This window comes from Oryx dammah, unplaced genomic scaffold (genome assembly GCF_014754425.2).
Source record: "Oryx dammah isolate SB20612 unplaced genomic scaffold, SCBI_Odam_1.1 HiC_scaffold_3, whole genome shotgun sequence".
Taxonomy (NCBI): Eukaryota; Metazoa; Chordata; class Mammalia; order Artiodactyla; family Bovidae; genus Oryx; species Oryx dammah.
Window position 1 is genome coordinate 47,211,035 of NW_024070187.1, and position 72,089 is coordinate 47,283,123.

The following is a 72,089-nucleotide window of genomic DNA, read 5'->3' on the forward strand; positions in this document are numbered from 1 at the left end:
ACTAAATTTATTCTATATTGTGATATAGCATTCTTAAAAATTGTATACTCTGAAAAATTGTGCATAAAAATGGGGCTTGTGGAAAAAATTGGACCGATGTGGATCACTCTAAAAGCTATTATAAACAGAATGCTCATAAAACATAACTATAATCCTAATAAAAATAGCAGCTTCCAGGTGGTGCTAGTGGTAAAGAATTCACTTGCCAATGCAGGAGACATAAGAGACCTGGGTTCAACCCCTAAGTTGGGAAGATCCACTGGAGAAGGAAATGGCAACCCATTCTAGTGTTCTTAAAGCATTTGGCTGTAATGCAGGAGACCTGGGTTCAATCCCTGGGTCAGGAAGATCCCCTAGAGAAGGAAATGGCAACCCACTCCAGTATTCTTGCTTGGAAAATTTCATGTATGGAGGAGCCTGGTAGACTACAGTCCATGGGGTCACAAAGAATCGGACACGACTGAGCGACTTCACTTTCATTTTCTAGTATTCTTGCCTGGAAAATCCCATGGAAATCCCATAGCCTGATGGTCTACAGTCCATGGGGTAGCAAAGAGTTGGACACAACTGAGCATCTGGGCATGCAAAGATGTATTAAATCCTTCAGAAACAAAAACTGCTCTGGAAATGATAGGACTTTGCCTTAAAAAGGTAAGAGACAAGTAGTTAAAGGGAACTTGTTTAAAAAAAAAATGCTGGGAAGATTGTGTCACAAGGACAAGGTTAAAATGCATACAAGTCAGGAAAATGTCCAAAACAGAATAGGTGGTCAATATTAGCCCTGGGAGGACAGTGGACGTGGCTGACGAACAGGACCAGTTCCTCAACTGCTTGCTGTGCTCAGCTGATAATTACCACAAAATTAGCTGACTAGGAAGTATCCCTTTTCAACGAATGGGATACATTATGCTAACATCAGCCCCTTATTTGTCAACTGCATATGAGCTGATTCACCTTATAAAAACTCCCATTGTTGCAGAAGAGATGAGATATTTATTAAAATATGATGATGGATTCTGAGGAGGTCTGCCCTCGGGCACATTATCTTGCTTGCCATACGTCCTCACACTTCATGGGAGATGAATAAATATGTATTCCGTGAATGGCTCTAAATCTAGTACTCCTTAGTGGCATTGTGCAGGAAAAGCTAGTCTCACTGCGTCCAGCTTTTCCAAGCTCCTGGTGCTTGGTATTTCAATTGCTTGTCGTCACTCACTTACTTCTTATTCCTTTATTAGGAAAAATGTATAATTTCTTTAATTTTAAGGGAAGTTGGAGATCAACTGTTACTTATTGATTGAGCACTGTATTATGCTTGCTGCTAAGTCACTTCAGTTGTGTCTGACTCTGTGAAACCCCATAGACATCAACCCACCAGACTCCCCCACCCCTGGGATTCTCCAGGCAAGAACACTGGAGTGGGTTGCCATTTCCTTTTCCAATGCATGAAAGTGAAAATTGAAAGTGTAGTCTCTCTCTTAGAGACCCCATGGACTGCAGCTTACCAGGCTCCTACATCCAAGGGATTTTCCAGGCAAGTGTACTGGAGTGGGGTGCCAAAAGGCTAAACCATTTGCTAAGTTTTATAAGTTCAACCAAAAAATAAAATAAATAAATAAATAAACAATTGAAGTTCATGAGGATTGGGTACTTTGTCCAAAGACATGCTCAGGTAGAAGTTGTTGGAACTACTGTATAAATCTAGGTGTATCTTCCTCTCAACATTTACACTCTCTTTCCCATCTCTTGGTAGTGCTAAATGATAGTAGTAGAAGGCTTGGAAGTGAAAGTGACTCAGTTGTGTCTGATTTTTGTGACCCCATGAAATATACATTTCAGCTCAGTTCAGTCGCTCAGTCTTGTCTGACTCTTTGCAACACCATGGACTGCAGCACGCCAGGCCTCCCTGTCCATCATCAATTCCTGGAGTTTACTCAAACTCATGTCCACTGAGTCGGTGATATCATCCAACCATCTCATCCTCTGTTGTCCTCTTCTCCTCCTGCCTTCAATCTTTCCCAGCATCAGGGTCTTTTCTAGTGAGTCAGTTCTTTGTATCAGGTGGCCAAATTATTGGAGTTTCAGCTTCAACATCAGTCCTTCCAATGAACATTCAGGATTGATCTCCTTTAGGATGGACTGATTGGATCTCCTTGGAGTCCAAGGGACTCTTGAGAGTCTTCTCCAACACCACAGTTCAAAAGCATCAACTCTTTGGCACTCAGCTTTCTTTATAGTCCAACTCTCACATCCAAACATGACTACTGGAAAAACCAAAGCTTTGACTAGATGTACGTTTGTTGGCAAAGTAATATCTCTGCTTTTTAATATGCTATCTATGTTGGTCATAACTTTCCTTCCAAGGAGTAAGCGTCTTTTAATTTCATGGCTGGAATCACCATCTGCCATGATTTTGGAGCCCAAGAAAATAAAGTCTGTCACTATTTCCACTGTATCCCCATCTATTTGCCATGAAGTGATGGGACTGGATGCCATCATCTTAGTTTTCTAAATGTTGAGCTTTAAGCCAATTTTTTCACTCTTCTCTTTCACTTTCATCAAGAGGCTATTTAGTTCTTCACTTTCTGCCATAAGGGTGGTGTCATCTGCATATCTGAGGTTATTGATATTTCTCCCAACAATCTTGATTCTAGCTTGTGCTTCATCCAGCGCAGTATTCCTCATGATGGACTCTGCATATAAGTTAAATAAGCAGGGTGACAATATACAGTCTTGATGTACTCCTTTTCTTATTTGGAACCAGTCTGTTGTTCCATGTCCAGTTCTAACTGTTGCTTCCTGACCTGCATACAGATTTCTCAAGAGGCAGGTCAGGTGGTCTGGTATTCTCATCGCTTTCAGAATTCTCCACAGTTTATTGTGATCCACACAGTCAAAGGCTTTGGCATAGTTAATAAAGCAGAAATAGATGTTTTTCTGGAGTTCTCTTGCTTTTATGATGATCCAGTGGATGTTGGCAATTTGATCTCTAGTTCCTCTGCCTTTTATAATCCCAGCTTGAACATCTGGAAGTTCACAATTCATGTATTGTTTTAGCCTGGCTTGGAGAATTTTGAGCATTACTTTGCTAGCACATTAGATGAGTGCAATTGTGTGGTAGTTAGTCCATTGAATTCTCCATGCCAGAATATTGGAGTGGGTAGCCTTTCTCTTCTCTAGGGGATCTTCCCAAGCCAGGGATAGAACCCAGGTCTCTTACATTGCAGACAGATTCTTTACCAGCTGAGCCACAAGGGAAGCTTAAGAATACTGCAGTGGGTAACCTACCCCTTCTCCAGCAGATCTTCCAGAGCCAGGAGTTGAACTGGAGTCTCCTGCATTGCAGGTGGATTCTTTACTGAGCTATCAGGGAAGGCTTATTCACGTCTGTGTAATGTGTTTTCTTACAGAAATCAAAATCTTTACCTTAAGTGGTAAAGATTTGCATTAAAATGTTATTAATCTTCTCTGATTAGATAAAAAGGGAATGTTGTTCTTTCTTAAATTTCACATATATAGTTCCACTTAAAACAATCTGAGAGATAGATGTCTAGAGCCTTCAGTTTAAGTGGACTCTATTGCCATTCATTCTTGATTCAGCTCCTAAATAGAGCTGGTAAAACTTCTTATATTAATAGAAATAGAAATGGTTGATCTCAACTTTTAAGAACTTTAAGAAACATTGAAGGGTTTTTGGATTTCTGTCTAGTCATATATATTTTTATAAACACCCTAGAATTTTGATAGAACTTTTCTTTTTCAGACACTGAAACATAATTGAAAGGATCAATTCATTGTTTAGTACAGTATATGTCTTAACTCATAAAAGAGTCCAAATAAAATAACCTCAGTTTTCTTGCCCAAAGAAAGAAATTTCTTTTCTTTAAAAGAAATTTGCTTCACAGTTGGGTTCTGACTCCAAGTTCTGTCAATCTTGTTGACAAAACAATTTTCTTATCTATTGTGTGTAAAGTTCTGATCTTATTTTCCTAATAATTCCCTTATTTTCTTGTAGTCATAATTGATTTTGCTTTCAGTTCAGTAATTCATTCAACTGTTCTGTGTACTGGAAATATGTTGGTAGAAAAACAAACATAACATAACAAAAGCAGGTTTATGTTATCTTGTATTATATATTCTGGTGGGGGAAAAGTTTTAGGGAGAATTTATAAGCAATAAAAAGTTAATTTCAGATTTGTTTATAAAACTGATAATTAGTTTTATTCAGAGGGATAGTTCAAATCCATCACTAAATAATCAAAAAATACATTTTTCTTTTCTACATATTAGTGATTTAATGTATTTTTAAAATTATACATGTTCAGTGACTGTGTTTATCTGATTAGCCATTACTAGGACTCTTGTCTTATAGAGAACAGGGGCCTCAAGAAATGAGACACACTTTCTAAAAGGTATAAAAAGTACAAGGGCTTCCCAGGTGGCACTAGTGGTAAAGAACCTGCCTGCCAATGCAGGAGACATAAGAGATGTGGGTTCAGTCTCTGGGTTGAGAAGATCCTTGGAGGAGGGCATGGCAACTCATTCCAGTATTCTTGGCTGGAGGCTACAGTTCTTAGGGTCATGAAAAGTCAGACACATCTGAAAGGACTTAACACATACTCATATACAGTAGCTAGAAAGTATCAGGTGAAATGCTAGAGTCCCTGGCATGGTGCTAGGAGCAAACAACTTCCTTTAGCCATGTGGGTGGGCACTATGGCAGGGTGATTGTCTTGGAGCATCTCTGGTTAATTGCACTTTACAAAAATGACTATAGCAATATATTGCCGCTACTGCTGCTAAGTCGCTTCAGTCGTGTCTGACTCTGTGCGACCCCATAGACGGCAGCCCACCAGGTTCCCCCGTCCCTGCGATTCTCCAGGCAAGAACACTGGAGTGGGTTGCCATTTCCTTCTCCAATGCATGAAAGTGGAAAGTGAAAGTGAAAGTGAAAGTGAAGTCGTGTCTGACTCCTAGCAACCCCATGGACTGCAACCCACCAGGCCCCTCTGTCCACTGGATTTTCCAGGCAAGAGTGCTGGAGTGGGTTGCCATTGCCTTCTCCATAGCAATATACTGGGTGTTACAAAATTTTTCAGACTTTTCTGAGCAAAAGGTGAATTCTGAATGTTGTTCCTTTAAAAAAGGAATCATATGTGGCGACATGCTTTGTGTGGTAAAAGTGACACTTCAGGGATTTCATGGCTAACAAAAGTGATAACAGCTATTAGCTGCTTCTCCTTCTCTTTGGGGATCTGAAACTTGACATACATGAGCTGACGTATAGGTGTCCATCTGGTGTGAATTTTCCATATTTAAGAAGCCACATGGCAATAGATAAAGATGTCCAAGTAAACCTCAAATTTCAGTACCTAATCATTTGAGTCTTAGTGTCAATCTCTAGAAACACAAATGAACAAACCAACCTCAGCCTTCTGGCTGCCCTAGCTCATGCCATGTAGAACAGAGATGAGCTATCTCCACCGAGTCTTGCCTAAATTACAGATAAGTGAGCAAACAAAATGCCAATGTTTCAGACTACTCAGATTTGTGGTTATTATGCAGTGCTGCAACTGAATCACATACATATGTATAAATCAAGAGATAGTACCATGGACATGTTACAGAAACTTAATGTGTCTTACATAACTCAGAGGGACAGTTGAGAGACTTGCCCTGACTATTGAATGTGTTGACTCTTAAATACACAAAAAATATACCTCAAACTGAGATTTCTAGAACCCTTTTTTGTTCCACTGAATAGTTGTATTTAATAATAGAAAAGTCAGAAGTAGGAAATACATATTTGCTTTTTTTTTTTTTTTTAGCGACTGAAGAGAACAGAACAGAATAGAAAGTGTCTTTATTTTTTGCCTTCATTTCCACCAAATACAGAATTATATAATGATAGGTAGGTTTTGTTGTTTTTCAGTTGTTTTTAAAGCAATTTACAAAGACATTTGGTTATCTTATGGCTTTCATCATTTTTGTTAAGAAGTGAGCCATTATTCCAGTCATTGTTCTCAAGTACATAATGTGTCTTTTTTACTTGTTTAAATCCTTCATTTTATCTTTGGTTTTCAGCATTTTTATTATGTGCTTATGTGTAATTTCCTTTGTATTTATCTTGTTTGAGGTTCAGTTGAGCTTCTTGGATTTCTGGGATTATGTCTTTCATTAATTTTTGGATGTTCTTAAACATTATTTCTTCAAACACTTCTTCTGCACCAGTCTCTTTTTCCTCTTCTAGGATTCCAGAAACATATATATGAGACTGTTTAATATGGGCAGATGTCCTGATTTTTTTTCTTTGTATTTCAGTTAGGATACATGTTATTAACCTGTCATCAAAGTCACTGCTCTTTTACTCTTGCTATTCTCAGTTAACTCTTAAATCCATCTAGTAATTTCTTTATTCCTGGTATCATATCTTCAATTTCTAGCATTTCCATTCTGTTTTGTTTTTTTTCTTTTTGATTTATTTTTGGCTGCACTGGGTCTTAGTTAAATCATTGTCTTTGTGGCATTTTCTAGGTAAAGTTCAAGCAAAACACTAACTGGTATTTTTTAAAGAGTTTTGCTCTATATATTATAAAGTGATTAAAAGTAAAAAAGGGAAATGAATATGGAAAATTGAAGTATTTGGCTCTAATTTTTGCCCTGCTTTAACCCATATTCTCTGTCATATAACTTTACAGTGCCAGTCCATTATGGACAAGCTCCACTTCATCTCTTGAATTTGAACTTGACCTTATGACTCATGATCAGTGGATGTTAGTTAGTAGACTTGAAGCCATGAAAAGGCTTATGCTGCTACTGCTAAGTTGCTTCAGTCATGTCCGACTCTGTGTGACCCCATAGACGGCAGCCCACCAGGCTTCCCCGTCCCTGGGATTCTCCAGGCAAGAACACTGGAGTGGGTTGCCATTTCCTTCTCCAATAAAAGGCTTATAAAGGCTTAAACACCTTTATAAATGAAAAGGCTTATAAACACCTTTATATAATCTGCTTGTGCATTTGTGTCTCCATTATTTCCATTGAAACATGCCTGAGGTTACATATAGGAGGTTGGAGTCACGTGCAGTAGAGCAGAAAATACCAGTAGCCTAGTCTCCCAAGAAAGGACCATCTAAATCAACTGACAGCCAGCCAACCCAGATGTAGAACTGAGGCAGGCAGAGATTGAAAACAACACCCAACCAAAGTCAGTATAAATCTCTTTCTCTCGGACTCATGAGATTATTAAAAGCATATTGTTGAAGCTTGCCGAGTTTCTGCATGGTTATTATGCAGCACTGACAGTGAATATAGCTTGTATTTAATTTCAACAAATGACTTTAACATTACAATGGGGAAGAAAGTTACACATGTGTAAGAATGGAATTTTTACTTGACTAATAATTTGACAATGCCTTTTTGGTGTCTATATTTGTAGTTCAGATACCTTAAAATGTCTTGTAGTGTCATAAGAAGTACAGGTTGTCTGAGAAAGAATAATTAACTCAGGATTCCAGTGTGCAAAAGATTACAGGAAAAGATGAAATGCAACAGAATATGAAGTAATGGGAGCAACCACTAAAAAAACTAAAAAGAGAGGTATAACTGATATGCTAAGAAAAGAAAGAAAATGGAAACATATAAAATGATCAGTTAAGACCAAAAAAAGTGATTGTGCTGAGGATTGTGGCTGCGTGGGCACCAGAGGTCAGGTGTAGGGTCCAGGTGGTCACTGCTTTTCTCTGTCCACCTTCCAGTGCCCATCCTGGTTAGGGTTAGGTAGTGAGAGGCTCCTGGAGGACTTGGGCCTGGTCTTCTCCTTTTGTCCTTGGGTGTCAGGCGAGATGCAGAGTTGACCACCTACACTGACCTTCACTGTCCCAGAAACCGTGATTATCTCCAAGGTGAAGATCAAAAAAGTCCATTCACATCAACCTCAAAGAATAGGCCCTGAAATGTGTGTTTTGTGCCAATGATATCAGAAATATTATTTATAATTAGGCTTTGGTAGTCCTGAGAAAGGATGCTTTCCACTATCTGTACCTGGCTTGGAGTTCCTGTATATTTTTCATTAGAAAGTTCTGTTGGGGTGAATCAAATGAATCACCATTTCACTTCATTGTCTTGGAATGTCTGAGAGAACTTACTGTCTAAAAACAGTTGAGTGCAAACAGGTGGTTTGATGATAAGTATTCATTAAAACCAGATAATGTTATTTTGGGCTTCCCAGTTGGCAAAACGGTAAATAATCTGTCTACCAATGCAGGAGACATGAGTTCGATTCCTGGATCAGGAAGATCCCCTGAAGTAGGAAAGGGCAACCCACTCCAGTATTCTTGCCTGGGAAATCCCATGGACAGAGGAGCCTGCCCTCCATGGGGTCATAAAGAGTTGGACATGACTGAATGACTGAACAGACACATTGTTTCTTAAACCTTTAAGCTATTTAAACAGCAGTGAATACCTGCTGGACATGTCATGGTCTGTTATAGGAATATTTGTGATTCTCTGAATCTCAACCATGCTGTCAAAAGGCTTACAAAATTTCCTAAAAATGACAAACTCTCATTTAATATATACAAGAGTATTCCAAGGATTAATAAGTCAAAGGAAGTTTTTAGGAACTATACCAATACTTTGATTACCTAGACAAGTTGTCATTACAGCCATATCTTAGTGACTCCTCTTTGAATTTGATCTCAGCTGGTATGGGATCGTCTGTCCAGGGAGAGAGTGGAACCCTTTCAGTGGTCGGTGAAGAGTATCAATATCCCTTGCAGTGTTGTGCTTATATGCCAAGAGGCTGCAGTGAAGATCAATTCAATGAAAAAAGCTTTGTGCCCAAATCAGACGTCAAGTCCAAGTCTTCTCCCACCATTATGGCCACTGGGGCTGCAGAGTTAGCCTTGAAAGATTCTAATTGGCATCTTCAGTCAGAAGCTGATCGTGTGTTGCAATTGGCACAGCAATGGTTCCTCTTGGAGTTATTTCTGAAACTGCTGTGATGTTTCAAACAAAAGGTTACCATAAAGTCAGCCCATTATTTGTCCCTCAGTTTCTGATCAATATGGCAGCAGGCGAGGTCATCATTCAATATAAAGTCAAGGGCCCCAATCAAGCATTACCCACAGCCTATACCACAGAAATTTATGCAGTGGGAGACTCTTAGATTTACAACACATGACTCTACTGACGTGATGGTGACTGGAGGTACAGATTCTCGCATCAGCCGTTTATCACTTGCTGGGTTTTCCAGAGCCTGGGCTCTGATCCTAAGTCAGCATGTCGACCATTTCATCCAGAGGTGGTTTTGTAATGGGAGGAGGTACACTGTGCTAGTGGTAGAAGAAAGGAGCAGGCTGTACAAAGAGGGGACTGGATTTACGCAGACATCCTGAGCTGTGGACTCACATGACTGCCCCAGTCCTGGAGGAGAGGTGCTCTAAGGTGTATGGCCGGTGCTGGAGACGACGCAGGTGTGTAACCTGAAGAGATATCCTGTATCAGCGTGTATGATACTTCCACACTGTTGGCAGACGCTGCCAAATGCAAAGCCATCAAACATCTTTTCAAAGGCCATGCATACTCCCTTGCCATTTCCTTCACCAATGAGCCATGGGACACCTGTTGGGGGCTGCCGGGGACACTGAGGAAGATTACTACCCTGGCTTGCTATTATAGAAAACTGCCATCTACTTTAAACCTGGACTGTACAGAATCACAATTTGGTCTCAATTATGTTCCATTCAAGGCATGCACAATCCCCATTATCTACATCCTGCACCAGAGTGGTACATTTGGTACAACTGATGAACCTACAATGACACATCATTATCATACAAAATCCATAGTTTACATTAGGTTTCACTCTATGTTGTGTACTCTATGAGTTTGGACAAATGTATAATGAAATGTATTCATTGTGATAAAATCATACAAAGTACTTTTACCATCCTAAAAATTCTCTGTGCTCTGCCTGTTCTACCCTCCCTTCCCTTTAACTCCAGGCAACCAGTGCTCTTTTTTTTTTACAGTTTCTATACTTTTGTCTTTTACAGATATCATCTAGTTGGAATCATATAGTATGTAGACTTTCAGATTGCATTCTTGCACTTAGTAATATGCATTTACGATTCCTCCATGTCTTTTTATGGATAGATATTTTTTATTTTTTTTAGATGCTCACTAACATTTCATTTTATTTGATGCACCACAGTGTATTCATGTTTCTACTGAAGAATGTTTAAAGTAGATCCAAGATTTTGTAATTATGAATAAGGCTGCTATAAAACATCCATATGCAGTTTTTTGATGGAGGTAATGTATAGTTCACAAAATACCAATGACTGCTATTGAATTATATGATAAGAGTATGCTTAGTTTTGAAAGAAACTACTAAATTGTGTTCCAAAGTGGCTGTATTATTTTGCATTTTGGCAAGAACAATAAATGAGAAATTATTCTCATTTATTTACCAGCAATAAATGAGAATTTCTATTGCTCTATATCCTCGCCAGCATTTGGTGTTCTCAGTATTTTGTATTTTGGCCACTCTAATAGATACCTAAGAGTTTCTCTCTCTCTCTCTTTTTTTTTTTTGTTTGTTTTGTTAATTTGCAATTCTCTAAGCTGAGCGCCAAAGAATTGATGCTTTTGAACTGTAGTGTTGGAGAAGACTCTTGAGAGTCCCTTGGACAGCAAGGAGATCCAACCAGTCCATTCTGAAGGAGATCAGCCCTGGGATTTCTTTGGAAGGAATGATGCAAAAGCTGAAACTCCAGAACTTTGGCCACCTCATGTGAAGAGTTGACTCATTGGAAAAGACTCTGACACTGGGAGGGATTGGGGGCAGGAGGAGAAGGGGATGACAGAGGATGAGATGGCTAGATGGCATCACCACTGACTCGATGGACGTGAGTCTGAGAGAACTCTGAGAGTTGGTGATGGACAGGGAGTCCTGGCATGCTGCGATTCATGGGGTCGAAAGAGTCGGACATGACTGAGCGACTGAACTGAACTGAATGACATATGATGTTGAGCATCTTTTCATGTCTATTTACCAAAGGTATACTTTCTTTGGGAGGTGTCTGATCAGGTATTTGTCTATTTTTAAATCAGGATGTTAGTTTTTTGGGGGTGGGGGAGTTTTATACATTCTTTGTGTATTTTGGATAACAGTTCTTTATCTTTTCACACAAAAATATTTTCCCTATCTGTGGCTAGTCTTCTCATTTTCTTGACATTATCTTTCTCAGAGCAGAAGTTTTTAACTTTAGTGAAATCCAGCTTATCAATTGTTTCTTTCATAAATTGTGCCTTTGGTGTTGCGACTTCATTTTTTAGCAAGTGTTTCTCAGCCCAGAACTAAGTGGAAAGTTGAATCAATATGGTTTAAATTCTTGTTATAAAATAGCTTTTTGTGTGGGAAAATGAGAACTAAAGAGGTTTCAAAGGAAATAAGAATTATAATAAACATTTATTTAGTATGTGTAAAGTTTCTGGAAAACACCTAAGACCTTAGCATTTAATATTTGATTTAATCCACACCACATTTATATATACATGGTCCTATAATGTAACAATCATTTTACAAATTAGAAACGTGAAACTAAGAGAGATCCATTGCATTCCCAAGGACAGGTAGCTGGCTACTGTTACAGCCAAGATTTAAACACAGAAAGATCCAGGACAGGATTCTGTAACACTATCATATTTATTTACTTCACTAATTCAAGAATGCTTCTGGAGAGCAGTGTGCAAGTGTTCAAGCTCACAAGTGGATTTGGTTATAAATGCAAGAAAGGGTTTCAGTGGTTTGAGAAAATGAAGCAAAAGTCTTTTTCAGTATTTTTAGAGCCAAGTTCCTTGGCACCTCTCTCCTTTCATACCTTTTTATCATTTCATTATTAAGAGCCTTGGATAATCATTAATTATGCACCATCAATTATGCTTATAATATCATTTCAAATAGATACAATATCTGATTCATTTGACTAAAATAACCCTCTTGTTTGGTTGTCAATTTGCATAAATTCACATGCAATGAGGTGTTGCACAGTGATTCATTAGGAGTTGAAAACAGCAGCAACACCCTGAACAACAGGAGGTGCAGGCTCAAAAATAACTGTCATTTTCATCTGGAAAGGAATTCCATAAAAACTGATTTTCCTTTGTCTAAAATTGTGATGAAGAATTTGAGAATTTATGCTACTATAGACTTCATAGGGTACTACTACCAGGGAACACAAAATCAGGACCACTGGCAAAACATCTGTCCTCCAAGTAATTAAAACTCACTCCTATGTTGGGCCAAGGCTTTGATGGCAGGGTGATGGGTTCCCATGCTGGTACTCTCATTACAGGGCTGACTGAATTTACCCATAAGGCCAGGGAGTTCAATGAGCCACTTTCCCTTACTGACTGGAAGTGAGATGTCTGTTGAAAATGAATGAGGTGAATGGACAAATTTACTCTGTTTCTCTTTGTTTCTTCGATGACAACAATTTCATATACTAGGCATGCATTAGGAATCATACACAATTTATGCACATTGAATATTCACAATAATCTTAAGTTTATGATAATAACATATTTCCATAGGTACAAATTTTACAAGTGCCAAAGCACTAGAATCTCGGACAAGATCCTAAGTCTAATGGACTTAGATCTCTCCTATATTATCTTCCAGAATCTATGCGAAACTATTTAACTAGGACCTAGAAGAACCTAGAGATATTGTTATTTATGTATGGGACAGATATGTTTTAAAAGTATATTAAGATAATTTCTTCCATTTCTAGTGGGGCTGCATTACTTAAGCCACTACTGGTCCAGAGACAATTTCGAACAAAGCATGGTTACACAATATATTTTTTGGAACTTTTTTCTTGTTATACTTGAATACCATTTGATATTTTTATTCTACATTTCTGAAGAACATCAAAGCTATGGTGAATAACATAGTCTCTATGGCAGTTTTGGAATATAAGTAATATTTTCATTCCCATTTTACAGATGTGAAAATTCAGAAATTTACTTGCCCATAATTACAAAGGACTTGACCTCTAACCTTATTCCTCTGTATCTCTGATTTCAGGTGATCATTGTACTCACAATGGCCGCTTACTTTCCAGAATATTTATACAAGAACACTTACAGAATGCAGTGAGTGTCACAAATAAAGATACTTTTCTATAACGTCCCTTACCCTATTACACATGGGCCCTGAGTTCCACACTATTACGATCTGGAAAAATAATTATTGTTTATTTTTCTGTCTTCTCTACTCTAGAGATCAAGTGCTGAATGCTGGGAAATCTCTGGTTTCTGGTCTCATTCATCAACTATTATCTGGGCAAGCATCTTTTGCTGGACATTTCACTTTATGTCAGACTAATTTCCCAATATACATCAACAATCACAATAACTTAAAAGTTAATAAAAGTCCACTAAATTTAGGTCCTTAGTATGTTTGAAGGAATAACAGTATGCATTAAAAAAGAACAAGAAGTAGTAACAAAACAAAATAAATGGATATGTATCAAGTACTGATGGGTATAAAAAGTAACCAAGAGGAAATTTTGGAAAGAAAATATATGCAATCATTAAAATAATAGTATCTTCAACCACTGGAATAACAACTAGCTTAGGCATAATTACAGAGAATATTAGTGTATTTGTAAACTGGAAAAAATACTAAGGCAGTTATTAATAAAGAAAAACCTATATAAGTGGAAAAAAATTTTTAAATGAAGAAATTAATGAAATATGAAGAGGAACCAAACATAACAGAAGTTCAATGGTGTATCTTTAAACTTTCTTTGGTGCTATTAGTTGGGGAACAGGTGTGTTCAATCATCTATGTTGATGAGAGAAAAAGAAAATAATAGACTGTGAATCTTTTTTTTGGCCACATAGGAGCCAGGCATGCAAGATGTCATTTCCCTTATCAGGGATTAAACTTGTTTCCCCTTCAGTAGAAGCACAGAGTCTTAACCATTAGACCGTCAGGAAAGTTCCTAGACAGAGAATCTTAATAAAAAGCAAAAGTTTGGAGTTAGAGTCTCTTTTTTTAGTACTCTTTTTAATATCTTTTGGATATATAGACAAGTCAATATGCTATTTCAATGTTTTGTAGCCTTTATTTGATTATTAAAATCTCTTTATGCAGAACTGCTAATTTCAAACACAAGGCTGAGGATTAAACCACAGAATTTTCCCCATTCTTGATGATGCCATAGTGGTTCCAGAAATAGACATCCTCTTCTTTGCTGGTTTTTTGAGGTGTGACTATCATAGCAATATGAAAATGAGGCTCTGGTTGATGTGATTTTTCTAATACAAAGAGAGTGGAAAACACGTGAGTTAAGTAACAAAACCTCACTAGCTGAAGTGTTTGCTTTGGGAAATGAAATACTTTTCTTTGTCCAGGATAAGTGTTCATATACAGTGTGAGACAACCTTAAGTTCAGTTCAGTTTAGTTCAGTTGCTCAGTTGTGTCTGACTCTTTCTGACCCCATGGACTGCAGCACATGAGGCCTCCCTATCCATCACCAACTCCCAAAATTTACTCAAATTCATGTCCATTGAGTTGGTAGTGCCATCCAGCCAGCTCATCCTCTGTAATCCCCTTCTCCACCTGCCGTCAATCTTTCCTAGCATCAGGGTCTTTTCAAATGAGTCAGTTCTTCACATCAGGTAACCAAAGTATTGGAGTTTCAGCTTTAACATCAGTCCTTCCAATGAATATTCAGGACTGCTTTCCTTTAGGATGGATTGGTTGCATCCCCTTGCAGTCCAAGGGATTCTCAAGAGTCTTCTCCAACACTACAATTTGAAAGCATCAATTATTTGGTTTTCAGTTTTCTTTATAGTCCAACTCTCATATCCATACATGACTACTGGCAACTGGGAGACAACTGTACCCTTGCTAATATAGAGATTCATCAACTGTGAAGTAATGTTTCTTGGCAAGTGGCAGCCATGCGGCTCTGGAGAGGTGAGCAGCTGAGAGGAGATACCCCACATCCAAGGTCAGGAAAAATGGCCATGAGGAGATACCCTATGTCCAAGGTAAGAGAAACCCCAGTAAGACACTAGACGCTGAGAGAGGGCATCAGAGGGCATACAGACTGAAACCACAATCACAGAAATCTAGCCAATCTGATCACATGGATCACAGCGTTGTCTAACTCAATGAAACTAAGCCATGTCGTGTAAGGTCATTCAAAATAGATGGGTCATGGTGGAGCGTTCTAAAAAAGTGTGGTCCACTGGAGAAGGGAATGGCAAACCACTTCAGTATTCTTGCCTTGAGAACCTCATGAACAGTACGAAAAGGCAAAAAGATAAGACACTGATGGATGAACTCCTCAAGTCGGTAGGTGCCCAATATGCTACTGGATATCAGTGGAGAAATAACTCCAGAAAGAATGAAGAGACGGAGCCAAGGCAAAAACAACCAACAGGTGTGGATGTGACTGGTGATAGAAGCAAGGTTTGATGCTATAAAGAGCAGTATTGCACAGGAACCTGGACTGTTAGGTCCATGAATCAAGGCAAATTGGAAGTGGTCAAACAGGAGATGGCAAGAATGAATGTCGACCTTCTAGGAATCAGCAAACTAAAATGGACTGGAATGAGTGAATTTAACTCAAGTGATCATTATATCTACTACTGTGGGCAGGAATCCCTTAGAAGAAATGGAGTAGCTATCATAGTCAAAAGAGTCCAAAATGCGGTACTTAGATGCAATCTCAAAAATGACAGAATGATCCTGTTTGTTTCCAAGGCAAATAATTCAGTATCACAGTAATCCAAATCTATGCCCTGAACAGTAATGCTGAAGAAGCTGATGTTGAAGGGTTCTATGAAGACCTACAAGACCTTTTAGAACTAACACCCAAAAAAGATGTCCTTTTCATTATAGGGGACTGGAAAGCAAAAGTAGGAAGTCAAGAAACACCTGGAGTAACAGGCAAATTTGGCCTTGGAGTACAGAATGAAGCAGGGTAAATGCTGATAGAGTTTTGCCAAGAGAATGCACTGGTCATAGGAAATATCTTCTTCCAACAACACAAGAAAAGACTCTACACATGGGCATCACCAGATGGCCAACACTGAAATCAGATTGATTATATTCTTGCAGCCAAAGATGGAGAAGCTCTATACAGTCAACAAAAATAAGACTGGGAGCTGACTGTGGCTCAGATCATGACCTCCTTATTGCCAAATTCAGACTTAAATTGAACAAAGTGGGGAAAACCATTAGACCATTCAGGTATGACCTAAATCAAATCCCTTATGATTATACAGTGGAAGTGAGGAATAGATCTAAGGGACTAGAACTGATAGACAGAGTGCCTTATGAACTATGGAGGGATGTTTGTGACATAGTACAAGAGACAGGGATCAAGACCATCCCCAAGAAAAAGAAATGCAAAAATGCAAAATGGCTGTCTGAGGAGGCCTTACAAATAGCTGTGAAAAGAAGAGAAGTGAAAAGTAAAGGAGAAAAGGAAGATATATCCATTTGAATGCAGAGTTCCAAAGAATATCAAGGAGAGATAAGAAAGCCTTCCTCAGTGATCAGGGCAAAGAAATAGAGGCAAATAATAGAATAGGAAAGCCTAGAGATCTCTTCAAGAAAATTAGAGAAACCAAGGGAACACTTCAGGCAAGATGGGCTCAATAAGGGACAGAAATCATATGGACCTAAGCCCTGGGTGTTCTTTGGAAGGAATGATGCTAAAGCTGAAACTCCAGTACTTTGGCCACCTCATGTAAAGAGTTGACTCATTGGAAAAGACTTTGATGCTGGGAGGGATTGAGGGCAGGAGGAGAAGGGGACGACAGAGGATGAGATGCCTGGATGGCATCACTCACTCGATGGACTTGAGTTTGAGTGAATTCCAGGAGATAGTGATGGACAGGGAGGCCTGGTGTGCTGTGATTCATGGGGTCACAAAGAGTCGGACACGACTGAGTGACTGAACTGAACTGAATTGAACTGAACAGAAGCAGAAGATATTAAGAAGAGGTGTAAAGAATACACAGAAGAACTGTACAAAAAATATCTTCATGTCCCAGATAATCACGGTGGTGTGATCACTCACCTAGAGCCAGATATCCTGGAATGTGAAGTCACGTGGGCCTTAGATAGCATCACTACAAACAGAGCGAGTAGAGATGATGGAATTCCAGTTGAGCTATTTCAAATCCTAAAATATTATGCTGTGAAAATGCTGCACTCAATATGCCAGAAAATTTGGAAAACGCAACAGTGGTCATGGGACTCAAAAAGGACAGTTTTCATTCCAATCCCAAAGAAAGGCAATGCCAAAGAATGCTCAAACTACCACACAATCGCACTCATCTCACACACTAGTAAAGTAATGATCAAAATTCTCCAGGCTTCAGCAATACGTGAACCGTGAATTTACAGATGTTCAAGTTGGTTTTAGAAAAGACAGAGGAACCAGAAATCAAATTGCCAACATCCTCTAGATCATGGAAAAAGCAAGAGAGCTCCAGAAAAACATCTATTTCTGCTGTATTGTTTATGCCAAAGCCTTTGACTATGTGGATCACAATAAACTGTGGAAAATTCTGAAAGAGATGGGAATACCAGACCATGTGACCTGCCTCTTGAGAAATCTGTATGCAGGTCAGGAAGCAACAGTTAGAACTGGACATGGAACAACAGACTGGTTCCAAATAGGAAAAGGAGTACATCAAGGCTGTATATTGTCATCCTGCTCATTTAACTTATATGCAGAGTACATCATGAGAAATGTTGGGCTGAATGAAGCAGACCCTGGTGCACTGCAATTCATGAGGTCACAAAGAGACTGACATGACTGAGCCACTGAACTGAACTGAAATATAGTGGAATGAGAGATATATGAGAGTTTAGTTATATAATACCTTCCAATATATTTGAGGAGTAATGTGTTTTAAATATTTAATAGATATGAATTACCACTACACCTTCTAAAATATTGTTATTGCATATAAAATCCTTGTTCTTCTAAAATGCATTCAGTAAAAGTTATTTAAATTAAAAAAAGTAGGTGTTCCCAGGATGAAAATCATATAAATGTGATTCTTATGCTTCCACTTATTATGCAGTCTTAATAAGTAGTGAGTTTTTATAAGAATAAAATATTATTGTTATCTATTTCAGTTTTCAAAAGTACATTTCTGAGTTTCTATCAGTTCTGAAATAGGTCATACTTTTGTTAAAATACTTTTTGTTTTTCTTACTGTAAGAAGTAATTGCATTCTGAAAAAAATGTTGTAGTTTGCTCAGCAATGTTACAATGATGTAATGAAATAAACACTCATTAATGTAGAGTACATTAAATATCATGTATTGTCTCTGAATGGCACCCCACTCCAGTACTCTTGCCTGGAAAACCCCATGGATAGAGGAGCCTGGTAGGCTGCAGTCCATGGGGTCGTGAAGAGTTAGACACGACTGAGTGATTTCACTTTCACTTTTCACTTTCATGCATTGGAGAAGGAAATGGCAACCCACTCCAGTGTTCTTGCCTGGAGAATCCCAGGGATGGGGGAGCCTCGTGAGCTGCTGTCTCTGGGGTCGCACAGAGTCAGACACGACTGATGCGACTTAGCAGCAGCAGCAGCAGCATTGTCTCTGAAGCAGTAAATGCCACCTCATTTCTGTTTCACTGTTTTTAACACATGGTAACTGGAGACATAGTTTCAATAGGTCAAATATCTTTGATTCTTGCTGTAGAAATTGCTAATACTTTAAAAATTAGTTGAAGTTAAAGACTTATCTGTCCCCCAGTTTAGAAAATACTAGTCAGGGCAATGTCATTTTGTATGATAGTGAGATTCATTGTGAAGTTATACTCATCATTTGAGGCCTGACTGAATCATATCTCTGCTTGAGGCATTTATCTTATTAATTCATGGCATACAAAGATTGGAATAAACCTTAGAACTCATCATGTCATACCCTTAGACCAGAATTTCTCAAATTTTGTATAAACCTTGCATCAGCAGCACATCTCAAAACCACCTATAAAATCATATTCTTTATAGGGTGAAGCCCAGAAATCCGAATTTAAATTGGCACTCTAAGTGATATGATACATTATAAAATTGTCAAACTGCTACTCCAGCTGGGCTTGAAATCTTTCTTTGACAACTTTCGTAATAGTTAAATATCTTTGGAGAAAAAGATGCAACTACACTACATTCTAACACAGCTCAAAATCTAGGTAGTTCTATTGTAAATATAATTATGCCCTTTAGTTTGTCAATTTCTTGCTTCCAAACATCTACTGTAGCTTTATGAAACAATAAAGAAATTTCTAATCCTTCAAACACATTTTGACAATTTATGTAGCGTTAGTTATATCCTCACATTATTTATTATTTTTAAAATATATTTATTGGCGTATAGTTGATTTACAGCATTGTGTTAGTTTCAGGTGTACAGCAAAGTAAATCAGTTATACATATACATGTATCCACTCTTTTTTTAGGTTCTTTTCCCATTACAGAGTACTGAGTAGAGTTCTCTCTATTATTAAGTTTTACCACTTTCTCATGACATGGTTTCAGGCTTCCTAACTCTACCTAGTTATTAGTATCCTGATAAACTTTTATTTGAATATATTCCTCTTAATGTAGTACATACAGAATCAAATGCAATATTTTCTATGATAGCATGGGTCCCACAAATTAAAAAAAAATGAATGAATGAATAAAAGAATAAATTTTAAGTGAAAATGAACATCTTTGGAAAACTGCTGTGTCACTGGCACCTCTCGAACTCTTAATATTCTTTGTTTTATGTATCCCTGCCCTAAACATATGAGGCAGGGGTTTTATTATAAAGTGACTTTTAGTGTTTTCTTTTATATCACATCTTTAACCATGGTTGCACTAGCAGTCAGAACATGACCTGTTAGCCATCAGAGTTTATATTTGCTTTCTACACACTGTGCTTATAAAGGGATTTATTATCTTTAGTATAGCAATGAAATTTCTATTGACCCCCCCATTGACCTCAATGTTGTTCATAATTGCTCATCAAAGTGTGAATAGTATTACTTGCAAACATATGAAAGAATGAAATCTCATGACATCTTGTTAAAATAAGAAACATTAGGATCATCAGTTTTATTATCATAGCAAGTATTAACTTACTGATTAAAATTAGCCAATGATTAAACAAATTTCTACTTATTATTTTATTTAATCCTTAAAATACCTTCATACGGTATTGATAGATAGGAGACGCCAAAAGTAAGGACAAGATCCAAAAATTTTTCAGGGAAAATCAACAGATCATGTACAAAAAAATGAGATGAATGTCACCAGGATTCCCAGCAGTAGCACTGAAAATGAAGTAGCTTCATGTTTTTTCTAAAAATACAACAAAAAGAATAAAGGTTCCTGGAATATTAAGTAGGAAAATTTAGGAACTGAGAAGAGAACCAAATGTTTCATGACTACATTGAGAGGCATTTGTTGGATTTCTTTCTTTTCTTGCCATTTTCTCTTTCTTTCCTTCCTTTCTTTATTATTTTATTTTTTATATTTAGCTTAGGAAATAAGCTACTAAAAAAGTAATTATTAACTTGACAACAAAAACAAAGTAACTTTTCATAAAATGAAACTTATGTTACTCAGATAAAAAACAGTTTATTCATTATATAGTCATTGTTTAATATTGATATAGACATTAAAATTGTAATATAAATATACTTGGCAAGATAGGAGATGTGTGTATGTGTCTCTGTGTGTGTGTGAGAGAGAGAGAGCAAGGTCAATGGAAAAGAAATAAAACTCTTCCAAAAGAAAAATTCACAGATAATTTTCTAAAAATGTAGGAAATTGCCATTTATAAAGAATTTTTTGTTCAATTTCAGCTCTAACATATAAAGAACTGAGAAGTCATTACTCCTCTTACATTAAAAAAAAAAAAAGCTTAGAAAATATCAATCAATAATGATTACAGAATCCATGGAAGAACTGAGTTCTCAGGGCAAACTGCCACCCTAAAATCTGGAGAGACAGGCAAATACAAAGCTCACAGCTGACTATCTGGACCACAAACTTCAGAACCATAAACTGATCAGAACACATAAGTAGTCACTTTTACAAGTTGCTGGAGGTTGAGTATAGACTAGTTTGAGAGTAAGAAACTCCTGGTGGCTGCAGTCTTGTGTGTTGACGTGTGTGTGTGTGTGTGCGTGCAGAGGGAGTGGGGGAGGACCACCTTCAAGAGTTTTACTAACCACACCAGGTCCTCAAGGGAAAGAGTCAGGAAAGATTGCCTCAAGACTCTACAAGTTGAAATAGGGGATTAACCATGATGAAATACACATGGCACATTCTACATGCAAACTATCTCCCAGAAAACAGTAACAAGGGACATTTTCTAAATTGTTTATCACACTTTCACCATAAAGGGTCTAAGGAACAAAAATTATATGATTGCACCAATTAATGCAGAAATACATTTAACAAAGTTCTGTACTCACTCATGACAAAAACATTCAGCAGACTAGGAAAGGATGAGAGATTTCTCAACTTCATAGAGCATCTCTACAAAAAAAAAAAAAAAAACCCAATAGCAAACAACATACTTAGTGGTAAGAAACGATTCTTTTATCTTAAAATTTGGAAGATGATAACAATGTACTTTCCCATCAATCCTAGCATTATACTGGAATTCTTAACTAGCACAACAAGCAAGAAAAAGAGATAAAGAATAAACAATAAAGATCTACATATTGGAAAGGAATAAATAAAAACATCTTTGTTCACAGATGACATGAATGTGTACGTTAAAAAGTCCCCCAAACCTATAAACTAATTAATGCTAATTAGATAGATAGATTGGAAAAGGAAATGGCAACCCACTCCAGCGTTCTTGTCTGGAAAAATCCCATGGATAGAGGAGCCTGGTGGCTGCAGTCCATGGGGTCGTGAAGAGTTGGACACGACTGAGCAACTTTGCTTTCACGTTTCACTTTAATGCATTGGAGAAGGAAATGGCAACCCACTCCAGTGTTCTTGCCTGGGAAATCCCAGGGACGATGGAGCCTGGTGGGTTGACGTCTATGGGGTTGCACAGAGTCGGACATGACTGAAGTGACTTAGAAGCAGCAGCTGATAGATAAACTTCCTAGAACTAACTATTATAGGAAAGACACAGCATGCATGGCTAATGAAGTAAAGTCAATTACTTTCCCAAATAGCAGCAATAAACAACTGGAAACTGTAATTCAAAATATTACCATTTATGGTAGCCTCCCTAAAAATACAAAATTAAATATCTATAAATCTAACAAAATAACCTATGCAGATTTATATGCAGATTCCTTCAAATTCAGTATCATTAAGATGTCAACTAAAAAGTAATGCACAGCCTGAAAGTTTAGAATTGTGCTTTATTTGATGGACAAAACTGAGGACTTAGGCCAAGCCAGGAATGCACCCTTTCAGAGAACTCTGAGGGACTTCTGTGCAGGGATAAGGAAGCAGCCAGGATATCTAAGAGTTTTTGCAGCAAGGGTTAGGTAGGCAGAACTTCAAAGGACTACCATTAATTAAATAAAAGTAGATATTTCTATGTATGGGAAGATGCAAACCTCTGGGCTCTTTGAAATCATTCCTTTGATTCACATCTTAATTATTTAGGACCAGTATCCTGCATTTGTCCATCCTGAATCCCCTCAGAGTGCAAAATGGGGGTGCACAATGTGGGGGTGACTGAAGTGGCTGATTGCTTGGCAGCAGGACAGTCCATCTGTCTCTATCCTGAATTCCCTCGAGAGTCATCTGCTGAGGTAGCTGCTGTGACTTGATGGATGAAATATCCTTATTTTACAGATATGGCAGTGAATGTTCTTCATTTCATAACATCAGTACTTTACACCTCTATGAAGTACTTTAATGGAACTTCAATTAAATCTCAGGAATCTATTTATGGGTTCAGTTCAGTTCAGTTGATTTGCTGAGGCATGTCTGACTCTTTGCAAACCCATAGACTGCAACACCCAAGGCCACCCTGTCCATCACCAACTCCCCCAGAGTTTACTCAAACCCATGTCCGTTGAGTCAGTGACACCATCCAAGCATCTCATCCTCTGTCATCCCTTTCTCCTCCCACCTTCAATCTTTCCCAGCACCAGGGTCTTTTCAAATGAGTCAATTCTTTGAATCAGCTAGCCGAAGTATTGGAATTCCAGCTTCAGCATCAGTCCTTCCAATGAACATTCAGGACTGATTTCCATTAGGATGGACTGGTTGGATATCCTTGCAGTCCAAGAGACTTTCAAGAGTCTTCTCCAGTACCACAGTTCAAAAGCATCAGTTCTTCAGTGCTCAGCTTTCTTTATATTCCAACTCACACATCCATACACGACTGCTGGAAAAACAAAAGCTTTGACTAGACAGACCTTTGTTAGCAAAGTAATGTCTCTGTTTTTTAATATGCTGTCTAGGTGGAAAGTCCCATGGATGGAGGAGCCTGGTGGGCTGCAGTCCATGGGGTCGCTAAGAGTCGGACACCACTGAGCGCCTTCACTTTCACTTTTCACTTTCATGCATTGCAGAAGGAAATGGCAACCCACCCCAGTGTTCTTGCCTGGAGAATACCAGGGACGGGGGAGCCCGATGGGCTGCCGTCTCTGGGGTCGCACAGAGTCGGACACGACTGAAGCAACTTAGCAGCAGCAGCAGCTGGTTGGTCATAACTGTTCTTCCAAGGAGCAAGCATCTTTTAATTTCATGGCTACAGTCACCATCTGCAGTGATTTTGGAGCCCCCCCCAAAAATAAAGTCTGACACTATTTCCCCATCTATTTCCCATGAAGTGATGGGACCAGATGCCATGATCTTAGTTTTCTGAATGTTAAGCTTTAAGCCAACTTTTTCACTCTCCTCTTTCACTTTCAGCAAGCTGCTGTTTAGTTCTCCTTAGCTCTCTGACATAAGGGTGGTGTCATCTGCATATCTAAGGTTTCTGACATTTCTCCTGGCAATCTTGATTCCAGCTTGTGCTTCATCCAGCCCAGCGTTTCTCATGATGTACTCGCATGTAAGTTAAATAAGCAGGGTGACAATGTACAGCCTTGGCGTACACCTTTTCCAATTTGGAGCCAGTCTGTTGTTCCATGTCCAGTTCTAACTGTTGCTTCCTGACCTGCATACAGATTTCTCAAGAGGCAGGTTAGGTGGTCTGGTATTCCCATATCTTTCAGAATTTTCCACAGTTTATTATGATCCACACAATCAAAGGCTTTGGAATAGTCAATAAAGCAGAAGTAGATGTTTTTCTGGAGTTCTCTTGCTTTTTTGATTATCCAATGGATGTTGGCAGTTTGATCTATCTGGTTCCTCTGCCTTTTCTAAATCCAGCTTGAACATCTGGAATTTCACAGTTCACATACTGTTGAAGCCTGGCGTGGAGGATTTTGAGGATCCCTTGTGGCTCAGCTGGTAAAGAATCTGCCCACAATGTGGGAGACCTGGATTCAGTCCCTGGGTTGGGAAGATCCCCTGGAGAAAGGAAAGGCTACCCACTCCAGTATTCTGGCCTAGAGAAGTCCAGGACTATATAGTCCATGGGGTCGCAAAGAGTTGGACATGACTGAGCACTTTCACTTTCACTTGCTAGCATGTGAGATGAGTGCACTTGTGCTGTAATTTGAGCATTCTTTGGCATTGCCTTTCTTTTGGATTGTAATGGAAACTGACCTTCTCCAGCCCTGTGGCTAGAAATTCTATTGGTATCTGTAGACAATAACAACCTAGTAGCAGAGATCACATTTAGTGTACAGATCTAGATTTCTAACACAATTTTCCAATAAAAAGACCCAGAGGTACTGGAAAATATTTGTTGTTGTTCAGTTATTTAGTCGCTCAGTCATGTCTGACTCTTCAGGACCCCATGCGCTGTAGCACTTCAGGCTTCCCTGTCCATCACCAACTCCCAGAGTGTGCTCAAACTAATGTCCATTGAGTTGGTGATGCCGTCCAACCATCCCACCCTCTGTCGTCCCTTCTCCTTCTGCCTTCAATCTTTCCCAGCATCAGAGTCTTTTCTAATGAGTTAGCTCTTTTCATCAGGTGGTCATAGTATTGGAGCTTCAGCTTCAGCATCAGTCCTTCCAATGAATATTCAAGATTGATTTCCTTTAGGATGGACTGGTTGGATCTTCGTGCAGTCCAAGGGACTCTCAAGAGTCTTCTCTAACACTGCAGTACAAAAGCGTCAATTCTTTGGCTCTCAGCCTTCTTTATGGTCCAACTCTCACATTCATATGTGACTACTGGAAAATCCATAGCTTTGACTATATGGACTTTTGCTGGCAAAGTAATGTCTCTGCTTTTCAATATGCTATCTTGATTGGTCCTAACTTTCCTTCCAAGGAGCAAGCATCTTTTAATTTCATGGCTGCACCATGCTTTCACCATCTGCAGTGATTTTGGAGCCAAAGAAAATAAAATCTGTTTCTGTTTCCATTGTTTTCCCATCTATTTGCCATGAAGTGATGAGACCAGATGACATGATCTTAGTTTTTTACATGTTGAGCTTTAAGCCAGCTTTTTCACTCTCCTCTTTCACCTTCATCAAGAGACTCTTTAGTTCCTCTTCACTTTCTGTCTTAAGGGTGGTGTCATCCTTGAAAAAAATGCCCTATTCTAAGACTGGGGCAGGGAATCTGTATGGAGATCCTGGAGCTAGTAGAGTGCCAGAAAGTACAGAAGCATTTAAAAGTTTAACAAAGCAAAACAACAACAACAAAATGCCCACAGTGTTGAAAGTGAAAGTCACTCAGTTGTGTCCAACTCTTTGCAACCCCATGAACTATGCAGTCCATGGAATTCTCCAGGCCAGAATACTGGATGGGGTAGCCTTTCCCTTCTCCAGGGGATCTTCCAAACCCAGGGATCGAACCCAGGTCTCCTGAATTGCAGGCAGATTCTTTACAAGCTGAGCCACCAGGGAAGCCCACCCACATTGTTGAGAGTATGTCAAAAAGGCATGTGAATCAATTGAAAGAAGACCCAATGTCTATAGTTGGAAATTTGAATCCCACAATAAATGGAGTACTATTGAATTACACCACAAAACTTAAAATAAATGTCCATGGGTCACTCTGATATACCTAAATACTTTACCAAGTAAATACATGAGAACAAAGTGAAATACTTGTAAACAAAAATTCCAATAGTTTATGTAGCTCTGTCTCCCTCAAGAGATGGAGCATAACTGCCTATGTCTGAAGTGTGAGCTCTACTTAGTAACTTCCTTCCAAAAAGGACAGTAGAGAATGGGGGAGGGGGAGAAACTTTCAGTGAAGAAACCTGACAAAAATGCAGCCAAATGGTTTTGGTTAACATCAGGTTGATAGTATATATCCTTGATATGATGTAGTGGAAATGGCACTTTATTTTCATAGTGGTCCTCTGCCAAACCATAACCCAATAAATCATAAGAAAAAACATCATATATATATATGTATATATATATACAATCGAAGTAGTATTCTACAGTATATCTAACCAGTACTATATCTCAAATTTATTAAGTGTTACAAAAATATTGTATTATAAATATTATTTTTAAGAAAAATCCAAGTAAGTAGAGAAGAAAGATCTTCAAATGTTTGCCTCTTAGGAGCAGGATTCAAGTATTGGAAATGGCAAGATGGAATATGATAGTTTTCCTTTTTAAATTAGTATTTTTCAATAAAATTAACAGTGCATATAACTTATCTAAGGGGAAAAAAGAGAGAGAGAAGGGGAAAAGAGGAAGGAATGAAGGAAAAAATGGAGAAAGGAAGAAAGAAAAATAAAAGTCTTAGGTTATCCAGCTCCAAATTAGCCAGGTAATAGTAGGTTAACTGGAACTTAAACTCAATTCTTTCAGATGCTAAAGCCTACAGGATTAGTCACATTTTTTTGGCTTTTCACAAAAAGAGGACAAAATGGCTAGAAGAGCAAAGTAATTTCTTAATTACTTAACTGTAGTTAAAGGGTAAAAAAATTCATTTCTCATCCTTCAGCAAATTCACTGAAAATGTATTCAGTGCCAGATGTTATGGAGCTGAATAACTTGTTGTACTCTAAGAGAAAACTTGGTCATCTTGCCTCAACAGTTGCAAGCAGTTAATTCAGTTCTACCTGCTTTGCCTTAAAACCATTTTAAGAGCTGATCTTCATAACCTCTATTGTCATATCTTCTGTTTTATTACCGGATTTTTATTTGCTAGGTCAGATTCTGGGGTGTGCTCTTAGTTTAGGTTGATGGGAGAACAGATTCAACATTTTTATACAAAGTGAAAACTTGTTTGCAGAGCTTAGGAAGAAAATAACCTCTTTTGGATTGAAGTGAGAAAGTTTTACTGCAACGTGTAAAAGCTGCTTTGCACATCATTGTATTCACTTCTTAATCAGAGGAGAATAATTTATGATTTTTTAGGTCAAGGTGTGTAGTGTTTCTCTTCTTTGATGCTTTATATTACCCATGTAGCCAACAGAAGAATAAGTGGGGTCATTTCCCCCACTCTCCCCCCCTTTTTTAATAATAGTAGCCCAGAGGAATGAAGCTAGTTTTATGTGTAATTATTTTAAGATTGAGTTAGATAATTCTCTTTTTCTTGATTCTTTTCTCCTATTGTGTTTTCAGTTGAGAAGCAACACAATCTTTTTAATGAATTGTGACTATCTGGACTGGAAACAGCTCTAAAGATTTAGACCTAACTCCTGGGGTTAGTTTGGCTGTGTTTTTTTAGAGCCCAGGCTGGGTTTTCGTGAGGCCATGTGAGTTTCTTCTGCATCTGATGGGGAAGGGAAAAATGTTTTTATGTAAAGATTCAAAAAAATGACTGGGAGAACAAAACAACAATTCAGTTCAGTTCAGTTCAGTTGCTCAGTCATGTCCGACTCTTTGTGACCCCATGAATCGCAGCATGCCAGGCCTCCCTGTCCATCACCAACTCCCGGAGTTCACTCAGACTCACGTCCATCCAGTCAGTGATGCCATCCAGCCATCTCATCCTCGATCGTCCCCTTCTCTTCCTGCCCCCAATCCCTCCCAGCATCAGAGTCTTTTCCAATGAGTCAACTCTTCACATGAGGTGGCCAAAGTACTGGAGTTTCAGCTTTAGCATCATTTCTTCCAAAGAACACCCAGGGCTGATCTCCTTTAGAATGGACTGGTTGAGTCTCCTTGCAGTCCACAATTACTTATGCACAATAATTATTGTCGACTATATTATCTAGTTATTATAGACAATAATTAGAAAAATAGTTACTCAAATTTATACCTCTAACAACTAATGTAAGAAAGCTACACAAAAGCTTTCTCCTTTTAAAATAGCTAATATTTGCCTTTCTTTATTGTTTCAATTGATGTAAAATGACATAAAGCCCACTCTTCCCTTTTAAATCACATTTCAAATATTAAAACAATATCCAGATTATAAGCAAAGCAAAGCTTACAATTAAACTACACATGGATTGTCTTTTTAATTTTAATTGAAAATTTAAATCTATATCATTATTTATTCCTTTTAAACTAAATTAATACTCTGTGAACATGAGGGATACTTTATATTGGGCCATAGCAACCAATATTGTATTTACTGGACTGTATCATATTATTTCATTTGGTTCCTTAAAGTTATAGAGAAAGCATCAGAATGAAAGTCAAATAATTGCTGATTTCCCTAACATTAGTCATCTGACATTGGATAAGCTGCATGATAAAATCTTTCAGAGTTTCAATGTTCTTGAATTTAATACAGGAATAATAGATGCTCATTGCATTTTCTAGGATCACAATCAGTGAAAACGTGAATTTTTTTTTACAAATTTGAGAATATCAATAATAGTTTAATCAAAAATTAAAATAAAATATTTATGATAAGGCCATCATTTCATTGTAAAAGATTAAAACTTTGCAAGCATATTTAAATGTATTCATTTAAAGATACATAAAGTTTTATAGGCCAATGCATTCATATTCTATATATTAAGGGAAATTGATGAGGCCTTCAAATTAAAGACAAATATTTTTTCTTAATTTAGAAGAAAATCAACATTTTGGCTCAGTCTATCAAGTTCTGTAAATAGAACATGATTTATAAATGTATTATTTAGAAAAGATTTAACTTTAAAATCATTTAATAAATAAGGATATTATTAACATATATCAATTATGAATATTCTTTTAATGCTCTTAAACACACTTGAGAACAAGTTGCCATTCCTGTATTTTATATAGCTTATATTTTTGCTTATATGATAAGTTTCCTTATTTCTACTTAGTATATTTTAAAATTTAACCAATGTTTAACCTTTTTAATTACCATAAATGACAATTAATACATAATAAGTATTTCAGTATGGAGAAGATTCATTACATAGGTTCTGAAAAAATATTTCTAATGTATTATATATGAATGCATATTTCTAATACATTATATGTAAGTGCATTTATAAAATAGCATTTTTACAATAGTTCTTCAGCAACATTCTTAGCTATTAACTTCTTTCTCTGGGATTACTATACTATAGTTTTTTCACTTGAGATGCTACAGTTAAATTTGATTCATTTCATATTACACATTCTAAATTTTTTTAAATTTACATTAAATGCTTCTTAGAAACTTATCCTTATTTATAAAACCACTTACAAATAAAGCAAGGAAGATTCAGTTTCAATGTTCGTGAAATCCAGGATGATTATTTAAAGTATTTAGCAAAATTAATTGTTTAATTGGCATAAAAGTAATTTGGAGGCAACTATGTACATGTTAGGCAATGGCACCCCACTCCAGTACTTTTGCCTGCAAAATTCCATAGACGGAGGATCCTGGTAGGCTGCAGTCCATGGGGTCACGAAGAGTTAGACAGGACTGAGCGACTTTATTTTCACTTTTCACTTTTCACTTTCATGCATTGGAGAAGGCAATGGCAACCCACTCAAGTGTTCTTGCCTGGAGAATCCCAGGGACGGGGGGAGCCTGGTGGGCTGCCGTCTATGGGGTGGCACAGAGTCGGACACGACTGAAGCGACTTAGCAGCAGCAGCAGCAGCATGTACATGTTATAGTATTGCTATGCTAATTATGAATGTTGCTTATCAAAATAAATTCCCTAAAGATGCACCACTGCTAAGTAACATGCAACTTGTCAGTAGTTACAAGTCAGACCATATAGTCAAATTCAGGAAGAGTCCCTTCAAATAGTCAAATTCAGAAAGAGTTAGTAGTGTATCTTCCATCTGTGTTGTTAGGTTACAAAATATTAAATGTGCTTCTTACATCTCATTTTTATTTCTATAATTTGCTTGGTATAACAATAAGAGGTAATACTTGAAATGTAATAGCATATAATTTAATACATACCCTAGTTCATCCCCTAACTATGGCAGAAGTGAAATTCTTTGCTAATAGCCCTGGAATCAACCTCATTGTTTTTCTAAATATTATAAAACATTTTGTCATCCTTGCTTTATAACTTAACCCAGTATATTTTACTTACATTCCCTCACTGGACTCTACATTAAACTCATGTTCCTGGGAAAACAAGCTTAAGGTTTTGGAGTGTTTAGACGATCACCGTGTTTTTCCAGATGGATCCCTAAACAGAAGCCATGTTTTACTGTTGTCAGATTATTCCAAGTTATGTTATCAGTTTGTAAATTTAGAAATTTTATTGTATATCCTGAAGCTATATAGTCTAGAGTGGCTGACTCCTTCTATTGAAATGCATGGAAAGCTAATATATAAAATCAGAAGATCTGTGCATTCATTTAAGTGAAAATGATAACCAGTAATTAGATTAAATATTTATTTCAGCCAAGAGATCATTTTATTTCCCTCTTTATGCAAGCCGGTGGAAGCCAGATGACAGATAACTGCTTGGGGATAATGAAATCAGAAGGAAGAGGTTTCTATATAGTATTCAGATGTCTAACAATAGCAAAATTACATACCTTGATGTAACCCATCAGTATAGAGATCTAGCTGCCCATATAATGGCCTACCAGGTATTCTTGACCTCACTGATGATACTGGCCTTGGTCATTTTTCCCCCCTCCTTCATTCATTCCCACTTCATCAAATAAGCTCTTAATTAATCATATAATTGAAATAAAAGTTATTATTAGTTAACATTTATTTAAAATGTTTATAATGTGTTAGAAACCATTCTGAGCACTTTAAACATGAATTATTTCAGTTACTCTTCTTGGTATTTCTTGTGTTCTGTACCGAAGTGGTTCTAGTGTATCACATATCATTCCACAGATAATTGAGTTTGTGGACTCTCTTCTGTCTTGATAATCCTGTTTGTTACCAGTTAAGACATCCTGTAAGTCTTAGAGATGAATTCTGCATTCTGCTTTTGAGTCTTGTCCAGTTATAGGTGTGTAGAAGTTTAAAACACATGATTTATAATCAAACATAGTTTAAAATAGGACCTCATAAATCTACACAGTAACTTAGAAATAAGTTTATTTTCATTTTGTAGATGAAGATACAGGTAGAGCGTTGGCTTCCCAGCTGGCACTAGTGGTAAAAGTTCTGCCTACCAATGCAGGAGACACAAGAGAGGCAGATTTGATTCCTGGGTTGGGAAGATCCTCTGAAGTAGGAAATGGCAACCTGCTCCAGCATTCCTCCCTGGAAAATTTCATAGACAGAGGACCATGGTGAGCTACAGTCCATGGGGCCACAGAGTCAGATATGACTAAGTAACTGAACACACTGGCACACATAGAGCATTATTGATCAATAAATCATTCAGTTCAGTTCAGTCCCTCAGTCATGTCTGACTCTTTGCGACCCCATGGACTGCAGTATGCCAGGCTTCCCTGTCTATCACCAACTCCTGGAGTTTACTCAAACTCATGTCCATTGAGGCGGTGGTGCCATTCAACCATCTCATTCTCTGTCATCCCCTTCTCCTCCTGCCTTCAATCATTCCCAGCATCAGGGTCTTTGCAAATGAGTCCATTCTTTGCATCAGTTGGCCAAAGTATCAGAGTTTCAGCTTCAGCACCTGTCTAAATCATTAATAAATAGATAAAGAAAGTTCAAAAAATTAAGCTACTTTTCTAAGGTCACATAGAAGATGAGTAATTATTTCCATGTTCTAGCTTGGGAACTGACCCATCCTACTATTTGTGATCTATATCTGGAGTACTGGAAATCTTGCACTGAGCATAGGATATCTGGCTTTTAAAAGGAGCATTCTCAAATTTCATTTGTAAATCAGCAAATCTACATAAGGGTTTGGGCATCTTTCATTTCACCCACAAATTAATAAATGATTCTTATTTACCTCGGTTCAGTTCAGTTCAGTCACTCAATCATGTCTGACTCTTTGCAACCCCAGGGACTGCAGCATGCCAGACTCTATCCATCACCAGCTCACAGAGCTTGCTTAAACTCATATCCATAGTGTTGGTGATGCCATCCAAACATCACATCCCTTCTCTTCCTGCCTTCAATCTCTCCCAGCATTAGGGTCTTTTCCAGTGAGTCAGTTTGTCACATCAGGTGACCATAGTATTGGACCTTCAGCATCAGTCTTTCCAATGAATATTCAGGACTGACTTCCTCTAGGATTGACTGGTTTGATCTCCTTGCAGTCCAAGGGACTCTCAAGAGTCTTCTTCAACACCACAGTTCAAAGCATTAATTCTTCAGTGCTCAGCTTATTTACCTAGATTGCTGATTGATTGCATCTCACCTTTTTTCTTTTTATATTGTACTAAGTACCTGTAAGGGATCTATGACTCAGAGGTTAAAGTGTCTGCCTGCAATGCAGGAGACCTGGGTTCGATCCCTGGGTTGGGAAGATCCCCTGGAGAAGGAAATGGCAATCCACTCCAGTATTCTTGCCTGGAGAATCCCATGGACAGAGGAGCCTGATGGGCTAGAGTCCACGGGGTCGCAAAGAGTTGGACACAACTGAACAAATTCACACAAGTACCTGTAGATTTTTTGTATGTCTCTTCAGTAAAACAGAAAAGAATAGGCCATTAGAATTTCTGAATCACCTTAATCTGACTTATTCTCTTAGAATAAGTGTCCCAAATGTTGAGGTCTCAATTTTAGCATATCAATTCTGCCATATTCTATTGCTCAGTTAGAGAGCCCATCTAGATTTAAGGGTAACTTCATTGTTAACTTATTTGTAGCCATCCTTAATATTATACAACAAATAAAATGTCTGCAATACTGGAAGGATACTGGTAGCTATCTTGCAATCAAGAGCGAAATGAGCTTTTAGATGAATCTAACCTAGTGGACTTCAGTGGTGAAAAGGAAAATGACTTGTGTTCTTGAAAGCAATGAACTACTCAATCAACATATCCTAGAAACTCTGGACTTCCATTTATGTGAGATAATAAATGTACTCATTTTGAAATCAAATATAAGTTAGGTATTTTTAAGTGCTACTTCTATGATTCTAAGCCATACAGAGTCATAGCAGGATTTAGAAGATAACCTGAAAAACTGATTTGGTTTACAATCTAAATATTACTAGCTGGAAAAGAGTGAGAATCAATAAAAAGAGCATGAAAACTATTTAACTTCTGTTTATGGAGTGTAATATGGCTCATAATAAACTAATTATTCAACAACAAAAGAACAACTGAATTAGTGCTAATTACTAATATGTCAATTCATGTGAACCAAATGAAAATTTCTTTATTATCATAGATGGATAGTCATGAACCTCTTGATTTGTTTGTTTTATAATCTGTGGCAAATGTTAACTGCATCCTAATTAATTTACCAATGTAATTTGAACATTAATTGGTATCTAATGAAGTCTTTAGAATTATAAAAATAAATGATGTTATACAAGTCTTGTTAGAAATAATTGGTTTATCTGTCATTCTATCAATCAAAAATTATTTTATCAAGAATGTCTAGGGAATTCCCTGGTGGTCCAGTTATTAGGACTCTGGGCTTTCACTGCAGAGGGTCTGGGTTCAATTCTCTGATCCAAACATGCCAACCATGTCAGTGATAAATTTGAACCTAGCTTGTAGGTAAGTTACCCTAAATTCCACAAAATGAAAATTTATGTCTGTGGGGTTATTTTGTTGGCTTCGGTGTTTTTTTTTTTTTTTCTTTTTCATTTCTATCTGTCTTATTGTAAAATGAAAATAATAGCCAGAGGAATAAAAGCACAACCTATTAATTTTTTCGGTCACTCTCTCTTTCCCTTTTCCTTCCTTTCTTCCATCTTTCTGCATCCTTCCAGTCCAAAAATTAATGCTTCTTTGAGAAATAAAGTGGCTCTGGTACCAGCACAATTGAGTGTAGTATATTTTCAAATAAATCTGAAACTGATTTGTCACTGGATCAATCCCTCCCTTATACACACACACACACACACCACACATACACATTAATTATTACCTACAATACCTGTTCTATAACACATCACTTATGTTAACTAGTACTAGTTCTGATTATGGGTACATGTTAACAAGTACTGATTCTAGTTCTGGTTAGGAATGTCAAAGCCATGTAATCTTTCTAACTTCAGGAGTCAGTTAAACACAAAAATACAACATTAAATTCTCAACTTGTTGAATGTCTAGGATGTTGTGTCAGCTTATTAACTTGTGTGAACTTTCCCTAAAAATAGAACTGGACGTAAAATAGAAGTCCCTACAAATCTGTTCCAACAATTCAAAATGATCAGGGCTATTCCAAAGATCCTTAATTCTAATTGTCTCAACCTGGGAGATGTATTTCTATGTGGAAGTCTATATTACACTGTAATGTCAACCATAGAGTTCTTTTCAAGCAAATGCACTGTAGACAGCACCATAAAATTATGAGGTCCTGTTGTGGCTAAATCTGTTGCACTAATCTCAACACCCTGAATACTTCCTTATGGGCTTCTCATTAGCAGAAATCTCCCTTTGTTTACAGTATGAATAAACACAAGCACCATAAAATTAGGAACATCCCTTTCCACAGCCTTTCTCTTCAGTTAATTGGTCTCAATACTTCCTCGCTCAAATTTCATAAACAAAGTATTAATGATTATACTATTCTGGAAGAGAAAAGGAGGCAGAAAGCCTGGATTCTTTGAATAAATCTTCCAACTATGAGATTTATAAATTTGAGGAGTCACTTGACCTCATTGTATTTGTTTCTTTCTCTACAAAATAGGAAAACTTTTGTCAGGGTGGCAGAGTTGTTGTAAAAGAGAAACAAACAAACAAACAAAAAAAAACAGAAAGGTTTTGAATTGGACAGTGTGGGGAAAAAACAAAGTTGGTTTCTGCTTATATTCTACCTAGTCAAGCTTTCAATAAAATGTACACACATGAATTAAGTGGATGATTGTTTAATGGATGCATAAATCCATAAGTAAAACAATCAGGTTTTTACTTACAACCTGTGGGTAATTTGTGTAACACCTATTTATTGATAAGATACTGTTATTCACATATTAATGCCCCCCAAAACATCATATCTAATCCATCAAATCTGTGAATATGTTAGCTTACATGGTAAAAGGGACTTTGCAGATGTAACCAGCTTAAGAATTTTGTGATGACAAGGTTATTCTGGTGGGCTCAGTATAATCACAAGAGACCTGATAAGAGACAGGCAAGAGGAACAAAATCAAAGAAGAAAATGTGATAAAGAAAACAGATGCTGGAATGGTAAGAGGGAGGGACCAAGCACCAAGGAATGTTTGCAAACTCTAGAAGCTGGAATAGTTAAAGAAACAAATACTCCCTAGAGAAACATGGAATATTCTTCTCCCTCAGAAGAAGCTCAGCCCTTGATTTAGAACTTCTGATCTCCATAACTGTTAGATAATTTTTAGAATCGTAGGATAATAAATTTATACTGTTTTAAGCCACTAAAGTTGTGGTAATTTGTTACTATTGCATTATGAAACTAATATAGATTTTATTATCTATTCTATTTCATCACCCATTCTAGGTGATGGAAATACATAGATGAATGAAATGGAGAACATGCCAAACATTGTGCTCTATATTTTACATGAATTCAGGTCATTTTTCACAACCATACAAAGTAGGTATAATAGGTTCCTTCTTTAGAGATGAGGAAACTGAAATTCAGAGTAATTTGTCAATTGTCATACAAGTAATAAGTGAACTGTCTGTCTTCAGAGTCTGTGTCCTTTATACTTTATTGCATGCGTGCCACATTGCTGAAGTCGTGTCCAACTCTGTGACCCTATGGACTGTAGCCTGCCAAGCTCCTCTGTCAAGATTGGATTCTCCAGGCAAGAATATTGGAGTGGGTTGCCATGCCCTCCTCCAGGGGATCCTCCTAACCCACGAATCTTTATGTTTCCTGCGTCGGCAGGTGGGTTCTTCATCACTACTGCCACTTGGGAAGCCTGCACTTACAATACCACCTCCAAATAACCTGATAGTACATGGCAGCATAATGTAGGCTATACACCAAAGATTTATTTGCTGAAATACAGCCAGCTTTGAGATATGGAAGAGGAAAGCAAGTGAGAAGAGGTTTGCTTTGAATAGAGTCGTTTGAAGAGTTGGAATTGAGCTTACATGGAACATGATGAGTCCACATACCCAAACCTACTAAACAGAAAAGTTTTCCTTTTAATTCAGATTTTATTTTAGTAAGTAATTGCTCCATAAGCATTCATTTCAGATTTTTATTTGTAAATGTTTTTATGAACCTTTTTATTTATAATTTGAAAAAGCAAAATAAAACAGAAATGTTACATTTCCCTCAACACACTTATTACTAATAAAGTATTTGGAAAATAATCATGTAATTATTCATGAAACTACTAATAGCACTCTTTCTCGTCTCAAACACTTTTCTCTCTTAATACTATTTAATTTTTCCTTCTTCTTTTTGTTCCTAGCTGTAGGTTTCTACTTTTGAACAGAATAATTACAGATGCATATTTCTTCTTATCATCTATGCCTATAAATAAGATACCCATAGTAAATAATTCATGGATAACATTCAAATTGTGTGATGTTTAATGATGGAAAATCTTATACAGACTATGAAATATTTGTTACTCAAAAGGAATAGGAGGAACCTGGAAATTTAAGGTCAGATTCATGGTCTCAACATATACTCAACGAGAAAAATACAAGTTGGTTCATTAATTTTTAGGAAAAGAAGACTCACAAAAACATAACCTTTTCCTTGAACAAGAAAGAAAAATATTTGAAGTGCAGTAAAATTATAGATATTGTTTATATTAAGGAAAAGGTTTTAACAAATTGATCATTTAAACAATAGAATAGCTTGAAAGGAAATCTAATAAAAGTATTTGTGGATAAAATTTACTAATTCATTCTCGATTGTGTTGAACATTTTGAGTTTTGGTCAAAAGCAAGTTGAAGAGCCCTGAGAGCCACAGAAGTTACTTTTAGCCTGGAGTTCATCTTATTGATTTGTTTTCACTAATTGGAAAGCACATTTCTTAGAAATGGGGGTGTGTGTGTGGAAAGTATCCTTTTATAAAGTATATCCTGCCAGAAGATTTTTTAACGAGGATGAAAACAGTTTCAAGTCCATTATTTTTTTCCTTAAGATAATTTCTTTTAAAAGATTATTAGCTTAGTAGAAAGAAACTAATAGAGGGCTTTTAAGATTTCTGCTTTAATTTCAGGGATTTGCGTCATTAAAAATTAATTGCAGAACCAATTGATGTGTGTGCATGTGAGGCAGTGAAAGGGAAGTATGGAAGTAAAAATATTCCCCAGTTTTACTTAAATATTTCTGAAAATGAAAGTCACTTGAAATGACATTAAGAAAAGCTTCTCCCTTGAGATATTTAGAGTTTTTCCTAGTAGAAATATGGTGTTACCTCTGGACATGTTGCTATTATGCCTTATAGCCAGGTTAGACATTTTACTTCCTGAAGAGTTCATGAGTGCTCAGTGGTGTCCCACCTTTGGGACCCCATGGACTGTGGCCCACCAGGCTCCTCTGTCCATGCGATTCTCCAGGCAAGAATATGGAGCGGGTTGCCAATTCCTCCTGCAGGGGATCCTCCCTGCCCAGAGATTGGACCCACGTCTCCTGTATCTCCTGCACTGGCGGGCAGACTCTTTACCACTGTGCCACCTGGGAAACCTTCATTTTATGATAATTTCCTTATAAATTAAACACTTAAATTGCCTCCATTATTTGTACCACTCTGCTGCAAATTTAACACTGAGTTTAGTAAATTGTATACATTGCCCAACAATGTATTAATATATGTCATGAAAAGGAAATAGATGTATGCTGACCCTATGAGTTTTTCATTCTAAGAAAGTTGTTAGCTGAAAACAGAAACCTAGGAATCTTTGAAAAGAATGGTAATAGCACAGTTGGCACTTTTCTAAGTAATTTTATTCTCATTGTCTTAAGCTATGTGAACACTTTTGTGCTTGATAACCTGAACTCCATAAGAGGTACTATTAATATTTGGAGGATGGTGAAGGAATTGATATATTTGTTTCATAACAAATGAAAGGTGGAAGGCTTGATCAGCTATATTGCAATCAACTGCTGCTACTTCCAAAAACTTCATAATTAGAGGCCAATGACCTTGCAGGTTGACCTTGCAGTTAGACACAGGAAATGTCCCCCAAAGTATAATGATATCTATAGCTATTTAAGGGGAACAAAGATAATACTGGTATCAATGGCACCCCAAGTAGGTTATAACAAGGAAGTTTTCGAATGCAACAACAAATCAGAGCTACCTGAATGACATATCCCTGTTGAGGGAACAGGTTGAAAAGGCCAAGAAAAACTCCTCTTGGATTTTTTTTTTTTTGAAATGTTACCATTTATTGGGCTCTCCTGGTGTCTCAGACAGTAAAGAACCCACCTGTAATGCAGGAGACACCGGTTTGATTCCTGGGGTGGAAAGATTCCCTAGAGAAGGGAATGGCAACCCACTGCAGTATACTTGCCTGGAGAATCCCTTGGACAGAGGAATCCTGCAGGTGAGCTACAGTCCATAGAATCACAAAGAGTTGGACGTGACTGAGTGACCAAGCAGGCACACACCATTAATTAAATCAGTGAAAGAAATCATTGGAAATCCACAGTTTTCCAGTAGAAAAATCCAATCAACTAAAAAGAATATATTGATTTCTCACTTGATTTTTAATATGAACATAGGGATCAAGATATTTTCATCTGTTATCACTTTTTCTTGAACCATGTTTTGCTAATTCCTTAGAAGAGTAGAATACTAAATAATAAAATAAAAACTGAGCAAATTTTGATTGGGGTCTAGGGAAGTTAAGAATTATGGGGCTCTGCATAATCTTATCAAACAATTACATGGTAATTTCTAATTGTTATCTAAGGCCATAATCCTGGATTCTGTGTGGATAAGGCTCAGAGAGTTCTGCACAGCAGTATGGAGAAATAAGAAAGAGGTACAACAATAAATAGGTCAGGAAAAACAATGAATATAAGTTAACTAATTCAAAAATTTCTTTACAGATAGATCTGATTTCATTAGTTAAGAATCTTACATTTAATATATGATCATTAAATTCACTGTTGAGACAAAAATATCCTTTTAAATGTACAAATCACTTATCTCTTCATTTTTTAAATGACGGAAATAATTTTATTTGTTTTTAGACAGCTCTCAGTCCAAAGGGGAGAGAAGAAACTTGGAAGCTAGATTGTTTGTGTTTGGTTAATATATGTGTGTAATATGTTAAAGAAATCTAATCTTGCTTCAATATTTGCAGAAAGATATGCCATTTATTAAAAACTCTGGGGCAGTCATTTTACTGCAAGTGTTCTTTGCTTAACAAAATAGATTCATTCAGCAAATATTTATGGAGCATCTTCTGAGCTCCAGGCAATGAAACAGATACAAGAGATTCAGAAATGAATGGGATAAACTGCCTTTTTTTGAGGAACTCATAATCCTGTGTGAGATGTACATATTGAAAATTTTGCAATACAAATGCCACTCATGTAATAGAATGTAGTACAAAGTTTTATAGGTCCATTGAAGAGGAAGTGATAAGCTGACAGAACAGGGTTTCAAAAGTCTTTACAAAGACATTTACATTTCTAGTGGGTGTAAAGGGACAAATAGATAATTTAAATATAAAAAAGTAGCTGGTGGCATCTAGGGTAAAATCTTAGAGCCATTATTAATTCAAAAATATTATTTTCCTAATGGCTATAAAAATCAGCAAGTTTATAAAGAGTTCTCATTAACTCTGGTTTGTTTCCAATTTTCTAATCTGTAAGTCATAAGAAAGTCTGATGAAACTAGTTTTATTAAGTAGTATTAATCAGTATTCCCACTTGACTGAAAAAATACTGAAACTGTAGTTTTCCCCTCTTTTAAGATTTTATAAACTTACTGAATCTATGGATTATTGTTTCTGGAAAAATTCTGAAATGTATGTAGATGTAGGTGTAGATTTATATATATGCACAGATGCATGTGTGCATGCGAGGTTGATTCAGTTGTGCCTGACTGTTTGTAACCTCACGGACTATAGCCCACCAGGCTCCTCTGTCCATGGGGTTCTCCAGGCAAGAATCGTGGGGTGGGTTGCCATTTCCCCCTCCAAGGAATCTTCCTGCCCTAGGAATCAAATGTGCATCTCCTGCTTTTCTTGTGGGTTTTTTGCTGTCTGAGCCTCCAGGGAAGCCCACACAGAGATATAAGCATCTATACATAGATACATCTATATACACATATTTCTATACCTATGTGTATATATATGTGTATGTATTATATATACAGACATATATACAGTGAGAGAGAATATAAACAGGTGGATAGACAGATAATAGATATATAATCAAAAATTCTCATGTCCAACTCTCAGGCTTCTGCAGGTGAAAGCCAGCAAACTCTCAGATTTCCTTCAACTCTCCCTCCCCCTACCCTCTCAGTCTTTAGTACCTGAGAAAACAAAATGCTTTTCATCTCACCTTTCCTTACCCAGTTTTTGTATAATGAACTGAAACAGCTATAATAGGTCTTAGAGAAAGAAACAAAGACTGGTTGAAATTTGTCCTGTGCTTGGAATATCTCACTTTCATCAAGAAGCTCTTTAGTTCTTCTTCACTTTCTGCCATAAGGGTGGTGTCATCTGCATATCTGAGGTTAATGATATTTCTCCCGGCAATCTTGATTTCTGCTTGCACTTCCTCCAGCCTGGCATTTCTCATGATGTACTCTGCATATAAGTTAAATGAGCAGGGTGACAATATACAGCATTGATGTACTCCTTTTCCTATTTGGAACCAGTCTGTTGTTCCATGTCCAGTTCTAACTGTTGCTTTCTGACCTGCATACAGGTTTCTCAAGAGGCACGTCAGGTAGTCTGGTATTCCCATCTCTTTCAGAATTTTCCACAGTTTATTGTGATCCACACAGTCAATAAAGCATAGTCAATAAAGCAGAAATAGATGTTTTTCTGGAACTCTTGCTTTTTCGATGATCCAGCAGATGTTGGCAATTTGATCTCTGGTCCCTCTGCCTTTTCTAAAACCAGCTTGAACATTTGGACATTCACGGTTCACATATTGCTGAAGCCTGGCTTGGAGAATTTTGAGCATTACTTTACTAGCGTGTGAGATGAGTACAATTTTGATGAAAGTGAAAAAGGAGAGTGAAAAAGTTGGCTTAAAGCTCAACATTCAGAAAACTAAGATCATGGCATCCAGTCCCATCACTTCATGGCAAATAGTTGGGGAAACAGTGGCTGACTTTATTTTTCTTGGCTCCAAAATCACTGCAGAGGGTGATTGCAGCCATGAAATTAAAAGACGCTTACTCCTCGGAAGGAAAGTTGTGACCAACCTAGACAGCATGTTAAAAAACAGAGACATTACTTTGTCAACAAAGGTCTGCCTAGTCAAGGCTATGGTTTTTCCAGTGGTCATGTATGAATGTGAGAGGTAGACTATAAAGAAAGCTGAGCACCGAAGAATTGATGCTTTTGAAGTGGTGTTGGAGAAGACTCTCGAGAGTCCCTTGGACTGCAAGGAGATCCAACCAGTCCATCCTAAAGGAGATTAGTCCTGGGTGTTCATTGGTAGGGCTGATTTTGAAGCTGAAACTCCAATACATTGGCCACCTGATGGGAAAAGCTGACTCATTTGAAATGACCCTAATGCTGGGAGGGATTGAAGACAGGAGGAAAAGGGGACAACAGAGGATGGATGGATGACATCATCGACTCAATGGACATCCGTTTGGGTGAACTCCACGAGTAGGTGATGGTCAGGGAGGCCTGGCATGCTGTGGTACATGGGATCACAAAGAGTTGGACAGGGCTGAGCAACTGAACTGAACTCAACTGGTATATTTCACAATTCTATTCTTCCATCCAGTGTAAAACCAGACATTTAATGATTCATTAACACTTAGTTGGACCTTTTTATTTTTTTCCTATCTTTGACATGTTCATTATTTTCTCACCACTCTATCATTTTGCCAGGGATAAAAGCAGCTAAGACTCCTCCTTCTATAATTGGTTTGTCTTTCTCTGAAATTAAGTTTAGTTCAGTTCAGTTCAGTCACTCAGTCGTGTCCGACTCTTTGCGACCCCATGAATCACAGCACGCCAGGCCTCCCTGTCCATCACCATATCCCGGAGATCACTCAAACTCCCGTCCATCCACTCTGTGATGCCATCCAGTCATCTCATCCTCTGTCGTCCCCTTCTCCTCCTGCCCCCAATCCCTCCCAGCATCAGAGTCTTTTCCAATGAGTCAACTCTTCTCATGAGGTGGCCAACGTACTGGAGTTTCAGCTTTAGCATCATTCCTTCCAAAGAAATCCCAGGGCTGATCTCCTTCAGAATGGACTGGTTGGATCTCTTTGCGATCCAAGGGACTCTCAAGAGTCTTCTTCAACACCACAGTTCACATCACATCTTCAGCGCTCAGCCTTCTTCACAGTCCAACTCTCACATCCATACATGACCACAGGAAAAACCATAGCCATGACTAGACAGACCTTAGTCGGCAAAGTAATGTCTCTGCTTTTGAATATGCTATCTAGGTTGGTCATGACTTTTCTTCCAAGGAGTAAGCATCTTTTAATTTCATGGCTGCAGTCACCATCTGCAGTGATTTTGGAGCCCAAGAAATAAAGTCTGATACTGTTTCCACTGTTTCCCCATCTATTTCCCATGAAGTGATGGGACCAGATGCCATGATCTTTGTTTTCTGAATGTTGAGCTTTAAGCCAACTTTTTCACTCTCCTCTTTCACTTTCATCAAGAGGCTTTTTAGTTCCTCTTCACTTTCTGCCATAAGGTGGTGTCATCTGCATATCTGAGGTGATTGATATTTCTCCCAGCAATCTTGATTCCAGCTTGTGTTTCTTCCAGTCCAGCATTTCTATTGATGTACTCTGCATATAAGTTAAATAAGCAGGGTGACAATATACAGCCTTGACACACTGCTTTTCCTGTTTGGAACCAGTCTGTTGTTCCATGTCCAGTTCTAACTGTTGCTTCCTGACCTGCATATAGGTGTCTCAAGAGGCAGGTCAGGTGGTCTGGTATTCCCATTTCTTTCAGAATTTTCCACAGTTTATTGTGATCCACACAGTCAAAGCTTTGACTGTAGGGAACAAGGTATAAGGAAGGTTGAGAAGTGCTTGCAAACGAGACTCTCAACCAGGGCTGAACATTCTTGCAAACGAGATGTTCTGCCCAGTGTAGGGAACAAGGTATAAGGAAGGTTGAGAAGTGCTTGCAAACGAGACTCTCAACCAGGGCTGAACATTCTTGCAAATGAGATGTTCAGCTAAGAATCCTCTGTTTGTTCCCGTGGGAAAAGAACATTTCTTGCACACAAGGATGTTTCTCTGATTCCTCAAAAGGAACAGACCCAGGGACAAAACGGATTCTAAGTTGATAAGGAAGTTCCCCAAAACAAAGTCCTAGCAGCAGTAAATAAGTCAAGGTAAAGGTTATCTCACCCTGCACCTGCGCACTGTATAGTCTCTGAATCATAGTGCTTGGCAACTTGCCCTGTAGGTTGTTGTGCAAGGAATATAAAATAAAGCAGCTGTAAGAAGCAAGTGTTAAAATATAAAGATTCAAACCACTCTGCAGTGTTGGTGTTTCATTCAGTCGCCAGCATTTGACATAGTCAATAAAGCAGAAATAGATGTTTTTCTGGAACTCTCTGCTTTTTCGATGACCCAGTGGATGTCGGAAATTTGATCTCTGGTTCCTCTGCCTTTTCTAAAACCAGCTTGAACATCAAGGAGTTCACGGTTCACGTATTGCTGAAGCCTGCCTTGGATAATTTTGAGCATTACTTTACTAGCATGTGAGATGAGTGCAATTGTGCGGTAGTTTGAGCATTATTTGGCATTGCTTTTCTTTGGAACTGGAATGAAAACTGACCTTTTCCAGTCCTGTGGCCACTGCTGAGTTTTCCAAATTTGCTGGCATATTGAGTGTAGCACTTTCACAGCATCATCTTTTAGGATTTGAAACAGCTCCACTGGAATTCCATCACCTCCACTAGCTTTGTTTGTAGTGATACTTTCTAAGGCCCACCTGACTTCACATTCCAGGATGTCTGGCTCTAGATTAGTGATCACACCATCATGATTATCTGGGTCATGAAGATCTTTTTGGTACAGTTCTTCCATGTATTCTTGCCACCTCTTCTTAATATCTTCTGCTTCTGTTAGATCCATACTATTTCTGTCCTTTATTGAGCCCATCTTTGCATGAAATGTTCCCTTGGTATCTCTAATTTTCTTGAAGAGATCTCTAGTCTTTCTCATTCTGTTCTTTCCCTCTATTTCTTTGCATTGATCGCTGAAAAAGGCTTTCTTATTTCTTCTTGCTATTCTTTCAAACTCTGCATTCAGATGCTTATAGCTTTCCTTTTCTCCTTTGCTTTTCGCCTCTCCTTTAAACAGCTATTTGTAAGGCCTCCCCAGACAGCCATTTTGCTTTTTTGCATTTCTTTTCCATGGGGATGGTCTTGATCCCTGTCTCCTATACAATGTCATGAACCTCATTCCATAGTTCGTCAGGCACTCTATCTATCAGATCTAGGCCCTTAAATCTATTTTTCACTTCCACTGTATAATCATAAGGGATTTGATTTAGGTCATCCATGAATGGTCTAGCAGTTTTCCCTACTTTCTGCAATTTGAGTCTGAATTTGGCAATAAGGAGTTCATGATCTGAGCCACAGTCAGCTCCTGGTCTTGTTTTTGTTGACTGTATTGAGCTTCTCCATCTTTGACTGCAAAGAATATAATCAATCTGATTTCGGTGTTGACCATCTGGTGATGTCTATGTGTAGAGTCTTCTCTTGTGTTGTTGGAATAGGGTGTTAGCTACGACCAGTGCATTTTCTTGGCAAAACTCTATTAGTCTTTGCCCTGCTTCATTATGCATTCCAAGGCCAAATTTGCCTGTTACTCCAGGTGTTTCTTGACTTCCTACTTTTGCATTCTAGTCCCCTATAATGAAAAGGACATCTTTTTTGGATGTTAGTTCTAAAAGGTCTTGTAGGTCTTCATAAAACTGTTCAACTTCAGCTTCTTTTGCATTACTGGTTGGGACATAGACTTGGATAACTGTGATATTGAATGGTTTGCCTTGGAGATGAACAGAGATCATCCTGTCATTTTTGAGATTGCATCCAAGTACTGCATTTCGGACTCTTTTGTTGACCATGATGGCTACTCCATTTCTTCTGAGGGATTCCTGTCCGCAGTGGTAGATATAATGGTCGTCTGAGTTAAATTCACCCATTCCAGTCCATTTTAGTTCGCTGATTCCTAGAATGTCGACATTCACCCTTGCCATCTCTTGTTTGGCCACTTCCAATTTGCCTTGATTCATGGACCTGACATTCCAGGTTCCTATGCAATATTGCTCTTTACAGCATCAGATTTTGCTTCTATCACCAGTCACATCCACAACTGGGAATTGTTTTTGTTTTGGCTCATCCCTTCATTCTTTCTGGAGTTATTTCTCCACTGATCTCCAGTAGCATATTGGGCACCTACTGATCTGGGAAGTCCCTCTTTTGGTATCCTATCATTTTGCCTTTTCATAGTGTTCATGGGGTTCTCAAGGCAAAAATACTGAAGTGGTTTGCCATTCCCTTCTCCAGTGGACTACATTCTGTCAGACCTCTCCACTATGACCCACCCATTTTGGGTTGCTCCTCCGGCATGGCTTGGTTTCATCGAGTTAGACAAGGCTGTGGTCCTAGTGTGATTAGATTGACTAGTTTTCTGTGAGTATGATTTCAGTGTGTCTGCCCTCTGATGCCCTCTTGCAACACCTACCATCTTACTTGGGTTTCTCTTACCTTGGGCGTGGGGTATCTCTTCACGGCTGCTCCAGCAAAGCACAACCGCTGCTCCTTACCTTGGATGAGGGGTATCTCCTTACTGCCGCCCTTGCTGACCTTCAATGTGGGATAGCTCCTCTAGGCCCTCCTGCGCCCACACAGCCACTGCTCCTTGGGTTGCTCCTTCCAGCTGTCACCCCTGGCCTCGGGCATGGGGTAGCCCCTCAGGGCCACCGCTTCTGGCCTCGGGTGTGAGGTGGCTTCTCCCAGCTGCCCCTGGCCTCAGAAATGAGGTAGCTCCTCCTGGCCACCGCCCCTGACCTCAGACGTGGGGTAGCTCCTCTTGGCCTCCACTAACCTTGGACACGGGGTAGCTCCTCTCAGCTGTTCCTGCACTGTCACAGCCTGGCACTCTTGGTCGCTGCCCCTGACCTCGGACATGGGGCAACTCCTCTTGGCTGCACTTGGTGCGCCAGGTCGCAGCCGCCCGCACTTGGGTTTAGTTGTGCTTGGGTTTAGTTAGGTTTCCTTGAATCTTCAGCTTTCTGGCAAACTTAAAATATGTTACTTTTTAGCTTATGTGTTTATCTTTTATTGTTAATGTGAAAACTATAGTCTCCAACGTTTTAAGTTCTAACTAAAAGCAGACATTCTCTTATTTGCTATTATGTTAGATTCAGATTCACATTCCTTTTTTAATAGATTGTATTTGAAAGTCTAATGTAAACAAGTTGAAGATGAGCTTTTTACATCTATTTCATCCAGAGCAAAAGTATGAGGATTTAGAACTAGAATATCTGTATTAAGTCCTATTAAATTTGGTTTGTTGTATTGTTGTTCAGCTGCTCAGTTGTGTCCAACTCTGAGACCCCAAAGACTGTAGTATGCCAGGCTTCCCTGTTCTTTACTATCTCCTGGAATTTGCTCAAACTCATGTCCATTGAGTCAATGAAATGTGGCTTAGTCATTACAAATTCTTGAATTTCTATATTTTTTCAATCAAATGGGAATACTGATTAATACTACTTAGTAAAACTAGTTTTAACACTCTCCTATGACTTACAGATAAGAAAAGTGAAAACAAACCAGAATTCATGAGAACTCTTTATATCTTGTTGATTTTTATAACTATTAAGAAAATAATATTTTGAATAAATAATGACTAAGATTTTATCCTGGATTCTACCAGTGTGTAAAAAAAAAAAAAAAAATCACACGTTAACAATTGCCATCACTTCTGGTGAATATCACTGACACCTTCTCAAATTTTTCATCCTCTATGACAGGATATGACATTTTTCCCTTGAGAAATATGCACAATATAAGTGCAAGTCAGCTGACATTTCACATACCTAAGGGAATATCTCTATCAACTTATTACTAATTCATTAGTCAGTCAGAATATCATACCTATTTCTTGACTAAAATATATAGGTAAATATTTAATGTCAACCCAAAGAAATTCCGTCAAAGTCTATCAATCTAAACCAAATATTATTTAAATTACAGATTTTCAGTTAGAAATAGGATGGACATGAAATGGGCAGGAATTGGAAAAGTAAAAGATAAATTTCATGTTAGTACATTAAAAAATGTGTTTGATTTCAAAGGATGAGCTTAATATTTTCATTCTGTTTTAATATCTACCATAATTTATTTATAGCCCTATCTCAGTTGTCCTTTCTTTGCAACTTAGGACATTTAACATTTGCATAGTAATATTGTTTCTTGGTAGGACTTGCATGAATTTTAGGTCACTTTGGACTGTTTGATATGATCTAATAATAATATTTCTGATGCCATCAATTTTCAACTGTGCAAGTAAATATTAACCGGATTAACACAGTTAATTGGAATCCATACATATGTACACAATTTATCTCTTTATTTATTTATTTATTTATTTATTTTTTGTTTCTTTTCTGGTTTCAAATAATAAGTTAGAGTAAAGAGGAAATGATTGAACTAAATAATGTCTCCTTTCCCTTCCATCTTCAATAAAGTTGCTCATGAGAACTGTGGGAGACGGATGGGTGCCTAAAATAGAACCAGGAAGAGGCATGAGGCAACTAGAATAGCAGCTTGAAAAAGATATGAACAGAGACAGGTATCAAAATCAACAACTTCAGATATGCAGATGACACCATACATATGGCAGAAAAGGAAGAGGAACTAAAGAACCTCTTGATGGAGATAAAAGAAGAGAGTGAAAAAGCTGGCTTAAAAATCAACATTCAAAAAACTAAGATCATGGAATCTAGTCACATCACTTCATGGCAAATAGAATGGGGGAAAAGTGAAAACAGTGACAGATTTCATTTTGGGGGGCTCCAAAATCACTGCAGATGCTGACTGCAGCCACAAAATTAAAAGACACTTGCTCCTTGGAAGAAAAGCTTTGAAAAACCTAGACAGCATATTAAAAAGCAGAGATACCACTTTGCCAACAAAGATCCATATAGTCAAAGTCATGGTTTTTCCAGTAGTCATATATGGATGTGAGAGTTGGACCATAAAGAAGTCTGGAAATAGAACGGCCTTCAGTTCAGTTCAGTCGCTCAGTCGTGTCCGACTCTTTGCGACCCATGAATCGCAGCATGCCAGGCCTCCCTGTTCATTACCATCTCCTGGAGTTCGCTCAGACTCATGTCCATCGAGTCCATGATGCCATCCAGCCATCTCATCCTCGATCGTCCCCTTCTCCTGCCCCCAATCCCTCCCAGCATCAGAGTCTTTTCCAATGAGTCAACTCTTTGCATGAGGTGGCCAACGTACTGGAGTTTCAGCTTTAGCATCATTCCTTCCAAAGAAATTCCAGGGCTGATCTCCTTCAGAATGGACTGGTTGGATCTCCTTGCAGTCCAAGGGACTCTCAAGACTCTTCTCCAACACCACTGTTCAAAAGCATCAATTCTTTGGTGCTCAGCCTTCTTCACAGTCCAACTCCCACATCCATACATGACCACAGGAAAAAACCATAGCCTTGACTACACGGACCTTAGTCGGCAAAGTAATGTCTCTGCTTTCGAATATGCTATCTAGGTTGATCATAACTTTTCTTCCAAGGATTAAGTGTCTTTTAATTTCATGGCTGCAGTCATCATCTGCAGTGATTTTGGAGCCCCAAAAATAAAGTCTGACACTGTTTCCACTGTTTCCCCATCTAAGGACAGAAATGGTATGGACCTAACAGAAGCAGAAGATATTAAGAAGAGGTGGCAAGAATACATGGAAGAACAGTACAAAGAAGATCTTCATGACCCAGATAATCATGATGATGTGATCACCAATCTAGAGCCACACATCTTGGAAAGTGAAGTCAGGTGGGCCTTAGAAAGCATCACTACAAACAAAGCTAGTGGAGGTAATGGAATTCCAGTTGAGCTGTTTCAAATCCTGAAAGATGATGCTGTGAAAGTGATGCACTCAATATGCCAGCAAATTTGGAAAACTCAGCAGTGGCCACAGGACTGGAAAAGGTCAGTTTTCATTCCAATCCCAAAGAAAGGCAATGCCAAAGAATGCGCAGACTACCACACAATTGCACTCATCTCACATGCTAGTAAAGTAATGCTCAAAATTCTCCAAGCCAGGCTTCAGCAATACATGAACCGTGAACTCCTTGATGTTCAAGCTGGTTTTAGAAAAGGCAGAGGAACCAGAGATCCAATTGTCAACATCCGCTGGATCATGGAAAAAGCAAGACAGTTCCAGAAAAACATCTATTTCTGCTTTATTGACTAGGCCAAAGCCTTTGACTGTGTGGATCACAATAAACTGTGGAAAAGTCTGAAAGAAATAGGAATAGCAGACCACCTGATGTGCCGCTTGAGAAATCTGTATGCAGGTCAGGATTCAACAGTGAGAACTGGACATGGAACAACAGACTGGTTCCAAATAGGAAAAGGAGTACGTCAAGGCTGTATATTGTCACCTTGCTTATTTAAGTTATATACAGAATACATAATGAGAAACGCTGGACTGGAAGAAACACAAGCTGGAATCAAGATTGCTGGGAAAAATATCAATAACCTCAGATATGCAGATGACACCACCCTTATGGCAGAAAGTGAAGTGGAGCTAAAAAGCCTCTTGATGAAATTGAAAGAGGAGAGTGAAAAAGTTGGCTTAAAGCTCAACATTCAGAAAACGAAGATCATGGCATCTGGTCTCATCACTTCATGAGAAATAGATGGGGAAACAGAACTGCCTTATGACCCAGCAATCCCACTGCTGGGCATACACACCAAGGAAACCAGAACTGAAAGAGACACATGTACCCCAATGTTCATCGCAGCACTGTTTATAATAGCCAGGACATGGGAGCAACCTAGATGCCCATCAGCAGACGAATGGATAAGAAAGCTGTGGTACATATACACAATGGAGTATTACTCAGCCATTAAAAAGAATATATCTGAATCAGTTCTAATGAGGTGGATGAAATTGGAGTCGATTATACAGAGTGAAGTAAGCCAGAAAGAAAAACACCAATACAGTATACTAACACATATATATGGAATTTAGAAAGATGATAATGATAACCCTCTATGTGAGACAGCAAAAGAGACAGAGATGTATAGAACAGTCTTTTGGACTCTGTGGGAGAGGGAGAGGGTGGGATGATTTGGGAGAATGGCATTGAAACATGTATAATATCACATATGAAATGAATCGCCAGTCCAGGTTCGATGCATGATACTGGATGCTTGGGGCTGGTGCACTGAGACGACCCAGAGGGATGGTATGGCGAGGGAGGAGGGAGGTGGTTTCAGGATGGGGAACACGTGTATACCTGTGGCAGATTCATGTTGATGTATGGCAAAACCAATACGACTATTGTAAAGTAATTAGCCTCCAATTAAAATAAATAAATTTATATTAAAAAAAAAGAAGTCTGAGTGCTGATGAAATGACACTTTCAAACTGTGGTGCTGGAGAAGACTCCTGAGAGTTCCTTGGACTGCAAGGGGATCCAACCAGTCCATCCTAAAGGAAATGAGTCCTGAATATTCGTTGGAAGGACTGATGCTGAAGCTGAAGCTCCAGTACTTTGGCCACCTGAGGTGGAGAACTGACTCATTGGAAAATCCCCTGACGCTGGGAAAGATTGAGGGCAAGAAGAGAAGGGGGTAACTGAAGAATAGACAATTGGATGCCATCACCACCTCAATAGACATGAGTTTGAGCAAACTCAAGGAGATGTGAAGGACAAGGAAGCCTGGTATGTTACAGTTCACGGGGCTGCAAAGAGTCAGACACGACTGAGCTACTGAACAACAACAACAAATGTTTAAACTGAAATCAAATTACAAAATTCTGATAATGTTTGTAAGAACCCAATCTATATGAGACATGATATTTTCTGAAAGATGTAAAGAGAAAAGAAAGGAAGGGTGTGAAGTGCACAGAATGCATTTCAACATGCATTTAGAGAGCATTATTCTGAATCAAACGCCAAGTTTAATATGGAATCACAATGATAATATCAAGCCTCAGATCTGGCCTATATAAATCATGTTACCATGGTATTATCATAGTTAAGAAAAAATCCATAAATACTTATCCGATAAAATACACAATTATCAAAGTAACCAGTGCTAGTAAATGTTTCATTAACAATAAGTCCAATATTTATCGTGAAAAAATTGTTTCAGTGAAGATTTCTAAATAATTTCCTAAAAATAAAAGATAATCAGTGGCTAAGAGAACCAAAGAAAGAAATATTTGCTTTAAACTTTTTATATCATGATTATAGAATATTATCAAAAGTAGGAACCAAAGGATGGGTAAATAAATCCTTTTCCAAAGTATATATATATATATGAAGAGCTAAAAATGACAACAAAACCCAATATGTCCATGTTGTTGTTCTTGTTCAGTTGCCAAGTCATGTCTTACTCTTTGCAACCCCATGGACTGCAGCCCACCAGATTCCTCTGTCCATAGGGATTCTCCAGGCAAGAATGCTGGAGTGGATTGCCATTTTCTCCTCCAGGGGATCTTCCCAACGCAGGGATCGAACCTGGGTCTCCTGCATTGCAGGTGCATTCTTTATCCTTGAGTCACCTGGAAAGCCCCACAGCTAATGTTGGTTTGGCCAAAAAGTTTGTTCAGTTTTCAATAAGCTCTTATGGAGAAACCCAAATGAACTCTTTGGCCAACCCAATATTTTATACTGTAACAAAATTTTAAAAACTATGTTTCTTTTAAGTAATCAATTGTAGCTATTCTTCTGAAAGGCAAGAACTCTAGAAGGGAGCACATCAATATTCAGAGCTGATCTACTTTTATATTTTGAATGGCAAAATACAATGTCAACTGTGCTTCCAACATGAGGAAAGAGATTGGGCATTTCATGGTGAAGCAGCTCTCTGTGATACCACAGTAAGTGTTCTCTCCCTACCAAGCTGCATTTCTCTCGGCTTCATTAAAAATGTTATCCCATGTTGTCTGCAGACTAAACTTTCTGAGCTCTGAGTATATTGTTAGCATTTTCTCTGATAGGCATGGTGGTCTTTGCCTTCAGTCTTTATTCTCTTTCTAAAATTGTAAGCTTACAGTTAATTTTTAAATGATAATGCCTCTGCTGGCTACTATTTCAGTTTCTGAACATCTGGATAGGGAATGAGAACATGTTTGTTTGTTTGTTTAAACTGTATACAAGGAAAATGGTATTCTTAAACATTTTTCTTTTCAGATATTATGATCTTCATCATATATTTCCAGCTTCTATTAACTCAAGTCCAAACTACTGCAAATGTCTTCATAGGACTTTCTGTTTTGATCTCCCTTATTCTAAATCATCTCATAAATTGTAGTTTCTTCATAAAGTTCTTTGATCATATTTCTTTTCTTCAATATCTCCAGAGCCTCTCTCTAATTTCCTTTCATTTATCATGAGTCCATCCCAATCTATATAAGAACAACATTTTTAGTCTTATCTTTTACTGCTTTCTCACATAATTAATGCAAATTAATTGCATCCTGTGTTTCCTTTTTCCATAGTGTTTCCTGCTCCTTTCTAACCATTAGGAATATTTTTATCTTGCCATTCATTTATTGATGTTTCATCCACTCTTTTAAGTTTAGCTGAGTATAGTTCTCTATAAGTTCTATGCAAACTTACAGGTATTTAAAATGCAGTATATTATTATTAATATTATTATTATTTATTAACTTATTGTTTTTAATACCCAGGACTGTATGTATCTATCTGTTTCTTGTATACCTTGCTTAATGGCATTGTTAGAAAAAACAAGTCATCAAGGAAATAAATCTGTAAACATCCTTAGCTTTTTTCTCTTCTATAAATCAGTTCATCAATTCTGATGCATCATTTGAACATATCCTTTCCACTACAATCCATACAAATGCTTCTTAAATCAGATATTTGCCAATTTTCACCAAGGTTTTATAATAATAGTCAGGCTGACTGCTCCCTGTCAATTCCATCCACTCAATGACCACTAGCATGGGCATCTATGGCTGGATGTCTTAGAAGCATATTGTATTCAGTATATTTCAAACTAAATTCACAATTTGTCTCTCTCAAAAGCTCTTTCTTCTCAATCCCCTCCATTTTTAATGACATCCTAACCAATCTGGTTATGCAAGCCAGTGACCCCAGGGAACAGTGTGCTGAAACCAGGTCCTTCCTGACTTATGAGTCAGTTGTTTACATTTCTCCCAACTCTGAATTGCTAACATTATGCTGATAGGTTGAAATTCATTCACCTTCATGGGAATATTTATATACCGTGGAAACTGGCAAATTGTATAATTCAGCACTTTCAATTTTAAATTTTTTCTTGTTTATTAGTGAGCCCATTTACCAGCACATCCCTGGGAGCATTCACCATGAGAGCTATTCTCCTTTTCCAGTTCACTTCACATAAGTCAGTGTTTTAAAGATGTTTAACTTATCTCATGTTGATCTATTCTTTTAATTCTGATATGTCCATTTATATTCAAAGTGTATCACTGAAAGAATTTCCTCAAAATTTGTATCTTTTCTTCATGGGATACTCCTACAACACTGCTATTTAAGAGTTCTTTCTGTAATGAAAATCTGATTATATAATTCTATTTAACAGTCACAAGAGCTCTGAAATACTAGAAAATAAAGTATCAATTCCTACTCACGTTGTAAAGGCCATTTTGTAGACTGTGTGATCTTTACTTATCTCTCCAAAACACTCTTCTGCTTGGTGTCTGCTATCCAAATGCTATGCCTGTAGAATTATTTTCAACTCCTTCAGATTCAAGCAGACTTCCCATATAATTTCAAATGCCATTCATTCTCATTTCAATGTCCATTTTGCAAGCTCAAAATGCTTTGCCTATCCAAAATCCAACTGTAAAATCTCATCTGGCAAACTATTCCAGCTTTTTTTCACTTAGGCTCATTTCCTTCTTGTCCTCTAAATAAAACTTCTGTTTCTGCTTTGCAACATGAAAACACACACATTCACATTTTTAAGTTAATTTTTGTATTTTTGGGTCCTGGCCTAAACTTGGTGACTGTCCTACACATAGCAGATACTCACTCATTCTGAAAAACATCAGTTTCAATGGCAGAGATCTCTTTTGCTCCTGCTTCACTTCAAGTCAGGAGGCATTTCCTATATGCCTTCTGTGTACCAAGAATTGTGTTTATTGGTTTTAGACCTTTTGTAATGTGAGTACTTTTGAGTCTCTAGGTTTGATAGGGCACATACTAGGTCAATGAATTTATGAATTATGGCTAATATATTCATTGTGCTTACATATATATATATATATATATATATTTGTCCATCTTCTATTTATATTACAAAGGGGAATTCTAACTGCTAAGTGCATATGTGTGCATTAAATTAATTTTAATAATATGCCTGTGAATTTAGTTTCAAAGTATTATCATCCAGTTTCTACAAGTGAATTAACTAGATGGAAATTAAGCAAAATTTAACAACACCACACAGGAAATAAATGGAGAAAATGGTAGGTCTGCAGTCTGGCTCCAGAGTATCTGTTTTTAACTGCTATTTACTGACTCAGGAGTCGATAAAATAACCCAGACATTTACAGAAAAAGTGCAAAGATGGGTCTTTCTTTAAATTTTAAAATCACCTCAAACTTTTGTTTTCTGTATTGCAAATATAAAACCAATTTCTTGGATGGGCTTAGGGAAAGAGTCATGGTAACTGAGTTAATTCTTTAGTATATCTCTTGATGGAAAAACAGGTGTTACCAAGGAGAAGTGTGTGGGGATAAGAGCATATTTATGGAACACATGGAAGATTAAAAATAAGTATTTTTCAGAAACTATATGAAATTGAAAGAGAGGCCCAACTTAAGTAAATGGTGTTTAATTATTTTAAAGTAAAATTTGTTGAAAAATACAAAAAAAGAAAAAAGATCATTTTAACATAGGCCAATTATTTTCACTTTATGGGAGTCTACATGAATTCAATTCTTTGAGAAAAAAAAAATTTTTTTTCTTTGTAGCTCAGCGCAGCATGTTCCTACATCAGAAATATTTTGTTATGAAAATAGTGTTAGTAAGATATCTGAAACACACTGTTTGAACGTGGATTTTGCTGATTTTACATTTGAAATAAAGCACAGCTCATGCAAAGTACTAATTGATTTATAGCAAGCTCAGTTGACTGTGGATTCATGTAGTGCAAATGTACTTACAGTAAGTGTTATGACCTCTCAGGGGAGAGTCCACAATATTGAGCAAAACAGCTACTGGAAAAATATTAAGCAATTTCTGCCTAGCTTCTAATGTGTCTAAAGGGAGCTTTTGTTTTGTAGACTATCTTGTTGCTTTTGCTATCATATCGAATATTAGCCAGGCTTATATTCTCAAATTATGAAGAAGGAAGAAAAAGATGAAGAAATGGAACTATAACTATAATGAGCACAGACTAGGAAAGAAAAGAGAGGCAGGCAGCCAACCAAATCCCGTTTATGTACCATATCGGTCTGCTCTTCCCCTATGTGCTTCACTACCAAATTCCTTCACTTTCTCTCCTCTATTCAGGATCTCTCAGCTGGCTGGACTGAAAAGATAAGGACCAATTTCCTCAGGGGAATCAGTACTTGTAATAGCTGATCGACCCGCTAAGTGTTGAAACACCAAAAGTAAGGTGCCTGTAGATCTGGAAAGGACAACCTGCCGCCCAAGAAGCATGGCTTCCCAGAGACATTTGGAAGCTTATTGATTTGAAGAGGGGTGAAATCCTGGATGCACATGCTGTTTTCTCAGTGGAGTTTATCAGAGCACTGTGACCTTTCTGGTTCTGTGTCTCTGCTTTGGGTAACAAAAGACAGTCATTGTCACTGCTTAAACATTGTGCTGGGAAAACAAATATCACAGAGGGATTTTAAGATATCCAAACTACAGCTCTTTATGGAAATGTTCCCATTATTAATAGTGACAAACGTGCTGATAATTATCTCTTTTATACTGTTTTGTCTCTAGTTTTCACGGCCCCTAAAATGTGTCTACCTCAATTTTATAACCCATTGTCAGGCGAGTATATGCTCCTCAGTTCTGTCTCATCACAACGAAAAGATTTGGAGTGATGGACACTAAAGCCCTTGGTGTGCCACAGCTCTCAGGTCTTGGACAGACCATATTATAGCTCTCAGGTCTCGAACAGATCGTGTTACAGCTCTTAGACAAATCAGTGTTACAGCTTTATGTTACAGCTCTATTTTATTTAGAAAATAGCAGGAAAATCCATCCTCAGGGACTGAGGACATGTCAACCCAAACAGGGGAGCAGAAGAGTGCCCCAGCACGTGGGAGAGAGAGAGAGACCCCCAGCCCTTTGGCTGTTTTTTCTCCTCCCCCTGGGCCTGTCCTATATAAACTGGGCTAGCCAGGATTTTTGTTTGTTCTACCTGAGGTCCTCACTCTGGGCCTCAGACTTTCCTTTGTTCTATTTTCTCTTCCTTGTCTTTTAGCCACCACCATTCTGGACTCCTGTTTCGTATTCTAAGTACCTAACATTCCCCCCTCAAGAGATGGGGGGCCCAATTCTTTGGGAATAGGGGCGTCGAGGTCTTTCTGAATACTTCCTGCTGAACTGGAATGGCAAGGGGTATTGGGCCTCCCCCTCTTGCTAGTCTCAAGCCTCAGAGTCCTTATAGCAGTGTCCATCTAAGGGTGAGTGGTATTTTCCATGGTCAGCTGTAGTTTTATATCTTTGTTGAACTGGCACTGCATGTTGTACCTTGTTGACCTGGTCAACAAGGTTAGACAATTGATAATACATGGAGCAATCATAAGCAGCGTCAGTATGGTGATAACAAGGACCAGTAGGGGCTCTGCTGCTGCTGCTGCTAAGTCGCTTCAGTCTTGTCCAACTCCGTGTGACCCCATAGACGGCAGCTCACCGGGCTCCCCCGTCCCTGGGGTTCTCCAGGCAAGAACACTGGAGTGGGTTGCCATTTCCTTCTCCAATGCATGAAAATGAAAAGTGAAAGTGAAATCGCTCACTGCAGACTACCAGGCTCCTCTGTCCATGGGATTTTCCAGGCAAGAGTGCTGGAGTGGGGTGCTGTTACCTGCCAACTCGAAATTCCCATCACCAGGATGGCTCAAGTCTCTTCCTGTTCAGGGATTAGAGTATCTGTCTCCTGTCTGTTTTGGAGTACAATCCCTGCCAAGCTGTGTTGGCTCTTTAGAGCTATCCTTTGAAATCTCACCCCCAGAAACCAGATTTGGGGGTTTCTATTAGAATAGCACTCATTTGTAGTCCTGAATAGGTATCTGAGATCTTCCAGGAGCTCACAGGGGCTTCTGTTTTTTTCCATGGCTTGACTCGTGAGTGGTGAATCCAGGAGTCATGTCCTGGTACCTTGACTGCTATGGTGGTAGAAAGTATTACAGGGCAGGGCCCTTCCATGTGGGCTGGAATTGAGCCTTTAGGGACCCATACTTCCAGACTTTAATTAGGGCTTGAGTCCCTGGAGCATATAGTGGTGACTCCTCAGAATCTTTTGGGTCCTGATTTATACCCCACAAGCGTATATCCTGTTGGAATTGCCCAATGGCCATGGTATAAGACTGGAGGGTCTGAACCTCAGGGTCTAGAGGACATTGACATAAACAAAAAGTCTCCCATATAGCATCTCATAAGGACTAAGACCAACGTGTTCCTTAGGGGCAATACGGATGTGGAGGAGAACTATTGGAAAAACCTCCTTCCATTCCAGGGAGGTATCCTGGGTTATCTTTTTTATCGCTGATTTTAAGAATTGATTGACTCTTTCTACTTTTCCTGAAGATTGAGACCTCCAGGCACAACGGAGATAATAAGTAATGCCCAATGCTTTAGAGACACTTTGGGTGACCTTAGAAATAAATGATGTCCCATTGACATTTTGCAATGACCTGGGCAGAGCAAATCTTGAAATGATTTCATGGAGCAGTATTTTTTACCACCTCTGCATCCTTCTGAGTCCAGGTGGGAAAGTCTTCAATCCATCCTGTAAATGTATCTATCATGACTATTAGGTATTTATACCCTTGAGAAACTGGCATCTGGGTGAACTCCATCTGCCAGTCCTCTCCTGAGTAGGTCCCATGTCATTGGACTGGCTGGGCCAGCTGGGGTCTTCAAGCTCCTTTGGGGTTGTTTAATTGGCAAGTGGGACAAGAGGAGACCACTTGCCTTATAGTCCTTTGGAGGCTTGTTCCTCTGAAGGACCTTACTAGTAATCTTTGGAGGGCCTTTTCCCCTAAATGAGTGGTGGCATGTAAGGAGTTAACCAACTTCCATTGGACGTTCCCAGGCAAAAAAAGGAGTCCCTCCTTTTGGAACCATCCCATATGATCTTCTTGAAAGCCCTCACTCTTAGCTTTGAGAGTCTCACCTTCAGTATATGAGGGGGTTTCTGGCAAATTAGTCTGTGGAACTAGGGTGACAATGCCTATTAGGTCATTGTTCTATAATGCTACTCTCTTAGCTGCCTGACCAGCTGCTTGGTTACCTCGAGTCACTTCTGTGCTCCCTTTTTGATGTCCTTTACAGTGGGAGATTGAAACCTCAGTGGGCAGATGGACTGCCTCCAAGAGTCTAAAAATTTGATCACCATATTTGATTGGGGACCCTCAGGTGGTCAAGTGGCCCCTTTCTTTCCAAATAGCAGCATGTGCGTGTAGCACCAGAAAGGCACACTAGGAGTCAGTATAAATGGCTACTCTTTTTCTTTTTCACAACTCTAAAGTTCGAGTTAGGGCTATGAGCTCAGCTAATTGGGCGGAAGTACCTGGTGACAGAGGCTTAGTTCAGTTCAGTCACTCAGTCGTGTCCGACTCTTTGTGACCCCATGAATCGCAGCACGCCAGGCCTCCCTGTTCATCACCATCTCCTGGAGTTCACTCAGACTCACGTCCATCGAGTCCATGATGCCATCCAGCCATCTCATGCTCGGTTGTCCCCTTCTCCTCCTGCCCACAATCCCTCCCAGCATCAGAGTCTTTTCCAATGAGTCATCACTTCGCATGAGGTGTCCAAAGTACTGGAGCTCCAGCTTTAGCATCATTCCTTCCAAAGAAATCCCAGGGATCTCCTTCAGAATGGACTGGTTGGATCTAAGAGTCTTCTCCAACACCACAGTTAAAAAGCATCAATTTTTCGGTGCTCAGCCTTCTTCACAGTCCAACTCTCACATCCATACATGACCACAGGAAAAACCATAGCCTTGACTAGACGGACCTTAGTCGGCAAAGTAATGTCTCTACTTTTGAATATACTATCTAGGTTGGTCATAACTTTGCTTCCAAGGAGTAAGCATCTTTTAATTTCATGGCTGCAATCACCATCTGCAGTGATTTTGGAGCCCAAAAAATAAAGTCTGACACTATTTCTACTGTTTCCCCATCTATTTCCCATGAAGTGATGGATGGGACCAGATGCCATGATCTTCGTTTTGTGAATGCTGAGCTTTAGGCCAACTCTTTCACTCTCCTCTTTCACTTTCATCAAGAGGCTTTTTAGTTCCTCTTCACTTTCTGCCATAAAGGTAGTGTCATCTGCATATCTGAGGTTATTGATATTTCTCCCGGCAATCTTGATTCCAGCTTGTGTTTCTTCCAGTCCAAAGTTTCTCATGATGTACTCTGTATATAAGTTAAATAAGCAGGGTGACAATATACAGCCTTGAGTACTCCTTTTCCTATTTGGAACCAGTCTGTTGTTCCATGTCCAGTTCTAACTATTGCATCCTGACCTGCATAGAGATTTCTCAAGAGCCAGGTCAGGTGGTCTGGTATTCCCATCTCTTTCAGAATTTTACACAGTTGATTGTGATCCACACAGTCAAAGGCTTTGGCATAGTCAATAAAGCAGAAAGAGATATTTTTCTGGAACTCTCTTGCTTTTTCCATGATCCAGCGGATTTTGGCAATTTAATCTCTGGTTCCTCTGCCTTTTCTAAAACCAGCTTGAACATCAGGAAGTTCACAGTTCACGTATTGCTGAAGTCTGGCTTGGAGAATTTTGAGCATTATTTTACTAGCATGTGAGATGAGTGCAATTGTGCGGTAGTTTGAGCATTCTTTGGCATTGCCTTTCTTTGGAATTGGAATGAAGACTGACCTTTTCCAGTCCTCTGGCCACTGCTGAGTTTTTCAAATTTGCTGGCATATTGAGTGCAGCACTTTCACAGCATCATCTTTCAGGATTTGAAACAGCTCCCCTGGAATTCCATTACCTCCACTAGCTTTGTTCGTAGTGATGCTTTCTAAGGCCGACTTGACTTCACATTCCAAGATGTCTGGCTCTAGATTAGTGATCACACCATCGTGATTATCTGGGTCATGAAGATCTGTTTTGTATAGTTCTTTCATGTATTCTTGCCACCTCTTCTTAATATCTTCTGCTTCTGCTAGGTCCATACCATTTCTGTCCTTTATTGAGCCCATCTTTGCATGAAATTTTCCCTTGGTATCTCTAGTTTTCTTGAAGAGATCTCTAGTCTTTCCCATTCTGTTGTTTTCCTCTATTTCTTTGCATTGATTGCTGAAGAAGGCTTTCTTATCTCTTCTTGCTATTCTCTGGAACTCTGCTTTCGGATGCTGATATCTTTCCTTTTCTCCTTTGCTTTTTACCTCTCTTCTTTTCACAGCTATTTGTAAGGCCTCATCCAAGGTAAGGAGCAGTGGCTGTGCTTTGCTGGAGCAGCCATGAAGAGATACCCTACGCCCAAGGTAAGAGAAACCCAAGTAAGATGGTAGGTGTTGCAAGAGGGCATCAGAGGGCAGACACACTGAAATCATACTCACAGAAAGCTAGTCAATCTAATCACACTAGGACCAGAGCCTTGTCTAACTCGATGAAACCAAGCCATGTCTGCGGGGCAACCCAAGACGGGCGAGTCATGGTGGAGAGGTCTGGCAGAATGTGGTCCACTGGAGAAGGGAATGGCAAACGACTTCAGTATTCTTGCCTTGAGAACCCCATGAACAGTATGAAAAGGCAAAATGATAGGATACCAAAAGAGGAACTCCCCAGGTCAGTAGGTGCCCAATATGCTACTGGAGATCAGTGGAGAAATAACTCCAGAAAGAATGAAGGGATGGAGCCAAAGCAAAAACAATTCCCAGCTGTAGATGTGACTGGTGATTGAAGCAAGATCTGATGCTGTAAAGAACAATATTGCATAGGAACCTGGAATGTCAGGTCCATGAATCAAGGCAAATTGGAAGTGGTCAAACAAGAGATGGCAAGGGTGAATGTCGACATTCTAGGAATCAGCGAACTAAAATGGACTGGAATGGGTGAATTTAACTCAGATGACCATTATATTTACTACTGTGGGCAGGAATCCCTCAGAAGAAATGGAGTAGCCATCATGGTGAACAAAAGAGTCCGAAATGCAGTACTTGGATGCAATCTCAAAAACGACAGAATGATCTCTGTTCGTCTCCAAGGCAAACCATTCAATATCACAGTTATCCAAGTCTATGCCCCAACCAGTAACGCTGAAGAAACTGAAGTTGAACGGTATTATGAAGACCTACAAGACCTTTTAGAACTAACATCCAAAAAAGATGTCCTTTTCATGATAGGGGACTGGAATGCAAAAGTAGGAAGTCAAGAAACACCTGGAGTAACAGGCAAATTTGGCCTCAGAGTGCGGAATGAAGCAGGGCAAAGACTAATAGAGTTTTGCCAAGAAAATGCACTGGTCATAGCAAACACCCTCTTCCAACAACACAAGAGAAGACTCTACACATGGACATCACCAGACGGTCAACACCAAAATCAGATTGATTATATTCTTTGCAGCCAAAGATGGAGAGCTCTATACAGTCAATAAAAACAAGACTGGGAGCTGACTGTGGCTCAGATCATGAACTCCTTATTGCCAAATCAGACTCAAATTGCAGAAAGTAGGGAAAACTGCTAGACCATTCATGGATGACCTAAATCAAATCCCTTATGATTATACAGTGGAAGTGAGAAATAGTTGTAAGGGCCTAGATCTGATAGATAGAGTGCCTGATGATCTATGGAATGAGGTTCGTGACATTGCACAGGAGACAGGGATCAAGACCATCCCCATGGAAAAGAAATGCAAAAAAGCAAAATGGCTTTCTGAGGAGGCCTTACAAATAGCTGTGAAAAGAAGAGAGGCGAAAAGCAAAGGAGAAAAGGAAAGATATAAGCATCTGAATGCAGAGTTCGAAAGAATAGCAAGAAGAGATAAGAAAGCCTTCTTCAGCGATCAATGCAAAGAAATAGAGGAAAACAACAGAATGGGAAAGACAGAGGCTTAGCCTCTATGATCTCAAAATTGGAAAGTACTACATACCCAGCTCTTCTTTTTCCATCCAAGAGAAAGCCTCCATCAGTGTACAGATTTCCTCAAGATTGGTCAGAGGATCTTCTGACAATCCTGCTCAGGGTTTTGTCCAGTGGTCCTAGGTTTCTAGACAAGAGTGAAAGGGGAGAGAGCCCTCGGGGGTAGGCATGACGGTGGCTGGATATAGAACCTCACAAGGGGATATAGTTAGGCCTGGATTTTCCTTCAGCATTACTTGATATCTGAGGATTCTTTGATCAGACATCCATAAATGGCCACTCCCATTTAGGAGTTGTTTTACTTAGTGGCTGGTAAAAATAGTTAGTTTGCCCCCAAAAGTGAGTTGTAAAGCATCTTCTATCATGATTGCAATAGCTGTAAGATTTCAAAGACAGGCGGGCCAGCCTCAGGCGTTTGGGTCAAGCCTCTTGGATAAGTAAGCTACAGGCTGGGGCTCAGATGCCAACCTCTGAATTAACACTCCCAAGGCTATTCCCTCTCTTTCATGGACATAAAGTTGGAATGCTTTCTCTTGGTCTGGCAACCTCAAGGCAGGTGCCTGAGTTAAGGCCTGTTTTAGTGTCGCCTCTGCCTTCTTTTGAGAAGTTCCCCACATCAGTGGGATTGAATCATCCTGTCCCTTTAAGCTTTCATATAAGGTCTGGGCAATTAGACCACAGTTGGGTATCCAGATTCTACAATACCCAGTTAGCCCCAGGAAAGCTAGCAATTGTTTTTGAGTCATGGGGGAGGACAACTGGAGGATTCCTTGTACCCAATCAAAGGACAGCCTCCTGGACCTGTGTGTAATCTGAACTCCCAGGCGAGTGACCTTTGTCTTGAACTTAGCATGGGACCTTCGCATCTGTCCCTTCGCATGGGAGACTTTATATCCCCTTTCTGCCAAAAAGTTTAGAACCTGAATTGCATGTTGTTGGGCTTTTTGTTTGTTTGTTTGTTTGTTTTTCATCTGGAGAGCAGATTAGTAAGTCATCTACATATTGCAATATTTTCTCATTTGGTCCTGGGTCCAGATCTAGGAGATCCTGGCTAAGGGCCTGTCCAAACAAGTGGGGACTGTCTCTGAACCCCTGAAGTAATATTGTCCAACTCATCTGTTGATGTTTTTCTCCTGGGCCTCCCACTCAAAGGCAAAAATATATTGGGATTCTTTAGCCAGTGGTACACACAAAAAAATGCATCTTTGTGATCCAACACTGTAAATCACTTGGCACTGAGTGGGATTTCTCCCAAGATTATATAGGGGTTGGTACTGTGGGATGGAGGGGGACTACAGCTTCATTTATGATCTGGAGATCTTGAACCATTCACCAGCTTCCATCGTTTTTCTTTACTGAGAGGATTGGGGTGTTACATGGCAAATTGGTGAGTACCAAGATTGTCGGGAGAAATAAAATAACCTCAGATATGCAGATGACACCACCCTTATGGAAGAAAGTGACGAGGAACTCAAAAGCCTCTTGATGAAAGTGAAAAAGGAGAGTGAAAAAGTTAGCTTAAAGCTCAACATTCAGCAAATGAAGATCATGGCATCCGGTCCCATCACTTCATGAGAAATAGATAGGGAAACAGTGGAAACAGTGTCAGACTTTATTTTGGGGGGCACCAAAATCACTGCAGATGGTGACTGCAGCCATGAAATTAAAAGACGCTTAATCCTTGGAAGAAAAGTTATGACCAACCTAGATTGCATATTCAAAAGCAGAGACATTACTTTGCCGACTAAGGTCCATCTAGTCAAGGCTATGGTTTTACCTGTGGTCATGTATGGATGTGAGAGTTGGACTGTGAAGAAGGCTGAGCACTGAAGAATTGATGCTTTTGAACTGTGGTGTTGGAGAAGAGTCTTGAGAGTCCCTTGGACTGCAAGGAGATCCAACCAGTCCATTCTGAAGGAGATCAGCCCTGGGATTTCTTTGGAAGGAATGATGCTAAAGCTGAAACTCCAGTATGTTGGCCACCTCATGCGAAGAGTTGACTCATTGGAAAAGACTCTGATGCTTGGAGGGACTGGGGGCAGGAGGAGAAGGGGACGACAGAGGATGAGATGGCTGGATGGCATCGCTGACTCGATGGACGTGAGTCTGAGTGAACTCCGGGAGTTGGTGATGGACAGGGAGGCCTGGAGTGTTGTGATTCATGGGGTCGCAAAGAGTCAGACATGACTGAGCGACTGAACTGAACTGAACTGAATAGCCCACAAGCAAGGAATTTATTTATTAAAGGCTATAGTCCCTCCTGAGCCTCTCTTCTGAGTGGATATTTTTTCTGGTTAGGAAACCAAGTGGGACCTCAGAGGACAATGATGACTGGTTCAGCTTGGTGGGCTCATCCAGGAGTCCCCTGGTCCCACACCTGGGGGTTAATTGTGTCCTCCCATAATTTTTGGCCCCTCTCTATTGGAGAAGGTATAATGGGTTCTTCAGTAGTAACCAGAAGCTGTAGGGCTCTAGGGGCTGAAAAGCTTCCCATCACAAGGGTGGTCCCCAGTTTAGTGAGCATATCTCTTCCCCATAAGGGAGTAGGACACTCAGGGACCAACAGAAACTGGGGGGAAATATTTGTCCATCCCAGCAACAAAGAAGTGCTCTGGTGAATCTTTTAGTAGTTGTTTTTCCTGTAGTACTCAAAATGGTACAGGTTTGGGAGGAGAAGGCTCCGGAGTAGGAGATCAAGACAGAGTGGATAGCCCCTGTGTCAACCAAAAAATTCTCGGACCTACCTGCCACATCCAGTTGCACCCTTGGCTCCAGCCCTGCGATGGTTATCTATGACAGGCGGGCTGGCTGGAGCAGGCCGCTTCAGTCTTGTTAAATCATCATGAGGGAAGGCTTGGTGCTTGACCTTGAGGCTCTTGGGTCCCGAGGGCAGAGTGCCACCCAATGTTCCAGTTGATGACATTTTTAGCAAGCCATTTTAGAAGACTCGTCACAGTTTGGACACTCTTTGGCCCAGTGCCCCGCCTGTCTACAGATTAGGCATTTGCCTCCTGCCTTGTCCTTCAATGACTTGGGGTTTGCTGGCTTCCCTGGAGAGTGGCCAGCATCTGGGCATGCCTTGTCTCTTCCCTTCTCTCCCTTTCTTGGGCCTTGGCCTCCTCCTGTTCTCTGTTATAAAAGGTATTGGTGGCTGTCTGGACCATCTCATCTAAAGAGGCAGCAGGGTCCTGCTGCTGTAGCTGTTGTAAGTTGATTCTGATATCTGATGCACATTGGGACAGGATTTTGTCCTTTAAAATCACCTGTCCCTCGTAAACTTTTGGTAAACTTTTGGAGGGCCTCTTTTAGCCTTTCCAGAAAGGCAATGGGTTTCTCATTGGGCTCCTGAGTTATTGCTGAGACTGGGCACAGTCCCAGAAGTAATAGGCTTCCTTTTATGTCCATGGGTGGACTTCCTTAGGGGTGAGTCTTTCGGAAGCTTGTCCTACCCAGAACTGTTGCAACCTGAGAGCCAGGCATCTCTGGGTCAGGGTGCAGATCCCCAGGCAGGCTGAGGCATGACAGCCTGCCGAGAATTGTGTCCCTGCGCAGGTCAAGGCATGAAAACCTCCTGGGACCCCTTTTGAGGACCAGATCTCTAGGCAGATCAAAGCAGGTTGACCTCCTGGGTCTCTCAGACTGGAGTTGGGTGTCCCCAAAGTCTCCAATGTGACCAGTACTGAGTAGGATTAAGGGGTTGTAATCTTAACTCATTGCTGCTTTGTCCACCAGGGATAGGAATAGATATCATGATTTTAAAGCAATCCAAGCCTGTGCCCTGCGACTAGGAAACAGTGTAACAGTCATAAGCCTTATACTCTCATGGCTCTAAGGGATTGTAAGTCACTGATTTCTTTCCCTAGTTCACCATTAGAGCAGGTTAGGGTGTCTCCAATGTTAAACATTTCATTGTATAGATCCACTTTAGGTAATAACAGGAGTAGTGACAAAGGAGTCACTGTTAGGGGCATTAAGGTATTTAAATAATAGACTGGGTAGAGCAACATTGCCTACAAGGGGGCAAGGTCCTGATTGTAGGAGTTAGTAATTGGCTCAAGAACAAATTTGTTAAGAGGCAACAGACCAGATGTTCCATAAAAGTGGAGTGGAGATTTGATCCAGGAGTATGTTCATAACTTTAGTAGAAGGGTGGTAAGGGTTTGGGCTCCAGTGGCCTGCAGGGCTAACTCCCAAAGTGGCAAACATTATCCCTGGAAGTCCAATTGCCTTTGAAAGGATGCCAGCTGATGGACTTCTAGCAGGTATTGTGTACCTGTCGCCCACCCTAGCAGGTTCACTGAAAGATGTTGTTGTACATGTTGTAGGAAACATGGAAGATGAAGGGCTGAATATCTAGAGAGGTTGGATATTATACAGTATTGTCCTCCCAAGGGCCAGCTATTTTCTTGTTGTCCCTCCATAAGATTGTAGAGGCAACATTGTGGGCTTGGACAGGGCTGAGGAAAAGAGCATGAAAGAGGAGGGGCGGGGCAGGGCACAACCCTCGAAAGAATGACATAACACAAGGGCATAATGTAAACCAGTTAAAATCAATTGGGTCCAAGATGACAAGTCGAATTCAAGTAAACCTAATCCCCAATCTGTAGGCCAAATGACACACTCAGAGGTGGCAGGACAGCTCTAAAACACTGTCAAAAGATGGAGGAGTGGGTGGTTCCCCAATGGTTGGAATGATCATCTCCCTTATCAGCATATGAATTCGTCCCACTAGCAAAACCTAGCCAGGCCACATTCCCTCTGACTCATAACAAATCCACCTCTTACCTATCACTTTGTCTCTCACTGAATTTTGCAATGAGACACAAGAGCCTGAAATTCATTAGGTCCCGAAGCCAAGCATCCTGGGTTTTGGCTGGGCTTGAGTCCCGGGAGAGAGAGCTGAGGGACAGGAGGGAAAAGCAGTAGGAAAAACGTGCCAAGGAATCCCCTTCATAGCCTGCCAGAAAATCTGTTCAATATCTGACCAGTGCTCACAGTTTTCATTGGCCTGATCCTTGGCACAAAGAAAAGTAAGGACAGAAGAAGCCCCACCGTCTTTGGTAACAGCTACTGGGGCTCAGCAGATAGTGCCTTTGGGACATACCAAAGAGTAGCCTCTCCAGAGTCCCTCAATTGCACCCACTGCCGCCCATCTGTTCATGGGGGGTTTGAGGAAAAAGAAAGGAGAAATTGTAAAGGAATTAAGATTTTGTTAGGCATATGTCCCTCCAGCCATAGGAGCAAGGACCTCCTACCTAAACCAGAGGTCTTCTAGAATCTGAAACTGAGCCCCATGAGCTTTCTGCTGAGTTCATTTTTTGCTGCCCTGGTTTCCAGCATGATAGGCCTCTTGTCACTTCCCCTGCGCTGGGTTTTCTTCACTTTCTACTTTTACTGGGGGAGCTTTGCCCCATTGGGCTCCTGCTGTGCTTGGTCTCCTCCTTGCAGGGGCCTTGCTGAGGTTGTTTCAGTCAGGTTAAATCCGAATCATGGCACCATAGATGTCAGGTGAGTGTATGCTCCTCAGTTCTGTCCCATCACAACAAAGATTTGGAGTGATGGACATTAAAGCCCTTGGCGTGTCACAGCTCTCCAGTCTTGGACAGATCGTGTTACAGCTCTCAGGTCTTGAACAGACCATGCTATAGCTCTTAGACAAATCAGTGTTACAGCTTTGTGTTACAGCTCTATTTTATTTAGAAAATAGCAGGAAAATCCATCCTCGAGGCGTGAGGGCATGTCAACCCAAAGATGTCAAGAGAAGAGCACCCTAGCCCACAGGAGAGAGAGAGACACCCAGACCTTTGGCTCCTCTTTTTATATGTTTTATTTTTTTTCTCCCCCTGGGCCTGTTGTATGTAAACTGGGCTAGCCAGGAGTGTTGTTTGTTCTACCTGAGGTCCTCACTCTGTCCTCAGACCTTCCTTTGTTCTATTTTCACGGGCTTTTCTCTTCCTTGTCTTTTAGCCACTGCCATTCTGGACTCCTGTTTCCTATTATAACTACCTAACACCGTTAAGTCCTAAGAGTATCCTGCCTTCTTAGATTCTCAGTATGGAAAGAAGATAGTTCTCTAAAATCCATGTGATTTTTAAAATGCTTTGATGAGAACCAAAATATCAACTTAGAAATGCACTAAAAATCAACTTCTGAATCTTTATTTTTTAATTTTTTAAACTAACATCAAACCCACATAATGTGTCTAGCATTCTTGATTACTTTCCTTAAAAAGTTACTTTTCCATTCAGCTTACATTGAAATATTCTTATCAATCTCAGTATCATTTATTTTTATTTATTTATTTTTTGTGTGTGTACATTGTGTGACTTGTGGAATCTTAGTTTCCCAACCAGGCTTTGAACCCCTGCGGGTGGCAGTGAAAGTGCAGAATCTTAACCACTGATCCCTCAGGAAATTCCCTCATTATAATTTTTAAAGTGAAGCAACAAAGGACCCAACATTTAAATACTTTTAACATTGAACAATAGAATTCAAACCCAGAAAGTTGGAACACATGATAAGAATTTTCATACTATATCATGCCTATATCTTTTTTTTTTCAAATATTTACTTTCAACAGACCACCATATTGAAGCAAGAATTTTGTTGTTTCTTTTAAATTTTAGTTATATATATATATACACATATATATTAAATGTCAGAATAAGAAAAAAATGTCCATGTGGATAACATAAGTGATGACAGGATATGGAACTTAGAATGGCTTGACACCTGATTTTAAAGAATTTGGGTTGTGTGTGACTCATTCTGAAAGTGTACCAAGTAGAAGGTAGGAAACTATAGTGAAAATTGTTATAAAAAAATCTATAACTGGGTTTCCCTGGTGACTCAGTGGTAAAGAATCCACCTGCTAATGCAGGAGACACAGGTTTGATCCCTGATCCAGGAAGATCCCACATGCCCCAGAACAACTAAACATGCATGCTACAACTACTGAGCCTGTGCTCTGGAACCAGGGAGCTATGAATACTGAAATCCATGTGCCTAGAACCCATGCTTTGCAACAAGAGAAGCCATGGCAATGAGAAGCTATGGCACCCCAACTGAAGAGAGGCCCCCACTCATCACAACTAGAGAAAAGCCCACAAAGACCAGGCACAGGCAAAAAACAAAAACTACTACCATTAGAGGGTTTGTTGTGGGTGCTATATTGCAAGTTAAGGGTGTCAGGACAAATTCTGTTTTAGGGTAAGAAATATTTATTTGCTTATCTGTTTAGCAATTGGTTAATTAAATCAAACTTTTTTGACTATCTTAATTTAGAAAGATCAATGACACTTTTTTAAAAATAATCTTTTAAGTTTATATTTTATAATTTTTAATTAATATGTGTGGTTGCATGTTTAATGTATATCTTTTTAAGCACTTCTAGACATTATAATGATATTTTGCTAAAGTAATAAACCAAGTTATCCTTTGCATGATCTAGAGGATTATTGTGAATGTATTTATAAATTTTTAAAAATTATCCCTTAGGGGTCAGTGTAACTGCGATTAGAAGGATGTACCTTATTTTCAGAGCAAAATGCTGGAGAAATTTTTTTCAAACTATGATTTAGTGTGTCCATTGAGCTGATCTTGACATAGACTCTCTAATCTCTGTCTCTTCTTTTGAGATAGATGGAATAGTTTAAGATAAGATAGACAGGAGAGGACAGGTAGAATGTGATAGGACAGACTAAGTTCAGCACAGTACAGTCGCTCAGTCATGTCCGACTCTTTGCGACCCCATGAATCGCAGCATGCCAGGCCTCCCTGTCCATCATCATCTCCCAGAGTTCACTCAGACTCACATCCATCGAGTCCGTGTTGCCATCCAGTCATCTCATCCTCGGTCGTCTCCTTCTCCTCCTGCTCCCAATCCCACCCAGCATCAGAATCTTTTCCAATGAATCAACTCTTCGCATGAGGTGGCCAAAGTACTGGAGCTTCAGCTTTAGCATCACTCCTTCCAAAGAAATCCCAGGGTTTATCTCCTTCAGAATGGACTGGTTGGATCTCCTTGCAGTCCAAGGGACTCTCAAGAGTCTTCTCCAACACCACAGTTCAAACGCATCAATTCTTTGGCACTCAGCCTTCTTCACAGTCTAACTCTCACATCCATACATGACCACAGGGAAAACCATAGCCTTGACTAGACGGACCTTAGTCGGCAAAGTAATGTCTCTGCTTTTGAATATACTATCTAGGTTGGTCGTAACTTTTCTTTCAAGGAGTAAGTGTCTTTTAATGTCATGGTTGCAGTCACCATCTGCAGTGATTTTGGAGCCCCAAAAAATAAAGTCTGACACTGTTTCTACTGTTTCCCCATCTATTTCCCATGAAGTGATGGGACCAGATGCCATGATCTTTGTTTTCTGAATGTTGAGCTTTAAGCCAACTTTTTCACTCTCCACTTTCACTTTCATCAAGAGACTATACTGGTATAAAATAGAATAAAAACAGAGTAGAAGGTATAATGCCGGCTAGTATTACTTTGTGAAAGAGTCATTTAAGTTGTGTATTCATGGCTTATACATCAGAAGGAATTCTGTCCCAGGACATAGAATCTAGGTCAAATTTCAGTGTGTAGGAGGATGTTTACAAGGGAATGCCTTTGGGGGAGCAGTGTGAGAGGTATTTAGCAAAGGGAAGAAATATACATGGTAGTTAGAAAGGTCAGGACATACAGCAATTTCAGTAGAAACTTAGGTTGACCCTGCACAGAGAGATGAAGATATGAAGTCCCTTGTGAGCTATATTGAGTATACTGTGTCTTTAACCCTTCTCCCTGTGTTAATCAGCCATTGGATGCAATCTACTTAGGGACTCTTGGGGGGAAGTGACCATTTTCAGCTGAAGTGGTTTCTGGATATTAGTTTTACTATATTTGAAGATTATCTGCCAGCACCATACCCAGTAGGCCCTTC

At 39.1% G+C, this 72,089-nt stretch overlaps 1 pseudogene; it reads left to right on the top strand.

Annotated features, from left to right (window-relative positions):
- The first annotated feature begins 8,518 nt into the window (after positions 1–8,518).
- Positions 8,519–13,194, top strand: LOC120861567 (annotated as a pseudogene).
- The last annotated feature ends 58,895 nt before the right edge of the window (positions 13,195–72,089 follow it).